Here is a 72,089-nt window from a genome sequence, read left to right as displayed (position 1 = left end):
CTCAGTGTATGTATCATATACTATCGCCCATCCTGAGGTCACCTCACACTCAGGTCAGGATAGGGCTGTAGGGGCTGCTAATAGTAGTGCCGCCCTAGTACATAGGTGTCTCCGTGTATGTATCATATACTATCGCCCATCCTGAGGTCACCTCACACTCAGGTCAGGATAGGGCAGTAGGGGCTGCTAATAGTAGTGCAGCCCTAGTACATAGGTGTCTCAGTGTATGTATCATATACTATCGCCCATCCTGAGGTCACCTCACACTCAGGTCAGGATAGGGCTGTAGGGGCTGCTAATAGTAGTGCAGCCCTAGTACATAGGTGTCTCCGTGTATGTATCCTATACTATCGCCCATCCTGAGGTCACCTCACACTCAGGTCAGGATAGGGCTGTAGGGGCTGCTAATAGTAGTGCCGCCCTAGTACATAGGTGTCTCCGTGTATGTATCATATACTATCGCCCATCCTGAGGTCACCTCACACTCAGGTCAGGATAGGGCTGTAGGGGCTGCTAATAGTAGTGCCGCCCTAGTACATAGGTGTCTCCGTGTATGTATCCTATACTATCGCCCACCCTGAGGTCACCTCACACTCAGGTCAGGATAGGGCTGTAGGGGCTGCTAATAGTAGTGCAGCCCTAGTACATAGGTGTCTCCGTGTATGTATCATATACTATCGCCCACCCTGAGGTCACCTCACACTCAGGTCAGGATAGGGCTGTAGGGGCTGCTAATAGTAGTGCCGCCCTAGTACATAGGTGTCTCCATGTATGTATCATATACTATCGCCCATCCTGAGGTCACCTCACACTCAGGTCAGGATAGGGCTGTAGGGGCTGCTAATAGTAGTGCCGCCCTAGTACATAGGTGTCTCCGTGTATGTATCATATACTATCGCCCATCCTGAGGTCACCTCACACTCAGGTCAGGATAGTGCAGTAGGGGCTGCTAATAGTAGTGCCGCCCTAGTACATAGGTGTCTCCGTGTATGTATCCTATACTATCGCCCATCCTGAGGTCACCTCACACTCAGGTCAGGATAGGGCTGTAGGGGCTGCTAATAGTAGTGCAGCCCTAGTACATAGGTGTCTCCGTGTATGTATCCTGTACTATCGCCCATCCTGAGGTCACCTCACACTCAGGTCAGGATAGGGCTGTAGGGGCTGCTAATAGTAGTGCAGCCCTAGTACATAGGTGTCTCCGTGTATGTATCATATACTATCGCCCACCCTGAGGTCACCTCACACTCAGGTCAGGATAGGGCTGTAGGGGCTGCTAATAGTAGTGCAGCCCTAGTACATAGGTGTCTCCGTGTATGTATCCTATACTATCGCCCATCCTGAGGTCACCTCACACTCAGGTCAGGATAGGGCTGTAGGGGCTGCTAATAGTAGTGCAGCCCTAGTACATAGGTGTCTCCATGTATGTATCCTATACTATCGCCCACCCTGAGGTCACCTCACACTCAGGTCAGGATAGGGCAGTAGGGGCTGCTAATAGTAGTGCCGCCCTAGTACATAGGTGTCTCCATGTATGTATCATATACTATCACCCATCCTGAGGTCACCTCACACTCAGGTCAGGATAGGGCTGTAGGGGCTGCTAATAGTAGTGCAGCCCTAGTACATAGGTGTCTCCGTGTATGTATCATATACTATCGCCCACCCTGAGGTCACCTCACACTCAGGTCAGGATAGGGCAGTAGGGGCTGCTAATAGTAGTGCAGCCCTAGTACATAGGTGTCTCCGTGTATGTATCCTGTACTATCGCCCACCCTGAGGTCACCTCACACTCAGGTCAGGATAGGGCTGTAGGGGCTGCTAATAGTAGTGCCGCCCTAGTACATAGGTGTCTCCGTGTATGTATCCTATACTATCGCCCACCCTGAGGTCACCTCACACTCAGGTCAGGATAGGGCAGTAGGGGCTGCTAATAGTAGTGCAGCCCTAGTACATAGGTGTCTCCGTGTATGTATCATATACTATCGCCCACCCTGAGGTCACCTCACACTCAGGTCAGGATAGGGCAGTAGGGGCTGCTAATAGTAGTGCAGCCCTAGTACATAGGTGTCTCCGTGTATGTATCATATACTATCGCCCACCCTGAGGTCACCTCACACTCAGGTCAGGATAGGGCAGTAGGGGCTGCTAATAGTAGTGCCGCCCTAGTACATAGGTGTCTCCGTGTATGTATCATATACTATCGCCCATCCTGAGGTCACCTCACACTCAGGTCAGGATAGGGCTGTAGGGGCTGCTAATAGTAGTGCAGCCCTAGTACATAGGTGTCTCCGTGTATGTATCATATACTATCGCCCATCCTGAGGTCACCTCACACTCAGGTCAGGATAGGGCAGTAGGGGCTGCTAATAGTAGTGCCGCCCTAGTACATAGGTGTCTCCATGTATGTATCCTATACTATCGCCCACCCTGAGATCACCTCACACTCAGGTCAGGATAGGGCAGTAGGGGCTGCTAATAGTAGTGCAGCCCTAGTACATAGGTGTCTCCGTGTATGTATCATATACTATCGCCCACCCTGAGGTCACCTCACACTCAGGTCAGGATAGGGCTGTAGGGGCTGCTAATAGTAGTGCCGCCCTAGTACATAGGTGTCTCCGTGTATGTATCATATACTATCGCCCACCCTGAGGTCACCTCACACTCAGGTCAGGATAGGGCTGTAGGGGCTGCTAAGAGTAGTGCCGCCCTAGTACATAGGTGTCTCCGTGTATGTATCCTATACTATCGCCCATCCTGAGGTCACCTCACACTCAGGTCAGGATAGGGCTGTAGGGGCTGCTAATAGTAGTGCCGCCCTAGTACATAGGTGTCTCCGTGTATGTATCATATACTATCGCCCATCCTGAGGTCACCTCACACTCAGGTCAGGATAGGGCTGTAGGGGCTGCTAATAGTAGTGCAGCCCTAGTACATAGGTGTCTCAGTGTATGTATCATATACTATCGCCCACCCTGAGGTCACCTCACACTCAGGTCAGGATAGGGCTGTAGGGGCTGCTAATAGTAGTGCAGCCCTAGTACATAGGTGTCTCCGTGTATGTATCATATACTATCGCCCATCCTGAGGTCACCTCACACTCAGGTCAGGATAGGGCTGTATGGGCTGCTAATAGTAGTGCAGCCCTAGTACATAGGTGTCTCCGTGTATGTATCATATACTATCGCCCACCCTGAGGTCACCTCACACTCAGGTCAGGATAGGGCAGTAGGGGCTGCTAATAGTAGTGCCGCCCTAGTACATAGGTGTCTCCATGTATGTATCATATACTATCGCCCATCCTGAGGTCACCTCACACTCAGGTCAGGATAGGGCTGTAGGGGCTGCTAATAGTAGTGCAGCCCTAGTACATAGGTGTCTCCATGTATGTATCATATACTATCGCCCACCCTGAGGTCACCTCACACTCAGGTCAGGATAGGGCTGTAGGGGCTGCTAATAGTAGTGCAGCCCTAGTACATAGGTGTCTCCATGTATGTATCATATACTATCGCCCATCCTGAGGTCACCTCACACTCAGGTCAGGATAGGGCTGTAGAGACTGCTAATAGTAGTGCAGCCCTAGTACATAGGTGTCTCCATGTATGTATCATATACTATCGCCCACCCTGAGGTCACCTCACACTCAGGTCAGGATAGGGCTGTAGGGGCTGCTAATAGTAGTGCAGCCCTAGTACATAGGTGTCTCCGTGTATGTATCCTATACTATCGCCCATCCTGAGGTCACCTCACACTCAGGTCAGGATAGGGCAGTATGGGCTGCTAATAGTAGTGCCGCACTAGTACATAGGTGTCTCCATGTATGTATCATATACTATCGCCCACCCTGAGGTCACCTCACACTCAGGACAGGATAGGGCTGTAGGGGCTGCTAATAGTAGTGCTGCCCTAGTACATAGGTGTCTCCGTGTATGTATCATATACTATCGCCCATCCTGAGGTCACCTCACACTCAGGTCAGGATAGGGCAGTAGGGGCTGCTAATAGTAGTGCCGCCCTAGTACATAGGTGTCTCCGTGTATGTATCCTATACTATCGCCCACCCTGAGGTCACCTCACACTCAGGTCAGGATAGGGCCGTAGGGGCTGCTAATAGTAGTGCAGCCCTAGTACATAGGTGTCTCCATGTATGTATCATATACTATCGCCCATCCTGAGGTCACCTCACACTCAGGTCAGGATAGGGCTGTAGGGGCTGCTAATAGTAGTGCCGCCCTAGTACATAGGTGTCTCCGTGTATGTATCATATACTATCACCCATCCTGAGGTCACCTCACACTCAGGTCAGGATAGGGCTGTAGGGTCTGCTAATAGTAGTGCCGCCCTAGTACATAGGTGTCTCCGTGTATGTATCATATACTATCGCCCATCCTGAGGTCACCTCACACTCAGGTCAGGATAGGGCAGTAGGGGCTGCTAATAGTAGTGCAGCCCTAGTACATAGGTGTCTCCATGTATGTATCATATACTATCGCCCACCCTGAGGTCACCTCACACTCAGGTCAGGATAGGGCTGTAGAGACTGCTAATAGTAGTGCAGCCCTAGTACATATGTGTCTCCGTGTATGTATTATATACTATCGCCCACCCTGAGGTCACCTCACACTCAGGTCAGGATAGGGCAGTAGGGGCTGCTAATAGTAGTGCAGCCCTAGTACATAGGTGTCTCCGTGTATGTATCATATACTATCGCCCATCCTGAGGTCACCTCACACTCAGGTCAGGATAGGGCTGTAGGGGCTGCTAATAGTAGTGCCGCCCTAGTACATAGGTGTCTCCGTGTATGTATCATATACTATCGCCCATCCTGAGGTCACCTCACACTCAGGTCAGGATAGTGCAGTAGGGGCTGCTAATAGTAGTGCCGCCCTAGTACATAGGTGTCTCCGTGTATGTATCCTATACTATCGCCCACCCTGAGGTCACCTCACACTCAGGTCAGGATAGGGCTGTAGGGGCTGCTAATAGTAGTGCAGCCCTAGTACATAGGTGTCTCCGTGTATGTATCCTATACTATCGCCCATCCTGAGGTCACCTCACACTCAGGTCAGGATAGGGCTGTAGGGGCTGCTAATAGTAGTGCCGCCCTAGTACATAGGTGTCTCCATGTATGTATCCTATACTATCGCCCACCCTGAGGTCACCTCACACTCAGGTCAGGATAGGGCAGTAGGGGCTGCTAATAGTAGTGCCGCCCTAGTACATAGGTGTCTCCGTGTATGTATCATATACTATCGCCCATCCTGAGGTCACCTCACACTCAGGTCAGGATAGGGCTGTAGGGGCTGCTAATAGTAGTGCCGCCCTAGTACATAGGTGTCTCCGTGTATGTATCATATACTATCGCCCACCCTGAGGTCACCTCACACTCAGGTCAGGATAGGGCTGTAGGGGCTGCTAATAGTAGTGCCGCCCTAGTACATAGGTGTCTCCGTGTATGTATCCTATACTATCGCCCACCCTGAGGTCACCTCACACTCAGGTCAGGATAGGGCTGTAGGGGCTGCTAATAGTAGTGCAGCCCTAGTACATAGGTGTCTCCGTGTATGTATCATATACTATCGCCCACCCTGAGGTCACCTCACACTCAGGTCAGGATAGGGCTGTAGGGGCTGCTAATAGTAGTGCCGCCCTAGTACATAGGTGTCTCCATGTATGTATCATATACTATCGCCCATCCTGAGGTCACCTCACACTCAGGTCAGGATAGGGCTGTAGGGGCTGCTAATAGTAGTGCCGCCCTAGTACATAGGTGTCTCCATGTATGTATCCTATACTATCGCCCACCCTGAGATCACCTCACACTCAGGTCAGGATAGGGCTGTAGGGGCTGCTAATAGTAGTGCCGCCCTAGTACATAGGTGTCTCCGTGTATGTATCATATACTATCGCCCACCCTGAGGTCACCTCACACTCAGGTCAGGATAGGGCTGTAGGGGCTGCTAATAGTAGTGCCGCCCTAGTACATAGGTGTCTCCGTGTATGTATCATATACTATCGCCCATCCTGAGGTCACCTCACACTCAGGTCAGGATAGGGCTGTAGGGGCTGCTAATAGTAGTGCAGCCCTAGTACATAGGTGTCTCCGTGTATGTATCCTATACTATCGCCCACCCTGAGGTCACCTCACACTCAGGTCAGGATAGGGCTGTAGGGGCTGCTAATAGTAGTGCAGCCCTAGTACATAGGTGTCTCCATGTATGTATCATATACTATCGCCCATCCTGAGGTCACCTCACACTCAGGTCAGGATAGGGCTGTAGGGGCTGCTAATAGTAGTGCCGCCCTAGTACATAGGTGTCTCCGTGTATGTATCATATACTATCGCCCATCCTGAGGTCACCTCACACTCAGGTCAGGATAGGGCTGTAGGGGCTGCTAATAGTAGTGCCGCCCTAGTACATAGGTGTCTCCGTGTATGTATCCTATACTATCGCCCATCCTGAGGTCACCTCACACTCAGGTCAGGATAGGGCTGTAGGGGCTGCTAATAGTAGTGCCGCCCTAGTACATAGGTGTCTCCGTGTATGTATCATATACTATCGCCCCTCCTGAGGTCACCTCACACTCAGGTCAGGATAGGGCAGTAGGGGCTGCTAATAGTAGTGCCGCCCTAGTACATAGGTGTCTCAGTGTATGTATCATATACTATCGCCCATCCTGAGGTCACCTCACACTCAGGTCAGGATAGGGCTGTAGGGGCTGCTAATAGTAGTGCCGCCCTAGTACATAGGTGTCTCCGTGTATGTATCATATACTATCGCCCATCCTGAGGTCACCTCACACTCAGGTCAGGATAGGGCAGTAGGGGCTGCTAATAGTAGTGCAGCCCTAGTACATAGGTGTCTCCGTGTATGTATCCTATACTATCGCCCACCCTGAGGTCACCTCACACTCAGGTCAGGATAGGGCAGTAGGGGCTGCTAATAGTAGTGCAGCCCTAGTACATAGGTGTCTCCGTGTATGTATCCTATACTATCGCCCATCCTGAGGTCACCTCACACTCAGGTCAGGATAGGGCTGTAGGGGCTGCTAATAGTAGTGCCGCCCTAGTACATAGGTGTCTCCGTGTATGTATCATATACTATCGCCCATCCTGAGGTCACCTCACACTCAGGTCAGGATAGGGCTGTAGGGGCTGCTAATAGTAGTGCCGCCCTAGTACATAGGTGTCTCCGTGTATGTATCCTATACTATCGCCCACCCTGAGGTCACCTCACACTCAGGTCAGGATAGGGCTGTAGGGGCTGCTAATAGTAGTGCAGCCCTAGTACATAGGTGTCTCCGTGTATGTATCATATACTATCGCCCACCCTGAGGTCACCTCACACTCAGGTCAGGATAGGGCTGTAGGGGCTGCTAATAGTAGTGCCGCCCTAGTACATAGGTGTCTCCATGTATGTATCATATACTATCGCCCATCCTGAGGTCACCTCACACTCAGGTCAGGATAGGGCTGTAGGGGCTGCTAATAGTAGTGCAGCCCTAGTACATAGGTGTCTCCGTGTATGTATCATATACTATCGCCCACCCTGAGGTCACCTCACACTCAGGTCAGGATAGGGCTGTAGGGGCTGCTAATAGTAGTGCCGCCCTAGTACATAGGTGTCTCCGTGTATGTATCATATACTATCGCCCATCCTGAGGTCACCTCACACTCAGGTCAGGATAGTGCAGTAGGGGCTGCTAATAGTAGTGCCGCCCTAGTACATAGGTGTCTCCGTGTATGTATCCTATACTATCGCCCATCCTGAGGTCACCTCACACTCAGGTCAGGATAGGGCTGTAGGGGCTGCTAATAGTAGTGCAGCCCTAGTACATAGGTGTCTCCGTGTATGTATCCTGTACTATCGCCCATCCTGAGGTCACCTCACACTCAGGTCAGGATAGGGCTGTAGGGGCTGCTAATAGTAGTGCAGCCCTAGTACATAGGTGTCTCCGTGTATGTATCATATACTATCGCCCACCCTGAGGTCACCTCACACTCAGGTCAGGATAGGGCTGTAGGGGCTGCTAATAGTAGTGCAGCCCTAGTACATAGGTGTCTCCGTGTATGTATCATATACTATCGCCCACCCTGAGGTCACCTCACACTCAGGTCAGGATAGGGCTGTAGGGGCTGCTAATAGTAGTGCAGCCCTAGTACATAGGTGTCTCCGTGTATGTATCATATACTATCGCCCACCCTGAGGTCACCTCACACTCAGGTCAGGATAGGACTGTAGGGGCTGCTAATAGTAGTGCAGCCCTAGTACATAGGTGTCTCCATGTATGTATCATATACTATCGCCTATCCTGAGGTCACCTCACACTCAGGTCAGGATAGGGCTGTAGGGGCTGCTAATAGTAGTGCAGCCCTAGTACATAGGTGTCTCCATGTATGTATCATATACTATCGCCCATCCTGAGGTCACCTCACACTCAGGTCAGGATAGGGCAGTAGGGGCTGCTAATAGTAGTGCAGCCTTAGTACATAGGTGTCTCCGTGTATGTATCCTATACTATCGCCCATCCTGAGGTCACCTCACACTCAGGTCAGGATAGGGCTGTAGGGGCTGCTAATAGTAGTGCAGCCCTAGTACATAGGTGTCTCCATGTATGTATCCTATACTATCGCCCACCCTGAGGTCACCTCACACTCAGGTCAGGATAGGGCAGTAGGGGCTGCTAATAGTAGTGCAGCCCTAGTACATAGGTGTCTCCGTGTATGTATCATATACTATCACCCATCCTGAGGTCACCTCACACTCAGGTCAGGATAGGGCTGTAGGGGCTGCTAATAGTAGTGCAGCCCTAGTACATAGGTGTCTCCGTGTATGTATCATATACTATCACCCACCCTGAGGTCACCGCACACTCAGGTCAGGATAGGGCAGTAGGGGCTGCTAATAGTAGTGCAGCCCTAGTACATAGGTGTCTCCATGTATGTATCATATACTATCGCCCATCCTGAGGTCACCTCACACTCAGGTCAGGATAGGGCTGTAGGGGCTGCTAATAGTAGTGCAGCCCTAGTACATAGGTGTCTCCGTGTCTGTATCATATACTATCGCCCACCCTGAGGTCACCTCACACTCAGGTCAGGATAGGGCTGTAGGGGCTGCTAATAGTAGTGCCGCCCTAGTACATAGGTGTCTCCATGTATGTATCATATACTATCACCCATCCTGAGGTCACCTCACACTCAGGTCAGGATAGGGCTGTAGGGGCTGCTAATAGTAGTGCAGCCCTAGTACATAGGTGTCTCCGTGTATGTATCATATACTATCGCCCACCCTGAGGTCACCTCACACTCAGGTCAGGATAGGGCTGTAGGGGCTGCTAATAGTAGTGCAGCCCTAGTACATAGGTGTCTCCGTGTATGTATCATATACTATCGCCCACCCTGAGGTCACCTCACACTCAGGTCAGGATAGGGCAGTAGGGGCTGCTAATAGTAGTGCAGCCCTAGTACATAGGTGTCTCCGTGTATGTATCCTGTACTATCGCCCACCCTGAGGTCACCTCACACTCAGGTCAGGATAGGGCTGTAGGGGCTGCTAATAGTAGTGCAGCCCTAGTACATAGGTGTCTCCGTGTATGTATCCTGTACTATCGCCCACCCTGAGGTCACCTCACACTCAGGTCAGGATAGGGCTGTAGAGGCTGCTAATAGTAGTGCCGCCCTAGTACATAGGTGTCTCCGTGTATGTATCCTATACTATCGCCCACCCTGAGGTCACCTCACACTCAGGTCAGGATAGGGCTGTAGGGGCTGCTAATAGTAGTGCAGCCCTAGTACATAGGTGTCTCCGTGTATGTATCCTATACTATCGCCCATCCTGAGGTCACCTCACACTCAGGTCAGGATAGGGCTGTAGGGGCTGCTAATAGTAGTGCAGCCCTAGTACATAGGTGTCTCCGTGTATGTATCATATACTATCGCCCATCCTGAGGTCACCTCACACTCAGGTCAGGATAGGGCAGTAGGGGCTGCTAATAGTAGTGCAGCCCTAGTACATAGGTGTCTCCGTGTATGTATCATATACTATCGCCCACCCTGAGGTCACCTCACACTCAGGTCAGGATAGGGCTGTAGGGGCTGCTAATAGTAGTGCCGCCCTAGTACATAGGTGTCTCCGTGTATGTATCCTATACTATCGCCCACCCTGAGGTCACCTCACACTCAGGTCAGGATAGGGCAGTAGGGGCTGCTAATAGTAGTGCCGCCCTAGTACATAGGTGTCTCCATGTATGTATCCTATACTATCGCCCACCCTGAGGTCACCTCACACTCAGGTCAGGATAGGGCTGTAGGGGCTGCTAATAGTAGTGCAGCCCTAGTACATAGGTGTCTCCGTGTATGTATCCTATACTATCGCCCACCCTGAGGTCACCTCACACTCAGGTCAGGATAGGGCAGTAGGGGCTGCTAATAGTAGTGCCGCCCTAGTACATAGGTGTCTCCGTGTATGTATCCTATACTATCACCCACCCTGAGGTCACCTCACACTCAGGTCAGGATAGGGCTGTAGAGACTGCTAATAGTAGTGCCGCCCTAGTACATAGGTGTCTCCGTGTATGTATCATATACTATCGCCCACCCTGAGGTCACCTCACACTCAGGTCAGGATAGGGCTGTAGGGGCTGCTAAGAGTAGTGCCGCCCTAGTACATAGGTGTCTCCGTGTATGTATCCTATACTATCGCCCATCCTGAGGTCACCTCACACTCAGGTCAGGATAGGGCTGTAGGGGCTGCTAATAGTAGTGCCGCCCTAGTACATAGGTGTCTCCGTGTATGTATCATATACTATCGCCCATCCTGAGGTCACCTCACACTCAGGTCAGGATAGGGCTGTAGGGGCTGCTAATAGTAGTGCAGCCCTAGTACATAGGTGTCTCAGTGTATGTATCATATACTATCGCCCACCCTGAGGTCACCTCACACTCAGGTCAGGATAGGGCTGTAGGGGCTGCTAATAGTAGTGCAGCCCTAGTACATAGGTGTCTCCGTGTATGTATCATATACTATCGCCCATCCTGAGGTCACCTCACACTCAGGTCAGGATAGGGCTGTATGGGCTGCTAATAGTAGTGCAGCCCTAGTACATAGGTGTCTCCGTGTATGTATCATATACTATCGCCCACCCTGAGGTCACCTCACACTCAGGTCAGGATAGGGCTGTAGGGGCTGCTAATAGTAGTGCCGCCCTAGTACATAGGTGTCTCCATGTATGTATCATATACTATCGCCCATCCTGAGGTCACCTCACACTCAGGTCAGGATAGGGCTGTAGGGGCTGCTAATAGTAGTGCAGCCCTAGTACATAGGTGTCTCCATGTATGTATCATATACTATCGCCCACCCTGAGGTCACCTCACACTCAGGTCAGGATAGGGCTGTAGGGGCTGCTAATAGTAGTGCAGCCCTAGTACATAGGTGTCTCCATGTATGTATCATATACTATCGCCCATCCTGAGGTCACCTCACACTCAGGTCAGGATAGGGCTGTAGGGGCTGCTAATAGTAGTGCCGCCCTAGTACATAGGTGTCTCCGTGTATGTATCATATACTATCGCCCACCCTGAGGTCACCTCACACTCGGGTCAGGATAGGGCAGTAGGGGCTGCTAATAGTAGTGCCACCCTAGTACATAGGTGTCTCCATGTATGTATCATATACTATCGCCCATCCTGAGGTCACCTCACACTCAGGTCAGGATAGGGCTGTAGAGACTGCTAATAATAGTGCCGCCCTAGTACATAGGTGTCTCCATGTATGTATCATATACTATCGCCCATCCTGAGGTCACCTCACACTCAGGTCAGGATAGGGCTGTAGGGGCTGCTAATAGTAGTGCAGCCCTAGTACATAGGTGTCTCCATGTATGTATCATATACTATCACCCATCCTGAGGTCACCTCACACTCAGGTCAGGATAGTGCAGTAGGGGCTGCTAATAGTAGTGCAGCCCTAGTACATAGGTGTCTCCGTGTATGTATCATATACTATCGCCCACCCTGAGGTCACCTCACACTCAGATCAGGATAGGGCTGTAGGGGCTGCTAATAGTAGTGCCGCCCTAGTACATAGGTGTCTCAGTGTATGTATCATATACTATCGCCCACTCTGAGGTCACCTCACACTCAGGTCAGGATAGGGCAGTAGGGGCTGCTAATAGTAGTGCAGCCCTAGTACATAGGTGTCTCCGTGTATGTATCATATACTATCGCCCACCCTGAGGTCACCTCACACTCAGGTCAGGATAGGGCTGTAGGGGCTGCTAATAGTAGTGCTGCCCTAGTACATAGGTGTCTCCATGTATGTATCCTATACTATCGCCCACCCTGAGGTCACCTCACACTCAGGTCAGGATAGGGCTGTAGGGGCTGCTAATAGTAGTGCCGCCCTAGTACATAGGTGTCTCCGTGTATGTATCCTATACTATCGCCCATCCTGAGGTCACCTCACACTCAGGTCAGGATAGTGCTGTAGGGGCTGCTAATAGTAGTGCCGCCCTAGTACATAGGTGTCTCCGTGTATGTATCATATACTATCGCCCACCCTGAGGTCACCTCACACTCAGGTCAGGATAGGGCAGTAGGGGCTGCTAATAGTAGTGCCGCCCTAGTACATAGGTGTCTCCGTGTATGTATCCTATACTATCACCCACCCTGAGGTCACCTCACACTCAGGTCAGGATAGGGCTGTAGGGGCTGCTAATAGTAGTGCCGCCCTAGTACATAGGTGTCTCCATGTATGTATCATATACTATCGCCCACCCTGAGGTCACCTCACACTCAGGTCAGGATAGGGCAGTAGGGGCTGCTAATAGTAGTGCCGCCCTAGTACATAGGTGTCTTCGTGTATGTATCATATACTATCGCCCACCCTGAGATCACCTCACACTCAGGTCAGGATAGGGCTGTAGGGGCTGCTAATAGTAGTGCAGCCCTAGTACATAGGTGTCTCCATGTATATATCATATACTATCGCCCACCCTGAGGTCACCTCACACTCAGGTCAGGATAGGGCTGTAGGGGCTGCTAATAGTAGTGCAGCCCTAGTACATAGGTGTCTCCGTGTATGTATCATATACTATCGCCCACCCTGAGGTCACCTCACACTCAGGTCAGGATAGGGCTGTAGGGGCTGCTAATAGTAGTGTCGCCCTAGTACATAGGTGTCTCCGTGTATGTATCATATACTATCGCCCCTCCTGAGGTCACCTCACACTCAGGTCAGGATAGGGCAGTAGGGGCTGCTAATAGTAGTGCAGCCTTAGTACATAGGTGTCTCCGTGTATGTATCATATACTATCGCCCCTCCTGAGGTCACCTCACACTCAGGTCAGGATAGGGCAGTAGGGGCTGCTAATAGTAGTGCCGCCCTAGTACATAGGTGTCTCCATGTATGTATCATATACTATCGCCCACCCTGAGGTCACCTCACACTCAGGTCAGGATAGGGCTGTAGGGGCTGCTAAGAGTAGTGCCGCCCTAGTACATAGGTGTCTCCGTGTATGTATCCTATACTATCGCCCATCCTGAGGTCACCTCACACTCAGGTCAGGATAGGGCTGTAGGGGCTGCTAATAGTAGTGCCACCCTAGTACATAGGTGTCTCCGTGTATGTATCATATACTATCGCCCACTCTGAGGTCACCTCACACTCAGGTCAGGATAGGGCTGTAGGGGCTGCTAATAGTAGTGCAGCCCTAGTACATAGGTGTCTCCGTGTATGTATCATATACTATTACCCACCCTGAGGTCACCTCACACTCAGGTCAGGATAGGGCTGTAGGGGCTGCTAATAGTAGTGCCGCCCTAGTACATAGGTGTCTCCGTGTATGTATCCTATACTATCGCCTACCCTGAGGTCACCTCACACTCAGGTCAGGATAGGGCTGTAGGGGCTGCTAATAGTAGTGCCGCCCTAGTACATAGGTGTCTCCGTGTATGTATCATATACTATCGCCCACCCTGAGGTCACCTCACACTCAGGTCAGGATAGGGCTGTAGGGGCTGCTAATAGTAGTGCCGCCCTAGTACATAGGTGTCTCCGTGTATGTATCATATACTATCGCCCACCCTGAGGTCACCTCACACTCAGGTCAGGATAGGGCAGTAGGGGCTGCTAATAGTAGTGCTGCCCTAGTACATAGGTGTCTCCGTGTATGTATCATATACTATCGCCCACCCTGAGGTCACCTCACACTCAGGTCAGGATAGGGCTGTAGGGGCTGCTAATAGTAGTGCCGCCCTAGTACATAGGTGTCTCCGTGTATGTATCATATACTATCGCCCACCCTGAGGTCACCTCACACTCAGGTCAGGATAGGGCTGTAGGGGCTGCTAATAGTAGTGCAGCCCTAGTACATAGGTGTCTCCATGTATGTATCATATACTATCGCCCACCCTGAGGTCACCTCACACTCAGGTCAGGATAGGGCTGTAGGGGCTGCTAATAGTAGTGCCGCCCTAGTACATAGGTGTCTCCATGTATGTATCATATACTATCGCCCACCCTGAGGTCACCTCACACTCAGGTCAGGATAGGGCTGTAGGGGCTGCTAATAGTAGTGCCGCCCTAGTACATTGGTGTCTCCATGTATGTATCATATACTATCGCCCACCCTGAGGTCACCTCACACTCAGGTCAGGATAGGGCTGTAGGGGCTGCTAATAGTAGTGCCGCCCTAGTACATAGGTGTCTCCGTGTATGTATCATATACTATCGCCCACCCTGAGGTCACCTCACACTCAGGTCAGGATAGGGCTGTAGGGGCTGCTAATAGTAGTGCTGCCCTAGTACATAGGTGTCTCCATGTATGTATCATATACTATCGCCCACCCTGAGGTCACCTCACACTCAGGTCAGGATAGGGCTGTAGGGGCTGCTAATAGTAGTGCCGCCCTAGTACATAGGTGTCTCCGTGTATGTATCATATACTATCGCCCACCCTGAGGTCACCTCACACTCAGGTCAGGATAGGGCTGTAGGGGCTGCTAATAGTAGTGCAGCCCTAGTACATAGGTGTCTCCATGTATGTATCCTATACTATCGCCCATCCTGAGGTCACCTCACACTCAGGTCAGGATAGGGCTGTAGGGGCTGCTAATAGTAGTGCCGCCCTAGTACATAGGTGTCTCCGTGTATGTATCATATACTATCGCCCATCCTGAGGTCACCTCACACTCAGGTCAGGATAGGGCAGTAGGGGCTGCTAATAGTAGTGCTGCCCTAGTACATAGGTGTCTCCGTGTATGTATCATATACTATCGCCCACCCTGAGGTCACCTCACACTCAGGTCAGGATAGGGCTGTAGGGGCTGCTAATAGTAGTGCCGCCCTAGTACATAGGTGTCTCCGTGTATGTATCATATACTATCGCCCACCCTGAGGTCACCTCATACTCAGGTCAGCATAGGGCTGTAGGGGCTGCTAATAGTAGTGCCGCCCTAGTACATAGGTGTCTCCATGTATGTATCATATACTATCGCCCATCCTGAGGTCACCTCACACTCAGGTCAGGATAGGGCTGTAGGGGCTGCTAATAGTAGTGCCGCCCTAGTACATAGGTGTCTCCGTGTATGTATCATATACTATCGCCCACCCTGAGGTCACCTCACACTCAGGTCAGGATAGGGCTGTAGGGGCTGCTAATAGTAGTGCCGCCCTAGTACATAGGTGTCTCCGTGTATGTATCCTATACTATCGCCCACCCTGAGGTCACCTCACACTCAGGTCAGGATAGGGCTGTAGGGGCTGCTAATAGTAGTGCCGCCCTAGTACATAGGTGTCTCCGTGTATGTATCATATACTATCGCCCATCCTGAGGTCACCTCACACTCAGGTCAGGATAGGGCTGTAGGGGCTGCTAATAGTAGTGCAGCCCTAGTACATAGGTGTCTCCGTGTATGTATCATATACTATCGCCCATCCTGAGGTCACCTCACACTCAGGTCAGGATAGGGCTGTAGGGGCTGCTAATAGTAGTGCCGCCCTAGTACATGGGTGTCTCCGTGTATGTATCCTATACTATCGCCCATCCTGAGGTCACCTCACACTCAGGTCAGGATAGGGCAGTAGGGGCTGCTAATAGTAGTGCCGCCCTAGTACATAGGTGTCTCCGTGTATGTAACATATACTATCGCCCACCCTGAGGTCACCTCACACTCAGGTCAGGATAGGGCAGTAGGGGCTGCTAATAGTAGTGCCGCCCTAGTACATAGGTGTCTCCATGTATGTATCCTATACTATCACCCACCCTGAGGTCACCTCACACTCAGATCAGGATAGGGCTGTAGGGGCTGCTAATAGTAGTGCAGCCCTAGTACATAGGTGTCTCAGTGTATGTATTATATACTATCGCCCACCCTGAGGTCACCTCACACTCAGGTCAGGATAGGGCTGTAGGGGCTGCTAATAGTAGTGCAGCCCTAGTACATAGGTGTCTCCGTGTATGTATCATATACTATCGCCCATCCTGAGGTCACCTCACACTCAGGTCAGGATAGGGCTGTAGGGGCTGCTAATAGTAGTGCCGCCCTAGTACATAGGTGTCTCCGTGTATGTATCATATACTATCGCCCACTCTGAGGTCACCTCACACTCAGGTCAGGATAGGGCTGTAGGGGCTGCTAATAGTAGTGCCGCCCTAGTACATAGGTGTCTCCGTGTATGTATCCTATACTATCGCCCATCCTGAGGTCACCTCACACTCAGGTCAGGATAGGGCTGTAGGGGCTGCTAATAGTAGTGCCGCCCTAGTACATAGGTGTCTCCATGTATGTATCATATACTATCGCCCACCCTGAGGTCACCTCACACTCAGGTCAGGATAGGGCTGTAGGGGCTGCTAATAGTAGTGCCGCCCTAGTACAGGTTATATAGGTATAGGTGACCTCTATAGGTGTCTCCGTGTATGTATCATGCTGCCTCCTCTGTCCTCTCTGCAGATACTTCAGGCCTGGAGCGCCCCCAGTCATCAACCCGCTGAGTGCCCACTTCCCCCGGGACACAGCTGTGCCAGGATCATTTACACTGACACTCACATGGACCTTACCCAACAGGACAACCGGGGTGTTCAACATCACCAGCCCCCTCCCGGGAGACTGGTTCCTGGCAGCCCACCTACCCAAAGACGAGGGCAAGATCACCATCAAGGTCCAACAGTTCTCAGCGCTCTCTATGTGACTGAGCTGTCTCTCCCTATCTCTGTGACTGAGCTGTCTCTCTCTCTGTGACTGAGCTGTCTCTCCCTATCTCTGTGACTGAGCTGTCTCTCTCTCTGTGACTGAGCTGTCTCTCCCTATCTCTGTGACTGAGCTGTCTCTCTGTGACTGAGCTGTCTCTCTGTGACTGAGCTGTCTCTCTCTGTCTCTGTGACTGAGCTGTCTCTCTCTGTCTCTGTGACTGAGCTGTCTCTCTCTGTCTCTGTGACTGAGCTGTCTCTCTCTGTCTCTGTGACTGAGCTGTCTATCTCTCTCTGTGACTGAGCTGTCTCTCCCTATCTCTGTGACTGAGCTGTCTCTCTGTGACTGAGCTGTCTCTCTGTGACTGAGCTGTCTCTCTCTGTCTCTGTGACTGAGCTGTCTCTCTCTGTCTCTGTGACTGAGCTGTCTCTCTCTGTCTCTGTGACTGAGCTGTCTCTCTCTGTCTCTGTGACTGAGCTGTGTCTCTCTCTCTGTCTATGTGACTGAGCTGTCTCTCTCTTTCTCTGTGACTGAGCTGTCTCTGTGACTGAGCTGTCTCTGTGACTGAGCTGTCTCTCTCTGTCTCTGAGCTGTCTCTCTCTGTCTATGTGACTGAGCTGTCTCTCTCTGTCTATGTGACTGAGCTGTGTCTCTCTCTGTCTCTGTGACTGAGCTGTCTCTCTCTGTCTCTGAGCTGTCTCTCTCTGTCTATGTGACTGAGCTGTCTATCTCTGTCTATGTGACTGAGCTGTGTCTTTCTCTGTCTCTGTGACTGAGCTGTGTCTCTCTGTCTCTGTGAATGAGCTGTGTCTCTCTGTCTCTGTGACTGAGCTGTCTCTCTCTGTCTCTGTGACTGAGCTGTCTCTCTCTCTGTCTCTGTGACTGAGCTGTCTCTCTGTCTCTGTGACTGAGCTGTGTCTCTCTGTCTCTGTGACTGAGCTGTGTCTCTCTGTCTCTGTGACTGAGCTGTCTCTCTCTGTCTCTGTGACTGAGCTGTCTCTCTCTCTGTCTCTGTGACTGAGCTGTCTCTCTGTCTCTGTGACTGAGCTGTGTCTCTCTCTGTCTCTGTGACTGAGCTGTCTCTCTGTCTCTGTGACTGAGCTGTGTCTCTCTTTCTTTGTGACTGAGCTGTGTCTCTCTCTGTATCTGTGACTGAGCTGTGTCTCTCTCTGTCTCTGTGACTGAGCTGTCTCTTTCTCTTTCTCTGTGACTGAGCTGTGTCTCTCTCTGTCTCTGTGACTGAGCTGTCTCTCTCTGTGACTGAGCTGTCTCTCTCTTTCTCTGTGACTGAGCTGTGTCTCTCTGTCTCTGTGACTGAGCTGTGTCTCTCTCTGTCTCTGTGACTGAGCTGTGTCTCTCTCTGTCTCTGTGACTGGGCTGTATCTTTATATCTGTTACTGAGCTGTCTCTCTCTGTCTCTGTGACTGAGCTGTCTCTCTCTGTCTCTGTGACTGAGCTGTGTCTCTCTGTCTCTGTGACTGAGCTGTGTCTCTCTCTGTCTCTGTGACTGAGCTGTGTCTCTCTGTCTCTGTGACTGAGCTGTCTCTCTCTGTCTCTGTGACTGAGCTGTCTCTTTCTCTGTCTCTGTGACTGAGCTGTGTCTCTCTCTGTCTCTGACTGAGCCGTGTCTCTCTCTGTCTCTGTGACTGAGCTGTCTCTCTCTGTCTCTGTGACTGAGCTGTCTCTCTCTGTCTCTGTGACTGAGCTGTCTCTCTCTTTCTCTGTGACTGAGCTGTCTCTCTCTGTCTCTGTTACTGAGCTGTCTCTCTCTGTCTCTGTGACTGAGCAGTCTCTCTCTGTCTATGTGACTGAGCTGTCTCTCTCTGTCTCTGTGACTGAGCCGTATCTCTCTGTCTCTGTGACTGAGCTGTCTCTCTCTGTCTCTGTTACTGAGCTGTCTCTTTATGTCTGTGACTGAGCCGTATCTCTCTGTCTCTGTGACTGAGCTGTCTCTCTCTGTCTCTGTGACTGAGCTGTCTCTCTCTGTCTCTGTGACTGAGCCGTATCTCTCTGTCTCTGTGACTGAGCTGTCTCTCTCTGTCTCTGTGACTGAGCTGCCTCTCTCTGTCTCTGTGACTGAGCTGTCTCTCTCTGTCTCTGTGACTGAGCTGTGTCTCTCTCTGTGACTGAGCTGTCTCTTTCTCTGTGACGGAGCTGTGACTCTCTCTGTCTCTGTGACTGAGCTGTGTCTCTCTGTCTCTGTGACTGAGCTGTCTCTCTGTCTCTGTGACTGAGCTGTCTCTCTCTGTCTCTGTGACTGAGCTGTCTCTCTGTCTCTGTGACTGAGCTGTCTCTTTATATCTCTTTTACTGGGCTGTCTCTTTCTATCTGTTACTGAGCTGTCTCTTTCTGTCTGTGACTGAGCTGTGTCTCTCTGTCTCTGTGACTGAGCTGTCTCTCTCTGTCTCTGAGCTGTCTCTCTGTCTCTGTGATTGAGCTGTCTCTCTGTCTCTGTGACTGAGCTGTCTCTCTCTGTCTCTGTGACTGAGCTGTCTCTCTCTGTCTCTGTGACTGAGCTGTCTCTCTGTCTCTGTGACTGAGCTGTCTCTTTATATCTCTTTGACTGGGCTGTCTCTTTATATCTGTTACTGAGCTGTCTCTTTCTGTCTGTGACTGAGCTGTATCTCTCTTTCTCTGTGACTGAGCTGTCTCTCTCTGTCTCTGTGACTGAGCTGTCTCTCTCTTTCTCTGTGACTGAGCTGTCTCTCTCTTTCTCTGTGACTGAGCTGTCTCTCTGTGACTGAGCTGTGTCTCTCTCTGTCTCTGTGACTGAGCTGTCTCTTTCTGTCTGTGACTGAGCTGTGTCTCTCTGTCTCTGTGACTGAGCTGTCTCTCTCTGTCTCTGAGCTGTCTCTGTGACTGAGCTGTCTCTCTGTCTCTGTGACTGAGCTGTCTCTCTCTGTCTCTGTGACTGAGCTGTCTCTCTCTGTCTCTGTGACTGAGCTGTCTCTCTGTCTCTGTGACTGAGCTGTCTCTTTATATCTCTTTGACTGGGCTGTCTCTTTATATCTGTTACTGAGCTGTCTCTTTCTGTCTGTGACTGAGCTGTATCTCTCTTTCTCTGTGACTGAGCTGTCTCTCTCTGTCTCTGTGACTGAGCTGTCTCTCTCTGTCTCTGTGACTGAGCTGTCTCTCTCTGTCTCTGTGACTGAGCTGTCTCTCTCTGTCTCTGTGACTGAGCTGTCTCTCTCTGTCTCTGTGACTGAGCTGTCTCTCTCTGTCTCTGTGACTGAGCTGTCTCTTTCTCTGTGACTGAGCTGTGTCTCTGTCTCTGTGACTGAGCTGTCTCTCTCTGTCTCTGTGACTGAGCTGTCTCTCTGTCTCTGTGACTGAGCTGTCTCTCTCTGTCTCTGTGACTGAGCTGTCTCTCTCTGTCTCTGTGACTGAGCTGTCTCTCTGTCTCTGTGACTGAGCTGTCTCTTTATATCTCTTTGACTGGGCTGTCTCTTCATATCTGTTACTGAGCTGTGTCTCTTTCTGTCTGTGACTGAGCTGTATCTCTCTTTCTCTGTGACTGAGCTGTCTCTCTCTGTCTCTGTGACTGAGCTGTCTCTCTCTGTCTCTGTGACTGAGCTGTCTCTCTCTTTCTCTGTGACTGAGCTGTCCCTCTGTGACTGAGCTGTCCCTCTGTGACTGAGCTGTGTCTCTCTCTGTCTCGGTGTCTGAGCTGTCTCTCTCTGTCTCTGTGACTGAGCTGTCTCTCTCTGTCTCTGTGACTGAGCTGTCTCTCTCTTTCTCTGTGACTGAGCTGTCCCTCTGTGACTGAGCTGTCCCTCTGTGACTGAGCTGTGTCTCTCTCTGTCTCGGTGTCTGAGCTGTCTCTCTCTGTCTCTGTGACTGAGCTGCCTCTCTCTGTCTCTGTGACTGAGCTGTGTCTCTCTCTGTCTCGGTGTCTGAGCTGTCTCTCTCTGTCTCTGTGACTGAGCTGTCTCTCTCTGTCTATGTGACTGAGCTGTCTCTCTCTTTCTCTGTGACTGAGCTGTCCCTCTGTGACTGAGCTGTCTCTGGGACTGAGCTGTGTCTCTGTCTCTGTGACTGAGCTGTCTCTCTCTGTCTCTGTGACTGAGCTGTCTCTCTCTGTCTCTGTGACTGAGCTGTCTCTCTCTTTCTCTGTGACTGAGCTGTCTCTCTGTGACTGAGCTGTGTCTCTCTCTGTCTCTGTGACTGAGCTGTCTCTTTCTGTCTGTGACTGAGCTGTGTCTCTCTGTCTCTGTGACTGAGCTGTCTCTCTCTGTCTCTGAGCTGTCTCTGTGACTGAGCTGTCTCTCTGTCTCTGTGACTGAGCTGTCTCTCTCTGTCTCTGTGACTGAGCTGTCTCTCTCTGTCTCTGTGACTGAGCTGTCTCTCTGTCTCTGTGACTGAGCTGTCTCTTTATATCTCTTTGACTGGGCTGTCTCTTTATATCTGTTACTGAGCTGTCTCTTTCTGTCTGTGACTGAGCTGTATCTCTCTTTCTCTGTGACTGAGCTGTCTCTCTCTGTCTCTGTGACTGAGCTGTCTCTCTCTGTCTCTGTGACTGAGCTGTCTCTCTCTGTCTCTGTGACTGAGCTGTCTCTCTCTGTCTCTGTGACTGAGCTGTCTCTCTCTGTCTCTGTGACTGAGCTGTCTCTCTCTGTCTCTGTGACTGAGCTGTCTCTCTCTGTCTCTGTGACTGAGCTGTCTCTTTCTCTGTGACTGAGCTGTGTCTCTGTCTCTGTGACTGAGCTGTCTCTCTCTGTCTCTGTGACTGAGCTGTCTCTCTCTGTCTCTGTGACTGAGCTGTGTCTCTCTCTGTCTCTGTGACTGAGCTGTCTCTCTCTGTCTCTGTGACTGAGCTGTCTCTCTCTGTCTCTGTGACTGAGCTGTCTCTCTCTGTCTCTGTGACTGAGCTGTCTCTCTCTGTCTCTGTGACTGAGCTGTCTCTCTGTCTCTGTGACTGAGCTGTCTCTTTATATCTCTTTGACTGGGCTGTCTCTTTATATCTGTTACTGAGCTGTGTCTCTTTCTGTCTGTGACTGAGCTGTATCTCTCTTTCTCTGTGACTGAGCTGTCTCTCTCTGTCTCTGTGACTGAGCTGTCTCTCTCTGTCTCTGTGACTGAGCTGTCTCTCTCTTTCTCTGTGACTGAGCTGTCCCTCTGTGACTGAGCTGTCCCTCTGTGACTGAGCTGTGTCTCTCTCTGTCTCGGTGTCTGAGCTGTCTCTCTCTGTCTCTGTGACTGAGCTGTCTCTCTCTGTCTCTGTGACTGAGCTGTCTCTCTCTTTCTCTGTGACTGAGCTGTCCCTCTGTGACTGAGCTGTCCCTCTGTGACTGAGCTGTGTCTCTCTCTGTCTCGGTGTCTGAGCTGTCTCTCTCTGTCTCTGTGACTGAGCTGCCTCTCTCTGTCTCTGTGACTGAGCTGTGTCTCTCTCTGTCTCGGTGTCTGAGCTGTCTCTCTCTGTCTCTGTGACTGAGCTGTCTCTCTCTGTCTATGTGACTGAGCTGTCTCTCTCTTTCTCTGTGACTGAGCTGTCCCTCTGTGACTGAGCTGTCTCTGGGACTGAGCTGTGTCTCTGTCTCTGTGACTGAGCTGTCTCTCTCTGTCTCTGTGACTGAGCTGTCTCTCTCTGTCTCTGTGACTGAGCTGTCTCTCTCTTTCTCTGTGACTGAGCTGTCTCTCTGTGACTGAGCTGTGTCTCTCTCTGTCTCTGTGACTGAGCTGTCTCTTTCTGTCTGTGACTGAGCTGTGTCTCTCTGTCTCTGTGACTGAGCTGTCTCTCTCTGTCTCTGAGCTGTCTCTGTGACTGAGCTGTCTCTCTGTCTCTGTGACTGAGCTGTCTCTCTCTGTCTCTGTGACTGAGCTGTCTCTCTCTGTCTCTGTGACTGAGCTGTCTCTCTGTCTCTGTGACTGAGCTGTCTCTTTATATCTCTTTGACTGGGCTGTCTCTTTATATCTGTTACTGAGCTGTCTCTTTCTGTCTGTGACTGAGCTGTATCTCTCTTTCTCTGTGACTGAGCTGTCTCTCTCTGTCTCTGTGACTGAGCTGTCTCTCTCTGTCTCTGTGACTGAGCTGTCTCTCTCTGTCTCTGTGACTGAGCTGTCTCTCTCTGTCTCTGTGACTGAGCTGTCTCTCTCTGTCTCTGTGACTGAGCTGTCTCTCTCTGTCTCTGTGACTGAGCTGTCTCTCTCTGTCTCTGTGACTGAGCTGTCTCTTTCTCTGTGACTGAGCTGTGTCTCTGTCTCTGTGACTGAGCTGTCTCTCTCTGTCTCTGTGACTGAGCTGTCTCTCTCTGTCTCTGTGACTGAGCTGTGTCTCTCTCTGTCTCTGTGACTGAGCTGTCTCTCTCTGTCTCTGTGACTGAGCTGTCTCTCTCTGTCTCTGTGACTGAGCTGTCTCTCTCTGTCTCTGTGACTGAGCTGTCTCTCTCTGTCTCTGTGACTGAGCTGTCTCTCTGTCTCTGTGACTGAGCTGTCTCTTTATATCTCTTTGACTGGGCTGTCTCTTTATATCTGTTACTGAGCTGTGTCTCTTTCTGTCTGTGACTGAGCTGTATCTCTCTTTCTCTGTGACTGAGCTGTCTCTCTCTGTCTCTGTGACTGAGCTGTCTCTCTCTGTCTCTGTGACTGAGCTGTCTCTCTCTTTCTCTGTGACTGAGCTGTCCCTCTGTGACTGAGCTGTCCCTCTGTGACTGAGCTGTCTCTCTCTGTCTCGGTGTCTGAGCTGTCTCTCTCTGTCTCTGTGACTGAGCTGTCTCTCTCTGTCTCTGTGACTGAGCTGTCTCTCTCTGTCTCTGTGACTGAGCTGTCTCTCTCTTTCTCTGTGACTGAGCTGTCCCTCTGTGACTGAGCTGTCCCTCTGTGACTGAGCTGTGTCTCTCTCTGTCTCGGTGTCTGAGCTGTCTCTCTCTGTCTCTGTGACTGAGCTGTCTCTCTCTGTCTATGTGACTGAGCTGTCTCTCTCTTTCTCTGTGACTGAGCTGTCCCTCTGTGACTGAGCTGTCTCTGGGACTGAGCTGTGTCTCTGTCTCTGTGACTGAGCTGTCTCTCTCTGTCTCTGTGACTGAGCTGTCTCTCTCTGTCTCTGTGACTGAGCTGTCTCTCTCTGTCTCTGTGACTGAGCTGTCTCTCTCTTTCTCTGTGACTGAGCTGTCCCTCTGTGACTGAGCTGTCTCTGGGACTGAGCTGTGTCTCTGTCTCTGTGACTGAGCTGTCTCTCTCTGTCTCTGTGACTGAGCTGTCTCTCTCTGTCTCTGTGACTGAGCTGTCTCTCTCTGGTGTCATGTTGTCTCTGCATCTTTTACTGAGCTGTCTCTCTGCCATCACACTGTCTCTCTCCGTTACTGATATGTCTCTCTGATGTCACTGATGCCGCGTCCTTGTGATGTGCTCAGTGTAGTGCTGGGGTACCCTGCGTCCCCATAATGTTATCAGCGTAGTGCTGGGGTACCCCGTGATGTGTTCAGTGTAGTGCTGGTGTACCCCGCGATGTGCTCAGTGTAGTGCTGGTGTACCCCGCGATGTGCTCAGTGTAGTGCTGGTGTACCCCGCGATGTGCTCAGTGTAGTGCTGGGGTACCCTGCGTCCCCGCCATGTGCTCAGTGTAGCGCTGGGGTACCCCGCGTCCCCGCCATGTGCTCAGTGTAGTGCTGGGGTACCCCGCGTCCCCGCCATGTGCTCAGTGTAGTGCTGGGGTACCCCGCGTCCCCGCCATGTGCTCAGTGTAGTGCTGGGGTACCCCGCGTCCCCGCCATGTGCTCAGTGTAGTGCTGGGGTACCCCGTGATGTGTTCAGTGTAGTGCTGGGGTACCCCGCGATGTGCTCAGTGTAGCGCTGGGGTACCCTGCGTCCCCGCAATGTGCTCAGTGTAGTGCTGGGGTACCCCGCGTCCCCGCCATGTGCTCAGTGTAGTGCTGGGGTACCCTGCGTCCCCGCCATGTGCTCAGTGTAGTGCTGGGGTACCCCGCATCCCCGCGATGTGCTCAGTGTAGCGCTGGGGTACCCCGCATCCCCGCGATGTGCTCAGTGTAGCGCTGGGGTACCCTGCGTCCCCGCCATGTGCTCAGTGTAGTGCTGGGGTACCCTGCGTCCCCGCGATGTGATCAGTGTAGTGCTGGGGTACCCTGCGTCCCCGCGATGTGCTCAGTGTAGCGCTGGGGTACCCTGCGTCCCCGCGATGTGCTCAGTGTAGCGCTGGGGTACCCTGCGTCCCCGCGATGTGCTCAGTGTAGTGCTGGGGTACCCCATCATGTGCTCAGTGTAGTGCTGGGGTACCCCGTGTCTCTGCCACGGGCTCACTCAGTGTAGTGCTGGGGTACCCCATCATGTGCTCAGTATAGTACTGGGGTACCCTGCATTCCCATAATGTTATCAGTGTAGTGCTGGGGTACCCCATCATGTGCTCAGTGTAGTGCTGGGGTACCCTGCTTCCCCGCAATGTGCTCAGTGTAGCGCTGGGGTACCCTGCGTCCCCGCGATGTGATCAGTGTAGCGCTGGGGTACCCTGCGTCCCCGCGATGTGATCAGTGTAGTGCTGGGGTACCCCGTGTCTCTGCCACGGGCTCACTCAGTGTAGTGCTGGTGTACAATGCATCCTCGCTGACCACACATGCACATCAGCCATTGTCAGATCGGGGAGGGTTCTAGAAGATCCATTTCCTGCTATATGTGATCTGTGCAGCCCATAGGATGCAGCATCTCATCTCCCGTAGAAACAACAGGGGAAGCAGCTGCTGGCAGGAACAGGGTCATCTCCGATGTCTGCTGCCATCCCGGTCATACAGTGTAGGTAACCCCCAAACACCCACACGTATTTACTGATAAGTGGGCATCTTCCTGTGCCAGTCCTGCTGCTCCAGGTGTCTATGGTGGTGTTTGTGACATGGGTGGGGGAGGGTGGCACTGATGTCACTTCTCTCTCTGTGATGTCACGTCTCTCTCTCTGATGTCACCTCTCTCTGTGATGTCACGTCTCTCCCTTTCTCATGCTATCAATCTCTTGCTCTCTGATGTCATTTTTCTTTCTCTTTTTGTCTCTCTGATGTCACTACTATATCTGTCTAATTCTGATGTCACCTTTCTCTGATGTCACTGCTTTCTCTCTCTTTCTCGTTCTGATGTCTCTCACACTCTCTCTCTCTCGCTGATGTCACTACTATCTTTCTGTCACTTCTCTCTCTTCCTCTGATGTCACTTTCCCTCTCTGATGTCACTGATCTCTCTCTCTTTTTCTCATTCTGATGTCTCTTGTGTCTCTTACACTCTCTCTCTCACTGATGTCACTACTATCTCTCTTCCTATGATGTCACTTTCCCTCTCTGATGTCACCCCCCTCTTGTTGTGCGTGCAGGGGTTACACGATGAGTGTCAGTACCTCTTTCAGCCACAGCTCATTGTGCAGAGGGCAGTTGGGGTGCCAGTCCTGTACCCGGGGTACATCACAGAGCAGATGCTACCAGCTCACAATCGCTCAGCATTGTACAAGTGAGTAATCCCATCTGTTCCTGTGTGATGCGGGGAACTTACCTCCAGTACAGTATGTGACCATTATAGGGAACCTTTACCGTGTTCTGCTCCCAGGACATTGGCCCTTATTCTGATTCACTCGCAAAAGCAAATTCCTTCTCAAATGGACAAAACCATGTGCACTGCAGGTGGGGCAGATGTAACTTGTGCCGAGAGAGTTAGATTTGGGTGGGGTTTTTACTTCAAAGGGGGATCTATATTGCAGTGTAAGAATAAAGCAGTCAATATTTACCCTGCACAGAAACAGAATAACTCACCCAAATCTAACTCTCTCTGCACCTGTTACATCTGCCCCACCTGCAGTGCACATGGTTTTGTCCATTTGAGAAGGAATTTGACTTTGCAAGTGAACCAGAATAATAGCCATTGACAGTATTGTGTATTTAGAACTTGCTTTTCCTCTGTACAATGAAACCCTTCAAGAAACTTGTGTAAATGGCGGTGTAAATGGTCCCGTAGCGGGTCCACAGCGTGCAGCACTGGGGAAGCTGTGCCCAGCTGCTGCGGGAGGAGGGGGGTCCCTGCGGGTGCTGAGGGGTACCTGTCAGCCTGAGGTTGGAGGGGATGATGTGTGCCCAGCTGCTGCGGGAGGCGGGGGGTCCCTGCGGGTGTTGAGGGGGGTACCTGTCAGCCTGAGGTCGGAGGGGATGATGTGCGCCGCTGCTGCTGTACCTCCCCCCGCAGCCGCGAAGTTCCTGCGGCGAATGGACAGTAAGTGTCGGGGGTCCCTCCAGCACATGGGAACTAGTACTAGTTCCCATGTGCTGGAGGGACCCCCGCCACTGACTGTCCATTCGCCGGAGGAACTTCGCGGCTGCGGGGGGAGGTACAGCAGCAGCGCACATCATCCCCTCCGACCTCGGGCTGACAGGTACCCCCCCTCCTCTCAGCACCCGGGGACAGCTTCCCCCATCTACCCCCTCAAAATTTTTATTCAAGCAGTAATAATAAATATATATATATAGTGTATCTGTGGCGGCACTCTATGGGCAATAGGTCCCAGCAGGGATGGTATTCAAAAGTAGCAGCTGAAGCAGTGCGGTGCCTTCCAGACCTGTACGCACAACAGTGAGCCAGGTAAATGCAGTAATGTAGAGGGACGGCGGCACTCGCAAAATAAAGACCCAAGCCAGGCTAGTAAAACCAACGTTTCGTGGCTGGTGTCACCACTTTATCAAGGTGCCAAAGAACAAAGTCGATTGGCTGAGAGAGTTCTCAGCCAATCAATGGCTTGCTAGTCATCTCTATGGGCGTTTTTTTCCAAGTTATCTGTTCCTCCCGGCTCCCGCCGCTGCGGCGCTGCCCGGCAGCCAGCGTCATGTCATCAAGTTCTCCCTGCTAGCCTCCCGCTGTCACCCCACCGCAACAGCTTCCTCCTGCCCGGGTCCCTATGTTGCCTCTCCCTGCTCGGCTCTCAATTAGCCGGCATCCCCCGCCCGCTGCCGTCCCTTGCACGGCTCCCTCCTCCTGCAGCTCCGCGGGGACTGCATATGATAAATCCATGCGATTTATCATATGCAAACCTTGGCACATCAAGTGCCTAATCGTGCTTCCCCCTCCCGGGGAGCTGCAGGGGAAATCAGGTCCGACTTGTCCCTAGGACAAGTCGGACTAATGTATGGGGCCTTTAGGCCATGGCTATTCCTATTGTTCTCAGCTGCAATACAATACATAGAACAATAGAGTAGGGGATTAGCAGAGTAATCCTATTATAGGGATAGATGGCAGTGGCTCCATCTGTACACGCACATATCTGTCACACAACATATATACAGAAATACTCTCCACGCTCCCACGCAGGTCGGTCCTTTCTCCAGTAGCACTACCCGGATGAATGCATGAAGAGCCACATGTGTGTATAGTCACGTGTGTATAGTCACATGTGTGTATAGTCACATGTGTGTCTATAGTCACATGTGTGTGTATAGTCACGTGTGTATAGTCACATGTGTGTATAGTCACATGTGTGTGTATAGTCACATGTGTGTGTATAGTCACGTGTGTATAGTCACATGTGTGTATAGTCACATGTGTGTGTATAGTCACATGTGTGTGTATAGTCACGTGTGTATAGTCACATGTGTGTATAGTCACATGTGTGTGTATAGTCACATGTGTGTGTGTATAGTCACGTGTGTATAGTCACATGTGTGTGTATAGTCACGTGTGTATAGTCACATGTGTGTATAGTCACATGTGTGTGTGTATAGTCACATGTGTGTGTGTATAGTCACGTGTGTATAGTCACATGTGTGTATAGTCACATGTGTGTGTATAGTCACGTGTGTGTATAGTCACATGTGTAGTCACGTGTGTATAGTCACATGTGTGTGTGTGTATAGTCACATGTGTGTGTATAGTCACATGTGTGTATATAGTCACGTGTGTATAGTCACATGTGTGTATAGTCACATGTGTGTGTATAGTCACATGTGTGTGTATAGCCACATGTGTGTATAGTCACATGTGTGTGTATAGTCAGATGCGTCTCTTTCCCAATATAGGGAAATCTAAGTGCTATTTTTTGTACCGCAAATCACATGCAACTATATGTGTGATTTGTATGAACAGTGTGATGTTGGCCACACACTATTACATATTATCTCTGATCTCCCGCACTTCCAGGGTCTTTATTCCTCAGTTCACCCTGGGACTGCAGGTCAGTCTCCTCGGATGTCGTCTTGGACTGCGCTCTATTGAAAGATGTCCCCTTCTCCTGAGACTTCGTGCCAAAGCTCCTCCTCTACACAACTCTTCCAGCCAGGACTGCGCCAGCCCCACCGTATGCCAGCTGGTTCTGGCTCTGCCATTATGGCAGCACTGGTATTATGTTTTGGTGGAAAGAACCGGAATATCAGGCACTGCCATCTATTTCCAGCTGACTACACAGCTTCAAGGTGGGTACAAAGGAGCCGGCCTTAGGGTCTGGTATCCTGTTGTCATTGGGATCTTCTGGTATATGAGAGCAGCGCTTGGGGTTTTTATAACCTGATATCATTCTCATTGAGATGTTCTGGTGTGAGAGATCCAGTCTTAGTGGCTGGTAACCTGTTGTCCTTCTCATTGAGATGTTCTGGTGTGAGAGATCCAGTCTTAGTGGCTGGTAACCTGTTGTCCTTCTCATTGGGATGTTCGGGTTTGAGAGATCCAGTCTTGGGGGCTGGTAACCTGTTGTCCTTCTCATTGGGATCTTCTGGTATGTGAGAGCCGGACTTGGGGGCTGGTAACCTGTTGTCCTTCTCATTGGGATCTTCTGGTGTGAGAGAGCTGGACTTGGGGGCTGGTAACCTGTTGTCCTTCTCATTGGGATCTTCTGGTGTGAGAGAGCTGGACTTGGGGGCTGGTAACCTGTTGTATTTCTCATTGGGATCTTCTGGTGTGAGAGAGCTGGACTTGGGGGCTGGTAACCTGTTGTCCTTCTCATTGGGATCTTCTGGTGTGAGAGAGCCGGACTTGGGGGCTGGTAACCTGTTGTCCTTCTCATTGGGATCTTCTGGTGTGAGAGCCAGGGTTTGGGCCTGATAGCCTTATGTAATTCTCATTGGGATGTTCTGATGGGAGAGAGTCGGGCTGGGGTGGGGGAGGGGGGTTAAGTAACCTGTTATCATTCTCATTCGGGTCTTCTAGAGAGCCAGGCTTTGAGGCTGGTAACCTGTTGTCCTTCTCATTAGGATGTTCTGGTGTGAGAGAGCTGGGCTTGGAGGCTGGTAACCTGATGTCACTCTCATTGGGGTCTTTTAGTGTGAGAGCCAGGCTTGTGGTTCAATAACTTGGTGTCATTCTCATTGCGATGTTCTGTTGTGTGAAGTCCAGGCTTGGAGGCTGTAACCTGTTATCATTCTGATTGGGATGTTCTTGTGTGACAAGACTTGGGGTCTGGTAACCTGTTGCCATTCTCAATGGTATCTTCTGGTGTGAGAGAGCCGGGCTTGGAGGATGTGGTTTGATAACCTGCTGTGATTCTTATTGGGATGTCTGATGTGAGTGGTCCAGGCTTGGAGGCTGTAACCTGTTGTCATTCTGATTGGTATGTTCTGGTATGAGAGAGCTGGGCTTGGAGGCTGTGGTCTGGTAACCTGATGTCATTCTCATTGGGATCTTCTGGTATGAAAGAGGAACAGAACTGAGGGAAGAGATGACCTATTGACATACTCACTGATATTCTGGGGCTAATTAGCCACGCATGGGGAGATTGAATATTCATCTTCATTCTCATTGTGATCGAGCATGAATAAGCTGGAGGGGTAAGGATCGGTTCTCCTTCCCATTGTGATTGCCTTTTTCTTGTTGTAGACTGTTCCCGCCCAGGTCTCTCTCGATCTTCCACAAGTCCCAGCTCTTCTCTAAACATGCCTCAATCCTTTGGAGCTGCTGGGGGACTGGCTTCCTTAGAAGGTCTACCTTCTGCAGGGCTTTCTCTGTCAGCTGCTAACATGTCCTGGGGTGACAGCACCATCCTCCTGCCTTCCTGTTGGCCCATACGGCCTACACTGAGGAATGAGCTGGACACCTTCTCAGTTCACTTCTATATATTCTTTGGACCCAATGTTTCTGTACCTCCTGACCGACCAGCCGTGTTCAGCATCAATCTATTGCCGGTGCTGGATAGTGGAGGGGTGCTGAACCTGGAGGTGCGACTCAACGCTGTGAGTAGCAGGATCAGGGCACAGATCTGTGGTTGGTTTGGGTGGGCACACGTATGACTGAGATCTGTGATTGGTGTGGAGGGGCACACGTATGACTGAGGTACAGATCTGTGATTGGTGTGGAGGGGCACACGTATGACTGAGGTAGAGATCTCTGGTTGGTGTGGAGGGGCACACGTATGACTGAGGTAGAGATCTGTGGTTTGTGTGGAGGGGCACACGTATGACTGAGGTAGAGATCTGTGATTGGTGTGGAGGGGCACACGTATGACTGAGGTAGAGATCTGCGATTGGTGTGGATGGGCACACGTATGACTGAGGTAGAGATCTGTGATTGGTGTGGAGGGGCACACGTATGACTGAGGTAGAGATCTGTGATTGGTGTGGAATGGCACATGTATGACTGAGGTAGAGATCTGTGATTGGTGTGGAATGGCACATGTATGACTGAGGTAGAGATCTGTGATTGGTGTGGAGGGGCACACGTATGACTGAGGTAGAGATCTCTGGTTGGTGTGGAGGGGCACATGTATGAGTGAGGTAGAGATCTGTGATTGGTGTGGAGGGGCACACATATGACTGAGGTAGAGATCTCTGGTTGGTGTGGATGGGCACACGTATGACTGAGACAGAGATCTGTGGTTGGTGTGGAGGGGCACACGTATGACTGAGATCTGTGGTTGGTGTGGAGGGGCACACGTATGACTGAGGTAGAGATCCGTGATTGGTGTGGAGGGGCACATGTATGACTGAGGTAGAGATCTCTGGTTGGTGTGGAGGGGCACACGTATGACTGAGGTAGAGATCCATGATTGGTGTGGAGGGGCACATGTATGACTGAGGTAGAGATCTCTGGTTGGTCTGGAGGGGCACACGTATGACTGAGGTAGAGATCTGTGGTTGGGGTGGAGGGGCACACGTATGACTGAGATCTGTGGTTGGTGTGGAGGGGCACACGTATGACTGAGGTAGAGATCTCTGGTTGGTCTGGAGGGGCACACGTATGACTGAGGTAGAGATCTGTGGTTGGGGTGGAGGGGCACACGTATGACTGAGATCTGTGATTGGTGTGGCGTGGCACACGTATGGCACACATGTGTTGCTGTATTTCAGTGATATTACCATTTTCTCTCCTCTGTATCTTCCTATCAGTCCTCTGTGCAAGGTGAGAACCTGACTGTGTTTGGGTGTCTGAACCACGGTGTCCCCCTGATCTCTGGGGATAACGCGTCTATAAGCTGCCAGACAGGTGCGTAGTCATCACATAAAGTGTTCTCCTAGATCCTGATCCTGACAGAGCCACAGGGGCCCTAAGCACCATCCGGTGTGGGTACAACTCCCTGCGCACGGCGTTGTCTAGGTGCCGGCTTCTGTTATATTATACATAGAGCCGGGGGGGGGGGGGAGTAGTGTATGATAATATTTGGGGTGTCCATCTGTTATATTATAGATAGAGCGGGGGGGGGGGGGGGGGTAGTGTATGATAATATTTGGGGTGTCCATCTGTTATATTATATATAGAGCCGGGGGGGGGGGGGGGGTAGTGTATGATAATATTTGGGGTGTCCATCTGTTATATTATATATAGAGCCGGGGGGGGGGGTAGTGTATGATAATATTTGGGGTGTCCATCTGTTATATTATATATAGAGCCGGGGGGGGGGGGGTAGTGTATGATAATATTTGGGGTGTCCATCTGTTATATTATATATAGAGCCGGGGGGGGGTAGTGTATGATAATATTTGGGGTGTCCATCTGTTATATAATATATAGAGCCGGGGGGGGGGGGGGTAGTGTATGATAATATTTGGGGTGTCCATCTGTTATATTATATATAGAGCCAGGGGGGGGGGGGGGGGTAGTGTATGATAATATTTGGGGTGTCCATCTGTTATATTATATATAGAGCCGGGGGGGGGGGGGGGTAGTGTATGATAATATTTGGGGTGTCCATCTGTTATATTATATATAGAGCCGGGGGGGGGGGGGGGTAGTGTATGATAATATTTGGGGTGTCCATCTGTTATATTATATATAGAGCCGGGGGGGGGGGGGTAGTGTATGATAATATTTGGGGTGTCCATCTGTTATATTATATATAGAGCCGGGGGGGGGGGTAGTGTATGATAATATTTGGGGTGTCCATCTGTTATATTATATATAGAGCCGGGGGGGGGGGGGGGGTAGTGTATGATAATATTTGGGGTGTCCATCTGTTATATTATATATAGAGCCGGGGGGGGGGGGGTAGTGTATGATAATATTTGGGGTGTCCATCTGTTATATTATATATAGAGCCGGGGGGGGGGGTAGTGTATGATAATATTTGGGGTGTCCATCTGTTATATTATATATAGAGCCGGGGGGGGGGGTAGTGTATGATAATATTTGGGGTGTCCATCTGTTATATTATATATAGAGCCAGGGGGGGGGGGGGAGTGTATGATAATATTTGGGGTGTCCATCTGTTATATTATATATAGAGCCGGGGGGGGGGGGGGGGGCGGTAGTGTATGATAATATTTGGGGTGTCCATCTGTTATATTATATATAGAGCCGGGGGGGGAGGGGGGGGGGTAGTGTATGATAATATTTGGGGTGTCCATCTGTTATATTATATATAGAGCCGGGGGGGGGGTAGTGTATGATAATATTTGGGGTGTCCATCTGTTATATTATATATAGAGCCGGGGGGGGGGGGTAGTGTATGATAATATTTGGGGTGTCCATCTGTTATATTATATATAGAGCCGGGGGGGGTAGTGTATGATAATATTTGGGGTGTCCATCTGTTATATTATACATAGAGCCGGGGGGGGGGGGGGTAGTGTATGATAATATTTGGGGTGTCCATCTGTTATATTATACATAGAGCCGGGGGGGGGGGTAGTGTATGATAATATTTGGGGTGTTTATCTGTTATATTATATATAGAACCGGGGGGGGGGGGGGTGTAGTGTATGATAATATTTGGGGTGTCCATCTGTTATATTATACATAGAGCCGTTGGGGGGGTAGTGTATGATAATATTTGGGGTGTCCATCTGTTATATTATATATAGAGCCGGGGGGGGGGGTAGTGTATGATAATATTTGGGGTGTCCATCTGTTATATTATATATAGAGCCGTTGGGGAGGGGGGTAGAGTATGATAATATTTGGGGTGTCCATCTGTTATATTATATATAGAGCAGGGGGGGGGTAGTGTATGATAATATTTGGGGTGTCCATCTGTTATATCACACTCTGCCCCTCTGAGCTTTGGGGTAATTGTCTGGTTTCTGCCCCTTCTCCTCCTCAGATGCCCTCTCTGGCTTCTCTCTGTCAGTAAATGTCAGTAATTTTGTCAGCCGTCTCCGCATCCCGTACCCCCAGACTGGCACCTGGTACCTGAGCCTGCGCTCTCTGTGCGCCATGGAACACGGGTGAGATATCCATGTGCAGATCTATACTGTGGCTCCTCAGATCTAGCTGTGGCCCCTTGTCATTCAGCATAATTCTGTTTACAGTGTACCCCCATATTGTGTACCCCCTCCCCCATTATACTGTATATCTGTGCTCCAGGTGGACTCCATGCGGGAATGTCAGCGCTGAGATAAACCTGCGCACTTTCCTCTCCCCGTGTATCAATGAGTGCGGGACGTACGGACAGTGCAAACTGCTGAGGACCAACAACTACCTGTACGCCGCCTGCGAGTGCCGGGCAGGTAACGCAATGGGCGGGGTTATGGATGGTTACATGTAACTGTTACAGCTTGGGGGATGCGGAGGCCTCACTGATGGGGTGGGTGGTAACGGGACATCCGGTGTTCCCAGGCTTTTGGTGAACACTGAGGATAATTGTGGTGAGGGACCACGCATTTCCTGAGGACGACTGTCCAAGTGAAACGCGTTAGCACAGAGGTACATGACCGACTACTGTAAGATACAAGGTTTCCCTGAGGAGGGAGATAAGCAGAGACCACTAGAGGGACAGATTATGGTCTGTAAGGCTGTGTGGTTAGGGGGTACAGCGGACTCCTGTGGTCTGAGTGTCACTCTCCCCCAGAAAGGAAGGGTTGGGGGGTACTGTGAGTGGTTGGGGGGTACAGCGGTCTCCTGTGGTCTAAGTGTCACTCTCCCCCAGGATGGATTGGTTGGGGGGTACTGTGAGTGGTTGGGGGGTACAGCGATCTCCTGTGGTCTGAGTGTCACTCTCCCCCAGGATGGAGTGGTTGGGGGGTACTGTGAGTGGTTGGGTGGTACAACGGTCTCCTGTGGTCTAAATGTCACTCTCCCCCAGGATGGAGTGGTTGGGGGGTACAGCGGTCTCCTGTGGTCTAAGTTTCACTCTCCCCCAGGATGGAGTGGTTGGGGGGGTACTGTGTGTGGTTAGGTGGTACAGCGTTATCCTGTGGTCTGAGTGTCACTCTCCCCCAGGATGGATTGGTTGGGGGGTACTGTGAGTGGTTGGGGGGTACAGCGATCTCCTGTGGTCTGAGTGTCACTCTCCCCCAGGATGGAGTGGTTGGGGGGTACTGTGAGTGGTTGGGTGGTACAACGGTCTCCTGTGGTCTAAATGTCACTCTCCCCCAGGATGGAGTGGTTGGGGGGTACAGCGGTCTCCTGTGGTCTAAGTTTCACTCTCCCCCAGGATGGAGTGGTTGGGGGGGTACTGTGTGTGGTTGGGGGGTACAACGGTCTCCTGTGGTCTAAGTGTCACTCTCCCCCAGGATGGAGTGGTTGAGGGGGTACAGTGGTCTCCTGTGGTCTGAGTGTCACTCTCCCCCAGGATGGAGTGGTTGGGGGGTACTCTGTGGTTAGGGGGTACAGCGGTCTCCTGTGGTCTGAGTGTCACTCTCCCCCAGGATGGAGTGGTTGGGGGGCACAGTGGTCTCCTGTGGTCTGAGTGTCACTCTCCCCCAGGATGGAGTGGTTGGGGGGTACTGTGTGTGGTTGGGGGGTACAGCAGTCTCCTGTGATCTGAGTGTCACTTTCCCCCAGGATGGAGTGGTTGGGGGGTACAGTGGTCTCCTGTGGTCTGAGTGTCACTCTCCCCCAGGATGGAGTGGTTTGGGGGGCACAGCGGTCTCCTGTGGTCTGAGTGTCACTCTCCCCCAGGATGGAGTGGTTTGGGGGTACAGCGGTCTCCTGTGGTCTGAGTGTCACTCTCCCCCAGGATGGAGTGGTTGGGGGGGGTACTGTGTGTGGTTGGGGGGGTACAGCGGTCTCCTGTGGTCTAAGTGTCACTCTCCCCCAGGTTAGAGTGTTTGGGGTGTACAGCGGTCTCCTGTGGTCTGAGTGTCACTCTCCCCCAGGATGGAGTGGTTGAGGGGTACTGTGTGTGGTTGGGGGGTACAGAGGTCTCCTGTGGTCTGAGTGTCACTCTCCCCCAGGATGGAGTGGTTGGGGGGTACTGTGAGTGGTTGGGGGTACAGCGGTCTCCTGTGGTCTGAGTGTCACTCTCCCCCAGGATGGAGTGGTTGGGGGGTACTGTGAGTGGTTGGGGATACAGCGGTCTCTTGTGGTCTGAGTGTCACTCTCCCCCAGGATGGAGTGGTTGGGGGGTACTCAGTGTGGTTAGGGGGTACAGCGGTCTCCTGTGGTCTGAGAGTGGTTGGGGGGTACTGTGTGTGGTTGGGGGGTACAGTGGTCTCCTGTGGTCTGTGTCACTCTCCCCCAGGATGGAGTGGTTGGGGGGTACTCTGTGTGGTTGGGGGGTACAGTGGTCTCCTGTGGTCTGAGTGTCACTCTCCCAAAGGATGGAGTGGTTGGGGGGTACTGTGTGTGGTTGGGGGGTACAGTGGTCTCCTGTGGTCTGAGTGTCACTCTCCCACAGGATGGAGTGGTTGGGGGTACAGTGAGTGGTTGGGGGGTACTTCGGTCTCCTGTGGTCTGAGTGTCACTCTTCCCCAGGATGGAGTAGTTGGGGGGTACTGTGAGTGGTTGGGGGGTACAGCGGTCTCCTGTGGTCTGAGTGTCACTCTCCCCCAGGATGGAGTGGTTGGGGGGTACTGTGTGTGGTTGGGGGGTACAGTGGTCTCCTGTGGTCTGAGTGTCACTCTCCCACAGGATGGAGTAGTTGGGGGGTACAGTGAGGGGTTGGGGGGTACTGCGGTCTCCTGTGGTCTGAGTGTCACTCTCCCCCAGGATGGAGTGGTTGGGGGGTACTCTGTGTGGTTGGGGGGTACAGCGGTCTCCTGTGGTCTGAGTGTCACTCTCCCCCAGGATGGAGTGGTTGAGGGGTACAGTGAGTGGTTGGGGGGTACTGCGGTCTCCTGTGGTCTGAGTGTCACTCTCCCCCAGGATGGAGTGGTTGGGGCTGCACAGATAATGCCCAGGCCTTCACATATGGCTTCCAGCTTCTGTCCACATTGCTCCTCTGTCTGAGTAACCTGATGTTCCTGCCCCCGGTGCTCATCGCCCTGCGCAGCCGCTACCTGCTGGAGGCCTCGGTCTACATCTTCACCATGTTCTTCTCCACGGTGAGTACACTCTGGGTGACGGTATACACTGGTCTCTGGGTGACTGTATACACTGGTCTCTGGGTGACTGTATACGCTGGTCTCTGGGTGACGGTATACACTGGTCCCTGGGTGACGGTATACACTGGTCTCTGGATGGCGGTATACGCTGGTCTCTGGATGGCGGTATACACTGGTCTCTGGGTGACGGTATACGCTGGTCTCTGGGTGACTATACACTGGTCTCTGGGTGACTGTATACGCTGGTCTCTGGGTGACTGTATACGCTGGTCTCTAGGTGACGGTATACGCTGGTCTCTGGGTGACTGTATACACTGGTCTCTGGGTGACGGTATACGCTGGACTCTGGGTGACTGTATACGCTGGTCTCTGGGTGACGGTATACGCTGGTCTCTGGATGACTGTATACGCTGGTCTCAGGGTGACTGTATACACTGGTTTCTGGGTGACTGTATACGCTGGTCTCTGGGTGACTGTATACACTGGTCTCTGGGTGACGGTATACGCTGGTCTCTGGGTGACGGTATACACTAGTCTCTGGGTGACGGTATACACTAGTCTCTGGGTGACTGTATACGCTAGTCTCTGAGTGACTGTATACGCTGGTCTCTGTGTGACGGTATATGCTGGTCTCTGGGTGACGTTATACACTGGTCTCTGGGTGACTGTATACACTGTGCTATAATATTGCAGTATACACTGGTCTCTGGGTGACGGTATACACTGGTCTCTGGGTGACTGTATACACTGGTCTCTGGGTGACTGTATACACTGTTCTCTGGGTCACTGTATACACTGGTCTCTGGTTGACTGTATACACTGGTCTCTGGGTGACTGTATACGCTGGTCTCTGGGTGACGTTATACACTGGTCTCTGGGTGACTGTATACGCTGGTCTCTGGGTGACTGTATACGCTGGTCTCTGGGTGACGGTATACGCTGGTCTCTGGGTGACGGTATACACTGGTCTCTGGGTGAGGGTATACACTGGTCTCTGGGTGACGGTATACACTGGTCTCTGGGTGACGGTATACACTGGTCTCTGGGTGACGGTATACACTGGTCTCTGGGTGACGGTATACACTGGTCTCTGGATGGCGGTATACGCTGGTCTCTGGATGGCAGTATACGCTGGTCTCTGGGTGACTGTATACGCTGGTCTCTGGGTGACTGTATACGCTGGTCTCTGGGTGACGGTATACACTAGTCTCTGGGTGACTGTATACGCTGGTCTCTGGGTGACGGTATACACTGTGCTATAACATTGCAGTATATATTCTGTGACGGTATACGCTGGTCTCTGGGTCGTGGTATACGCTGGTCTCTGGGTGACGGTATACGCTGGTCTCTGGGTGACTGTATACACTGAGCTATAATATTGCAGTATATATTCTGTGACGGTATACGCTGGTCTCTGGGTTACGGTATACGCTGGTCTCTGGGTGACAGTATACGCTGGTCTCTGGGTTACGGTATACGCTGGTCTCTGGGTGACTATACACTGTGCTATAACATTGCAGTATATATTCTGTGACAGTATACGCTGGTCTCTGGGTTACGGTATACGCTGGTCTCTGGGTGACGTGTTACGCTGGTCTCTGGGTGACGTGTTACGCTGGTCTCTGGGTGGCTGTATACACTGGTCTCTGGGTGACGGTATACGCTGGTCTCTGGGTTACGGTATACGCTGGTCTCTGGGTGATTGTATACACTGTGCTATAACATTGCAGTATATATTCTGTGACGTGTAACCTTCTCTCACATCTGTCTGCGCAGTTCTATCACGCCTGCGACCAGCCCGGCATCGTAGTCTTCTGTATTATGGAGTATGACGTCCTGCAGTTCTGTGATTTCCTCGGCTCGCTCATGTCGGTGTGGGTGACGGTTATCAGCATGGCCAGGCTACAGCCAATCATCAAACAGGTGCGGTTACTCATAGCAACTGTGAGCACACCAGGTTTGCATGTGCTTTATTTTTACCTACCGCTCTGCACCGCCATACAGCTCAGCGCGGCACCCTGGTGTGTCTAAGGGCCAGATGTACTAAGCTTCAAATGTGATAAACAGCCAGCCAATCAGCTCCTACCTGCCATGTCACAGACTGTGTTTGAAAAATGTCAGGTAGGAGCTGGTTGTTTATCTGTGACATGGCAGGTAGGAGCTGATTGGCTGGTTGTTTATCACTCTCCATTTTATCACTTTTGAAGCTTCGTACTTCTGGCCCTAAGTATCGGGCAATCACACAGTAAGGTACAACGGCATCTTTATTACATACTGTGGCAGATACAATATGGGCGAGATTTAATGAGATGCGATTTTTAGACTTTTGCGAATCTTTCTAAAAAAACAGCTGAATTCGCACATTTTCCGAAAATTGCACATTTCATAGGATGCGAATTGCTGTAAAAAAAAAATTAAAAAAAATTTTGCCACGAAAATTGCACATTTTGACCTGTTGATTTTTTCTCACACTTCAATTCGTATCCAGATGTTTTCCCATTATAAAGAATACAACTCGCAAATTTAATAGGGTGTGATATTTTGTAAACATTACCAAACATCACAAAAATAGACCAGGTTCTGTCAGGCGATCAATGAGATCTGTGCATGGTCCTGTCTTAAAAAATATGTAAAAGTTAAAATACCAGCCCCGTCCAGGGCTGACCAACCACGGTGCGCATGGCATGGCCGGGGGACACCCATAGTCTGTTGGAGACCGCTGCTGGTTCCAAAATACGGGGGACCCCCAGTTTTTTTGTCCCCCGTATTTTTGGAACTAAGACCGGTCCAAGAGTCCGGGGCTGGTTCAGAAATACGGGGGACCCTTACGCTTTTCGTCCCCTGTATATTTGGAACCAAGTCCAGCTTCATGATCCAGGTGCTGGTTATGCTCAGGAGGAGGGACCTTGTGCCATTTTTTTTCCTAATAAAACGCACATTACCATGTCTCAAAATCACATTTTCATGACTACAATTCGCACATTTTCATGACTTAAACTCACACCATATCTCATTTTTAATTAGCAAATTCGAATTCCATTAAATAGTTGAATTCTTCCCAAAAAATTTACGAATTTGAAAAATGCGATAAGGTACGATTTCAGACCCTTACTAAAAATCATATCCCATTAAATCTCACCCCATATTTCTACATGAGGACAATGTGGAAAATCCAGACCAAGATCAGCAGCAACAGCAGGGAAATTAGATCCAGTCCTGGTTTCCTAATTGGTATGATCTGGGTTGGACTGATTACCAGCACCTGTGCTATCCTGATATAAGTGTTCATAGGGCAGAAGTGTTTCTCATTTCTCTTGATGGTGGATTAGCTGCCCAAGCAATAGGATGGGGTGTGGGCCACAGTGGGGACCACTGAAGCTTCCTGTATGCTGCAATGCTGTAACCTTTCTTGCTGTGCTGATTACCTGGTGCGCTGTTCACCTGCTACAAAAACACAGACCAAGTCTTCATTAGATCCAGTGTATGTGCTTCCTTGTGACATTAGGTGCCCATTGTGGGGCCATACAGCTGGAATCTACAATTCAGCAGAAGAACCTCTTGGGTAAGACAGCTACCTGTGGTTAATACTGGCGAGCTTTGTTTTTGTTTACACACCGCCGGTGGCCTGGGAGCCAGGAAGGGACATTGGAGACATTGGAGTGTGTCTGAGTACTGGTTCGCCTGTGCATACATCCCCAGTTTGTGTCTGTAGTGGAAGAACAGGGGAACTTGGAGTTGATAGCAGTGTATAAATGGCAGCCTGCCTTACAGGGCCACAGCATCATAACAAAAAAAGTTTGCCATTTTGTGTTGCGTACCCAGCAAATTAGGCGGGTGTTGACTCAGTCTTTCTATCTGGCACATTATATTGAGCCTCCTAAGTTTGCCCTTAAACGGGAAGCACAGGGTGATAAAATTACTAAAAAGTTTACTGGCAGCAAGCTCAGGTCCAGATGATGTATGAGGGTCAGCAAGCTCAGGTCCAGATGATGTATGAGGGTCAGCAAGCTCAGGTCCAGATGATGTATGAGGGTCAGCAAGCTCAGGTCCAGATGATGTATGAGGGTCAGCAAGCTCAGGTCCAGATGATGTATGAGGGTCAGCAAGCTCAGGTCCAGATGATGTATGAGGGTCAGCAAGCTCAGGTCCAGATGATGTATGAGGGACAGCAAGCTCAGGTCCAGATGATGTATGAGGGACAGCAAGCTCAGGTCCAGATGATGTATGAGGGACAGCAAGCTCAGGTCCAGATGGTGTATGAGGGACAGCAAGCTCAGGTCCAGATGGTGTATGAGGGACAGCAAGCTCAGGTCCAGATAATGTATGAGGGACAGCAAGCTCAGGTCCAGATGATGTATGAGGGTCAGCAAGCTCAGGTCCAGATGATGTATGAGGGTAAGCAAGCTCAGGTCCAGATGATGTATGAGGGACAGCAAGCTCAGGTCCAGATGATGTATGAGGGACAGCAAGCTCAGGTCCAGATGATGTATGAGGGTCAGCAAGCTCAGGTCCAGATGGTGTATGAGGGACAGCAAGCTCAGGTCCAGATGGTGTATGAGGGACAGCAAGCTCAGGTCCAGATGGTGTATGAGGGACAGCAAGCTCAGGTCCAGATGGTGTATGAGGGACAGCAAGCTCAGGTCCAGATGGTGTATGAGGGTCAGCAAGCTCAGGTCCAGATGGTGTATGAGGGACAGCAAGCTCAGGTCCAGATGGTGTATGAGGGTCAGCAAGCTCAGGTCCAGATGATGTATGAGGGACAGCAAGCTCAGGTCCAGATGGTGTATGAGGGACAGCAAGCTCAGGTCCAGATGATGTATGAGGGACAGCAAGCTCAGGTCCAGATGATGTATGAGGGACAGCAAGCTCAGGTCCAGATGATGTATGAGGGACAGCAAGCTCAGGTCCAGATGATGTATGAGGGACAGCAAGCTCAGGTCCAGATGGTGTATGAGGGACAGCAAGCTCAGGTCCAGATGGTGTATGAGGGTCAGCAAGCTCAGGTCCAGATGGTGTATGAGGGACAGCAAGCTCAGGTCCAGATGGTGTATGAGGGACAGCAAGCTCAGGTCCAGATGGTGTATGAGGGTCAGCAAGCTCAGGTCCAGATGGTGTATGAGGGACAGAAAGCTCAGGTCCAGATGGTGTATGAGGGACAGCAAGCTCAGGTCCAGATGGTGTATGAGGGACAGCAAGCTCAGGTCCAGATGATGTATGAGGGTCAGCAAGCTCAGGTCCAGATGATGTATGAGGGTCAGCAAGCTCAGGTCCAGATGATGTATGAGGGTCAGCAAGCTCAGGTCCAGATGATGTATGAGGGTCAGCAAGCTCAGGTCCAGATGATGTATGAGGGACAGCAAGCTCAGGTCCAGATGATGTATGAGGGACAGCAAGCTCAGGTCCAGATGATGTATGAGGGACAGCAAGCTCAGGTCCAGATGATGTATGAGGGTCAGCAAGCTCAGGTCCAGATGATGTATGAGGGACAGCAAGCTCAGGTCCAGATGATGTATGAGGGACAGCAAGCTCAGGTCCAGATGATGTATGAGGGACAGCAAGCTCAGGTCCAGATGATGTATGAGGGTCAGCAAGCTCAGGTCCAGATGATGTATGAGGGACAGCAAGCTCAGGTCCAGATGATGTATGAGGGTCAGCAAGCTCAGGTCCAGATGATGTATGAGGGACAGCAAGCTCAGGTCCAGATGATGTATGAGGGACAGCAAGCTCAGGTCCAGATGATGTATGAGGGACAGCAAGCTCAGGTCCAGATGATGTATGAGGGACAGCAAGCTCAGGTCCAGATGATGTATGAGGGACAGCAAGCTCAGGTCCAGATGGTGTATGAGGGACAGCAAGCTCAGGTCCAGATGGTGTGTGAGGGTCAGCAAGCTCAGGTCCAGATGGTGTATGAGGGACAGCAAGCTCAGGTCCAGATGGTGTATGAGGGACAGCAAGCTCAGGTCCAGATGGTGTATGAGGGTCAGCAAGCTCAGGTCCAGATGGTGTATGAGGGACAGCAAGCTCAGGTCCAGATGGTGTATGAGGGACAGCAAGCTCAGGTCCAGATGATGTATGAGGGTCAGCAAGCTCAGGTCCAGATGATGTATGAGGGTCAGCAAGCTCAGGTCCAGATGATGTATGAGGGACAGCAAGCTCAGGTCCAGATGGTGTATGAGGGACAGCAAGCTCAGGTCCAGATGATGTATGAGGGTCAGCAAGCTCAGGTCCAGATGATGTATGAGGGTCAGCAAGCTCAGGTCCAGATGATGTATGAGGGTCAGCAAGCTCAGGTCCAGATGATGTATGAGGGTCAGCAAGCTCAGATGCACATATTTCATGAGGAAATGAAGGAGCTGAGATAAGCTGGGCAGGAGAGGCCACTGAAGCTCACCCCAGCTGACGACATAGAGGCGTTCCTTTGTACATTTGCGCACACTGCCATGCATTTGGGATGGCCTGCGGAGGAATGATCTGACAGAGGAGGCACAGAGGGCCTTTGTGGTCATGACTGTGGCTGAGGCTATACTGGACAGGATTGGAGTGACTGGGCCCCAGCAAAGCCCAAGAATTCCATGACTGGTGGCTGGTGGGCTCTGAGCCTCCCAGCTGGCTAAACTTACTCTGCAGTGAAAATTGTGGAGATCGTCGCACTGGACCAAGCTATGTGGGTGTTAGACCACTCAGTGCAACAGTGGGCATTTCAGGCAGACCCCCAGACACTTGAATAGCTGGCAGTGGTGATTGAGTGGCACCTGACCCTGGGAAATTTGAGTCAAGCCAGGCCAGGATATGTGCCAGTTTGAGTAAAGCAAGTCCAGGACTCGGGTCCCGGTGGATAAACCCAAAGGCTCTGCCTCCCATGGCGATCACAGGGGGGACTCGGTGGACATGATATATGTGACCGGCCCGACCGTTTAGAGCTTATCCGTCTGAATAATGTGTTTTCAAGCATTAGCCATAATTAAAGACTGTGTGGTGCGGCACCGCTTATACTAAGCGCTAACCAGTGGCGTAGCTTGTGTAAGGCAGCCCCCGCTGCCGCTTGGGGGAGCAAGCGACAGTGGGGTCTGTGTGGGCGCAGGGCTCTCATGGCTGTGGATCAGGGAGACGGAGGAGGGGTTACCTCGTCTCCCTGTCAGTGCAGCAGCTGCTGGCGTCTAAAGTTAAACTCATCTCCCCCTTCCTACCAGCGTGCAGCAGGAGCGTCTGGACTCCGGTGTCTAAACCCGCCCCCACACACAAACCTGTCAGTGCGCAGAGGCGGCCGGCTTCTCCCGTTCTCCGTGCCAGGCTGGGAATCCTCCGTATACACTGACAGCCTGAAACTCCGTCCGCACCATAGGCGTGCGCAAGGGGGGTGCCGGGGGTGCACAGGCACCTCCTAATCATAGCTGAGGGCTGGGGCTTTCCAACGAGCCCAGCCCCGTGTCTCTAGGCCCCTGGGAACCGGAGATACTGCCAGGCAAAGCTGAAACGTTTTCCCTATAGGATAACATGGGACCCGCTAATTCCGACCCCCACCCAGTTCAATGGCTGCCAGTTCCCCCTTCGGCATCACTGAAGCTCGAGGTTGATTTCAGTCGAACCCAAATCGCTGGGCCTTCAATCTGATACCAGGCGGATCCATATGGATTATTCGATTATTGAGGTTAAACCGTTTTTTTTTGTATGTGTGTGTGTGTGTGTGTATACTATGTGTGCGGGCGGGCATTTGCCCCTGGGCACTTGGGGTACAAGTGTCCCGTGCCCGCCACAGCCTCCTTCCCTTTTGAGCGGCTGACCAGATGCTGCCTGCCGCTGACAGGTAAAGTAGCTTCAGTGTGCGGCATGCAGCATCCAGCCAGCGGCTCAAAAGGGAAGGAGGCTGCGGCTCCGGTGGGCATCTTATAAGAAGAGTGCACAGCGCTACCCGGAAGTGCGGATTCACGGGAGCGCTGGTGTGCAATGCGGACCCCCAGCAATGAGCATGAAACTCCCCTTGTCAACGAGCATTTAACCACCCCCTTCCCAGGGAGCATGTGACTCCTGGCAAAGAACATTTCACATCCCCCCCCATGGCATAATCTGTAATGGCCATCACAGTCTGAGGCGTAACATGTAATGGGCATCATGGTGTGAGGCGTAACATGTAATGGGAATTACACGTACAACGTGTAATGGGCATTATGGAATGTGGTATACTATGTAATGGCTGTGTGATATGTAATATGCATGTAAGTATGTGTTAATTTTTGGCGCGCGCCTTCGACGTGCACAGTCCCTATTGTCCCTGTTTTAATAATATTTTTTTAAGCCCTAACATAATGTGTAATGGGCATTACAGTGTGTGGCATGTGTGATGGGCATTATTGTGCGTGACATTATGTCTAGTGTGTTTCATTATGTGTAATAATAGGAGATGATGAACACGCCCAGTAGATAGTGATGGACACGCCCCCTCCAATGGTGCACCCCCTAATAAAACGGGCTGCGCACGCCTATGGTCCGCACATGCTGTCAGTCAGATTAATGTTTCTGCTACTGGGCACGGAACTATTCCCTTGATGTGAGTCCTCCTCCCCCTCCAAATACTTACGTGTTCTATGTTCAGGGCAGACAGTTTAACTATATGAGACCCTTCTTTACTACTGCTGATTTTTTTATATGTGTATGTGTGTATGTATGTTATGTATGTATGTATGTGTATGTATGTGTGTGTGTGTGTGTGTATGTGTATGTGTGTATGTATGTATGTATGTATGTATGTATGTGTGTGTATGTATGTATGTATGTATGTGTGTGTGTGTGTATGTATGTATGAGTGTGTATGTGTGTGTGTATGTGTGTGTGTGTATGTATGTATGTATGTATGTATGTATGTATGTGTGTGTGTGTATGTATGTATGTATGTATGTGTATGTATGTATGTATGTATGTATGTATGTATGTGTGTGTATGTATGTGTGTGCATGTATGTGTGTGTGTATGTATGTATGTGTGTGTGTATGTATGTGTGTGTGTGTGTGTGTGTGTGTGTGTGTATGTATGTATGTATGTATGTATGCATGTGTGTGTGTATGTATGTATGTCCGGCACTCCCAGCTAGCAAAAGATCTACGGCTCCTGGTGCCCTCACAAATGGATACCCAGCGTGTATAGAGGTGCGGCACTTAGGACAAATTAAACCGACTCACTGAGAAGTCACCACTTGGTTTTATGTGTCCTAAGTGCCGCACCTCTGTATACGCCCTATATATATATATCTATATATAAATATATATATATAGATATATATATATATATATCTATATATATATATCTATATATATATATATATATATATATACACAGTATACACACACACACACATCGTTACTAGGCAACTAGGGCATAAAGATTTGTGGCATAATGTGTAGCAAAAAGATGGAGCAAAAATTACAAAAATGGGCCATGAGTAAGGCATTTATATTATAAAGAGATCTGAATACCCAGTTATTATCCAGCTAACAAGTCTCTAATTGCGTGTGGTGGATCCATTTGTGCGAAGTGTGCTGATTATATAGGTTTACTGTGAGGAATCTCAGGACAATATATAGCCCGCAGAGATAGCACAGATAACCACTCAGATAGTTGGATAATATGAGCACTTGTAACCATTATATTGATGCGTCCAACCATGCAATGTAGTGGACCTTCATAAAACACAATAAGCTGTTATTGACACGCGCCATCAGTCCCTCTTTATGACTGATTCTGTAATTAATAACTTTGAAACATCCACTCCAATGAGAAGCTGTATACAGGAGTGATGGCAGTTATGGTAATACACTGATTATACTGCCAATTACAGCTGGAATCCATCAGATCACCATACGATCTGGACAGATAAAAACATAGGTAGTAGCCAATACATTAGGGGCAGAATTATTTGAATAACCCCTTTCTTCCCTTCATGGTGCTTAACTGAATAATCCCATTTATTCACAGCTGAGGGACAAAATATCTAATCCCAATCAGTGTCATAGGGCTGCGGGATAAGACATATTCCACTACATACCATCGGGTAGTGAAGCAATCTGTATCCTGACATCGCAATGAGACTATTGCAGACAGTAACTGCAACATATAAACATAGTAACAACCTTTGGGAAGAACTTCATGGTACAGTAACAGTTGTCAGCCAGGCATCGCACCAGTGAAGTGTTCAGGCCCCCTGAGCTTCCCCTGCTGCTCCCCGGGGGAGCTTGATTAGATTGGCACTTGATGTGCCATTTTTTACATGTGATAAATCGTCTCGATTTATCACATGTAAAAAACCCGGGGAGCAGGGGGGGCTTCAGAGCAGGGCTGCTGGTGGGAGCAGGGGGGGCTGGGGACGCTGCGGGGGACACAGGCGGCACATAGACCCGGGCAGGGGGAGCCGGCGGGAGCTGTCAGTGCTAGAAAAAAAGCCTATACAATGAATGGGCGGCCTGTGATTGGCTGAGCGCACTCTCAGCCAATTGCTGACTGGCTGAGAGAGCGCTCAGCCAATCACAGGCCGCCCATTCATTGTATGGGCTTTTTTTTCTTATTCAGTGCTGACAGCTCCCGGCTCCCCCTGCACGGCTCTATGCCGCCTGCGTCACCCCAGCGTCCCGCAGCGTCCGCCGCTCCCTCCACCGCCGCCCCACTAGGTCCCAAGTCGGGTGGTCGGACGTGCTGCAGGTCCGACCACCCGATGCAGGTCCGATGCGCACGGGACCGCGCATCGGATCTGAGGGGACATCAAAACTAGCCGATTTTGGTCCGATTTCGCCCAGATCCGACTGATCTGGCCGAAATCTGACCAAAATCGGCTAGTGTATGGGGGCTTTTACATAAAATATTTCACAATTCCTTGCAGTGCAGCCACACAGCCCATCAGTCATTTCACTAGAATAAAGAAATACACATTAAAGACGGATAGCTCTATTTTAATTTTTTGATTCACTTTAATGCACTTTTTCACATTCATTTTAATATTTCACATTTCTTAATAGAATAAACAATAAAAGCTAAATTTTAATCAATTTTCTTGGGACTCCCAAAACAATATATGATATGTATGCTGAATAAGCTAGATCTTGTCAGTCCAGAGTTCCCCTTGTGGGAATTCTGTCTGTATAGTCACACCAGAATGACGGTAATATAACTAATAGGGAACCTGACAATTACTTCTAACACTGTGCGGATTAATTCTTCTTTGACTCTGCTCTCATAGCAGGCAGGGGCGTCACAGACCGCAGGAGGGCCGGAGGAGAATCCGCTGAGAGTGCGTCGTAGGCCACACCTGGCGCGTTTCATCATAGGACCTTGTCAGAGCGCGTGGCTACTACGTGCGCTCAGTGTAATTAAGTAGTGATGGACCTGTCAATCAAGACGGGCCGTACCCGAGGATCCCCATTATCAAACGGAGGAGGGATTATAGCAATATTGCTAATAGAAGGAAACTACACGGCACAAGCGCTTGTATCGTGCTGCTAAGGAACCTTGGTCCTCTGGCTATATTGCCGTAAGCAGCTTTGCACATATAAAACAATTTAAGACAAATATATAAAAAAACGACATACATAGTTAAACAAAGAAAGTACATATATCATACACCAAATGTATATAAAACAACAAATCTACTTACATATATACATATATATATATATATATATATATATATATGCACACATAACGTTAGCAATATTCTCACAACAGTGTGTTACTACTTAATTCCACTGAGCGCACGTAGTAGCCACGCCCTCTGACGAAGCCCTATGATGAAACGCGCCAGGTGTGGCCTACGACGCACTCTCAGCGGATTCTCCTCCGGTCTGTGAGGTCCCTGCCGGCCGCATAGCAGGCCAGCTCTGCGGCTCTCGTGTGGATTAGTCCGGCTGTCCGGCCAGGTGGTTCGTGAGCAGTTTTGCCCGTGGCTATATGCTAATATCATGTGGTACCCAGTCCGCAGTGCTGTTATATGTGGTACGAGCCCCTGTTTGTGCACCTTGGAGACATCTTCTCGTCTATTAAATGTCATTGTTGGTGACTGCACCATGAAGCGCATTGGATTCCAGAGGCTCCAAATTAGAGAAAAGCTGGATTTTGGTGTCTGTAACCCTGTGTTGGTATACAAGGGTTGGTCTAATACTAGAATTATTTGTGATTGACTTTGGCGCATGGTTTTATTTCTTTCTCTCTCTCTCTCTATACAGTATATCTATATCTATCTATATCGATCTATATATAGATATATACATATATAGGCATAGTTCTCTTTGAGCCTGCAGCCAGGTTTAGGAAAGAACAGGCGGTACTCCAATGGATTTTAAAATTCCAGTGGCTATTTCATGTCGTTATGTCGTCATGTCGTCATGTCATCAACGCTTCAAGACCGAAGTCTTTTCATCTGTCACAATGAGTTATCAGGTGCTGTACAGAATAGAGAAGTCAAAGCCATGAACTTTCTTAACTTAAGTAGCACAGGTGTGTAAGTGTGCAGCATTGGCCCTGGTGCCTGTGAGCCGGGACTCCGCCCATTGGGGGTTTGTATATCCTTATCAATTACTGGAGTCATGGACCATCCTGGATACACTTTTTGCTGAAGAGTCCCTGTATTATATGATAATACCAGCAGGGGGAGCATTCTATCCCCTGTTCCTGTATTATATGATAGCACCAGCAGGGGGAGCATTCTATCCTCTGTTCCGGTATTATATGATAATACCAGCAGGGGGAGCATTCTATCCTCTGTCCCTGTATTATATGATAGCACCAGCAGGGGGAGCATTCTATCCTCTGTTCCGGTATTATATGATAATACCAGCAGGGGGAGCATTCTATCCCCTGTTCCTGTATTATATGATAGCACCAGCAGGGGGAGCATTCTATCCCCTGTTCCTGTATTATATGATAGTACCAGCAGGGGGAGCATTCTATCCTCTGTCCCTGTATTATATGATAGCACCAGCAGGGGGAGCATTCTATCCTCTGTCCCTGTATTATATGATAGCACCAGCAGGGGGAGCATTCTATTCTCTGTCCCTGTATTATATGATAGCACCAGCAGGGGGAGCATTCTATGTTCTGTCCCTGTATTATATGATAGCACCAGCAGGGGGAGCATTCTATCCCCTGTTCCTGTATTATATGATAATACCAGTAGGGGGAGCATTCTATCCCCTGTCCCTGTATTATATGATAATACCAGCAGGGGGAGCATTCTATCCCCTTTCCCTGTATTATATGATAGCACCAGCAGGGGGAGCATTCTATCCCCTGTCCCTGTATTATATGATAGCACCAGCAGGGGGAGCATTCTATCCCCTGTTCCTGTATTATATGATAATACCAGCAGGGGGAGCATTCTATCATCTGTTCCTGTATTATATGATAGCACCAGCAGGGGGCGCATTCTATCCTCTGTTCCTGTATTATATGATAGCACCAGCAGGGGGCGCATTCTATCCTCTGTTCCTGTATTATATGATAGCACCAGCAGGGGGCGCATTCTATCCTCTGTTCCTGTATTATGTGATAGCACCAGCAGGGGGAGCATTCTATCCTCTGTCCCTGTATTATATGATAATACCAGCAGGGGGCGCATTCTATCCCCTGTCTCTGTATTATATGATAGCACCAGCAGGGGGAGCATTCTATCCTCTGTCCCTGTATTTTTAAATAATAAATTTTTATTAGGTCTTCAGAGAAAGGTACAAGGTACAAATGTATTTATAATAACATGAGCGATACCAAACATGTCAGAAATATAAAGTTTGCATCATAATAGGGTCACCTATTGTTCTGGTAGTACACTATCAAGGAGATATATCGCATTTAAATACTCGCCCTTAGAGACCTAGAATTTTCCAATTTTAATATAATCATAAATAAGTACTAACTTTAAGGTTGTCAAATATATATAATAGAGAGAAAAGGAGGGGGGGGGGGAGAGAAGAGGAGGGGGTAGGAGGACGGACACAAAAGGGGAGAATTGCAGCCACATAGTATAGGATAGTAATAGCTTAGTACCTAAGAGACGCTAGGGGTGGGTCTTTGCCAGGTGGGGAGGTGTATGGTAAGATCAGTGGAGTGAGGTTTATATGTCCTGCGACTCCCTATATTCCCCCCATCTCAGCCACCTGAGGTGGATTGAGGAGGCAACAGATGAATATTGAACGTTTGCCGTTTCGAAGAGGTAGTGGTTATGTACCTTGTTTACAATTTGGTTGGTTGAAGGTATGTCAGTGGATTTCCAGTTCTGTCCTATAGCTGCTTTTGTAGCTATTAGGATGTGTCTTAAAACATATAGGTCTCCCCCACCGAGATGTTCGTGATGGTGAAGTAGGGCTACTACTGGGTTTAGCTGGATACTGGATCTAATTACTACGCTAATAAGTTCAAAGATTTCTATCCACAGGGGACGGATCTTTGGACACTCCCAGAAGATGTGGAAGATAGAGCCAACTTCGCCACAGTTCCTCCAGCATAAATCTGGGACGTTCGGCCATATGGCATGGAGTCTCTTGGGGGTGAAATATGTCCTATGGCAGAGTTTGTAGAACATTTCGGAATGTAGCGAGCATTTGGACATTTTAAAACCCGAGTATAAGATAGAGTCCCACGTCTCCTCGCTCAGGGAAGTATTGAGGTCAAGTTCCCACTTTACTTGAGCAGGTAGTTTCCCTTGCTTAGCCCTAGAGACCAGGAAGTTGTACCACTTAGAGATGCCTCCTTTGTGTGAATGGGGAGATAGCTTAGAGGTGAGTATTTTAGATGTAGGGAGTCCCACTGCGGAGCTTGTGCTAGTGGCGGAGAGCCAGTGTCGGATCTGTAGATATTTATAAAATTCATTTTTATGTAGCCCGTATTTCTCCTGGAGCGAGGAGAATTGCAAGAGAGATCCCCCCTGTACCAAATGGCCCAGGGAGGATATGCCCGCAGAGGACCAAGACTCTAAATTTAGATCAGGGATTAGTTTAGCGATAGAATTGAGGGACAGCTCCGCGCTTGGCAAAATTACTTCCTTTGTCCCAGCGGTCACTTCATTCCATACCTCTAGGGTTGCCCTAACCGCCTGTCCCAGCTCCGGTCTATGCGGGATAGCCCGGACAGGGAGCCAGCAGAGGTCAACCAGTGGAATGATAGGGGAAAGGGATCGCTCCAGTACCACCCATGGCTTTGGGGAGCCTGGCTCAAACCAGTCTCTCGCCTGACTTAGCAGGCAAGCCAGGTTGTATTTGTCAATGTCAGGGTATCCCAGTCCCCCCAAGCACTTCGGTAAGACCGTTGTGCTCCTAGCTATTCTAGGCCTCGCCCCCTTCCAAATATATTTTGTGAATATCTTGTTAATTTTATGTATTAAAGACTTGGGAAGTCTTCTGGGAATTGCTCGGAGGAGATAGATTAATTTAGGGAGGAGAATCATTTTAGAGGCCGCCAATCTGCCCAACCATGAGATTTCATGGGTGAACCATTCTGTTATCAGTTTCTCAAAGGATTTGAGAAGCGGCAGGAAGTTGCATTCAAACAGATGTACGTCTCTGGTTACAGACACTCCCAAGTATTTAATTGATCGCGTTTGCCAGGCGTATCTATACATATCCTTCATACGGGCCTCCACCTCAATTGGAATATTGAGTGGGAGAGCCTCCGTCTTAGAAGTATTTAGCTTGTAGTATGAAACCGAGGAATACTCCTCCAGTACTTTGTGTAGAGCGGGGAGAGATCTCTCCGGGCTCTCCAGGCAAAGGAGTACGTCATCGGCAAACAAGCATATCTTATGGGTCATATCTCCTATTTTTGGGCCTTTTATTAGGCTATCTGCCCTAATCTTTTCAGCTAGCGGCTCCATAGCTAAGACAAATATGAGTGGGGACAGGGGGCAACCCTGTCTGGTGCCATTAGATATAGGGAAGCTAGACGAGAGGCAACCGTTGACGAACACCTTCGCGGAAGGGTAGGAATACAAGGCAAAAATGGAATCCAGGAACCTCCCCTTGATTCCGAAACGTAGTAGCACTTCTCTTAGATACCCCCAATGTAGTCTGTCGAACGCCTTTTCGGCGTCCAATGATAACAGGAGAAGCGGGGTATTTCTGTGGTCGCATACTCCCAGAATATCAAGGACTCTGCGGGTATTGTCCGGGGCCTGTCTTCCCGGCACAAACCCAACCTGATCTGCCGCGATCAAAGAGGGGAGTAAGGGTGCCAGTCTGTTCGCTATCAGTTTAGCATACAGTTTCAGGTCTGTATTTAATAGGGCTATAGGGCGGTAATTCTGAACCGAAGTGGGGGATTTTCCAGGCTTCGGGATAGTGACTATGCGTGCTTCAAGCAATTCTCTTGGGAAGTTTGTAGAGGAAGACGCTTCATTAAAGACTCTGGTTAGTGTTGGGCACAGCTCTGTTTTAAAACATTTATAAAAGTTGGATGGAAAACCATCCGGACCAGGGGCTTTGTCATTTGGCAGACCGTCAACTGCAGCTTCAACCTCAGCTAGCGTCCATGGGGCGCATAGAGACTGGCAGACCTCGGGGTCCAGCGCAGGCAGATTAATACTATCGAGAAATGCATCTATGTCAGCCTTCAAGGGTTGGATCGTGTGTTGGTCTTTATTAAGGTTATAGAGCGTGTTATAATATTCCGCGAAGGTGTTCGCGATCTGAAAGGGATCTGTCACTCTGGAGCCGCTGGAGTTGATCAATAGGTTAACCTTCGCCCTAGCCCTTCTTCCCCTTAGCTTCCTGGCTAAAAGACGGCCCGCTTTGTTCCCGAAGACATAGAAGCGTTGATTAAGTTTAGCTATGTTTTTTTGGATTTCCCGGAATGTAAGGGAGTTAACGCTATCTCTAGTTTGGGTCAGAGCCTTATATATGGATTTATCTGAGGGATTGGCTTTATGAGCCGCCTCTAGTCTGGAGAGTTCCTCCTCCGCTTCCTTAGCATTCCCTGCTTCAGCCCTCTTCAATCTAGCCGCCGCCTGGATTGCGGATCCCCTCACTACTGCCTTTAAAGCGCACCAATGGGTAAAGGCTCCTGTGTCTTCTGGTGTATTAGTAGATAGATAGGAGGAAAGAGACTCTTGAATGGCCTGCTTTGACTCCGGATGTGACAGGGCCCATCTCCCCAGTTTCCAAGGGCCAGGGGGGGCTCGGAACGATCCCAAATCCCACACCAGTCGCAGCGGGGCATGATCTGACCATGTAATAGGCAGTATCTCGGCTTTCAGAATGGAAGCCAGAGTCCACTTGTCAAGTAACGCTAGGTCAATTCTCGAGTACGACTGGTGGGGATGTGAGAAGAAGGTATAATCGCGCATACCAGGGTGTTTTGCTCGCCACGCATCATAGAGGTCGTATTCATTAATCGCCTGTCTAAAGCTGCGCGAGTGGTCTGGTAAATTAGGGACCCTCCGCTTAGAGGGATGGGATCTATCTAAGACTGAATCTAACACCATGTTAAAGTCCCCCAGAATTAGTATAGCCCCTTTAGCATGCTTCTGGACTGTTAGCAGAAGTTTCCTACAGTAACTGATTTGTTTAGTATTTGGGGCGTAGCATGAAACTAGGGTGGTCTCGACCCCTTCTAGTCTCCCAACCAAGATCAGGAACCTACCCTCCGGGTCGGCATACTGTTGAGACAGTGTGTAAGCGCAGTCTGCTGATATTAGAATCGCTACTCCTGCCTTCTTGGAGGGGCCATTTGCTGTAAAACATTGCGGGAATCTATTGTCACTGAATCTCGGGGGGGCAGACCCAATGAAATGTGTCTCCTGAATAGCTACAATGTGAGCCTTCATTTTATAGAAGGAGGCTAACGCTAATTTCCTCTTCTGCGGCGAGTTCAAACCTTTTACATTCATTGAAACAATATTAACCATTGTTAATGTTTAGTGAACCTGGCATAAGATCGCTAGAAAATGCTCTCAACTGAATGAAATTGTACATGATGTCATATATTATGGCTACTTGGCACACAAGCAGGGGGAGACAAGATACACTAGGGAGGAACACAGAAAGATACAGAGATAGAAAAAAAAAAGTGAAAGTAAGAAAGGCGACTCTCAGTAGAGTCGTAGTGGGGGACCTAACTGAGGGTTCCCCAACCATACTACAAGGGGGGTAGTGGACTGGCACCCCCGCTCATCTAAGAACATAACATACCAATATTAACTGATTACCTGTGCTTTTGCTTAGTATAAGTGTGACCGGTCAACTGGTTGGGAGCATATAGCTCCAACTAATTAAAGCAATAATAAGAATATTTATGGGCGGACCAGGCCTGGTCATGGGTCCTATGGGCAGTTTGCTTCCAAAAAAGAAAAAACAACATAAACAACAACTATAGTCCCAACGTGTGAACCGACTTATGCAGGGCCTGGAGTACATCAAAACAGAGGTCTTACTCCGCCAATGACCAGTCCCGCTGTACCTGACCAGCAGGCGATGTCGCAGGGGACGTCTCCGACAGCCTCCACTTTGATAGGAGTTTCTCACCCTCCTCTACTGTTGAGACAGAGATTGTAGATCCTTCACGTTGGATCAGGAGCCGCGTTGGGAAACCCCAACGATAGAGAATATTCGCCTTCCTCAAAGCTGTCGTGATAGGCTGGAGAGAGCGCCTTTTAGTGAGTGTTGCACGTGAAAGGTCACCGAAGAGTTGGAAGGAGCCCAGAGCCGATGCTGACTCTGACGAGGGCCTAGCCGCTTTCAACAATGCCTCCTTAACGTGAAAGAAGTGCACCCTCATTAAGACATCTCTCGGAACACCTTCAGGGGCGCTCCTTGCCTTGGGGAGTCTGTGTATCCGGTCGAGTAGGAGATCAGCTGATGGGGTTGAAGGCAGCAACTTTCTGAAGATGTCCAGAACAAAATCGTGAAGGCTGCTGTTAGAGACATTCTCTGGGATTCCGCGGATTTTGAGATTATTTCTGCGCGACCTGTCCTCCAGGTCCGCTAGTTTGTCTCGAAGAGCAGACACTTCCTCTTCTAAGGCCGCATGGGAATCAATCAAATTGTTATGGGAGTCAACCATTCCTCCCATTGTAGTTTCAAGGGTGTTTGTGCGGTCCCCTAGGTCATCTATGGAGCGTTGACAGGACTGGAGAGAGGTTCGAATTTCAGTAGTTACATCTTCCTTCATCTGGGTGAGAAGAAGCTTTAGGGTTCCTACTGTTAGCGCAGCATCGTCTGCGATCTGGGCGCGGCTCGGCAGCTCCGTCATATTGGTGGGAGGGGGAGGTAAGGCAGGTAGGGGCTGGGCAGGAGAGGTGGCCGAGGTAGAGGCTGATGGTTCCCCTGGCCTGGAATTAGAGCTTTTTGGGGACGGTTTGAAAAAGGGGACCTGGGAGACAGTCTTGGGGATTTTGCCCCGTTTGGGAGGCATCAGGAACGTCTCACTTAGCAGAGCAGAAGAGTCTCTAAATCAAGGAAGGTGTGAGGGCTTGGAGAGTGGCGTATCAGGTAGGCGAATCAATGGCGGCTGTCAGATGGGTAGGCACAGTTACTTTATGTAGATGAGCGTGGGGTGGAGCGAAAGGCCTCAATCACATGCTCCTTGTTCCATCGTCGATGCGTACCGGGCCTCTGGACCCCAGGAGGATGTTAGTTGTTTGCAGATGAGACCAGGTCTGAGTGTCGAGACCTATGAGGCCTCTAAGGCCCAGAGGGCTAACCCGCTGCTTGGTGTCAATAAGCGGGCCTTTCTCTGGGTGATGTAGGTGAGGTACTGGTGGGTAATACAAGCAGATGTTATCTCCCTTCTCAGTCTCAAAAATTAATTCTGGAGATGTAATTATTTATTTGGGCCACTAGAGGGGGCTCCAGGATCGTTTAACTTCACAGTGGCTGTGATTATGGATCCCCAGTGCTGGTTAAGGTCAAGCCTCAATCTCTCAATCCCAATTTGAGTGAGGTCAGTGGGGTGAGGGATTACAATGAGGGGTGTAGTGTTGTCCTCAGTCGCTTTAAGGAGGCTGTGTCCCCAGAATCAGGCCCCCAGTCTCCCAGTCCACCCCAAATGTCAGGCAGGGCTCAGGGCAGGGGAGAGCCAGGACCCAGCAGTATAAGGGGGACAGGGGGGCTTTGGAAGGGTAAGGGCAGCCTTTACCTTGTTTTCACATAGGCTACAGGGAGGGCGCAGCACACGGGGACCCCAGCCTCTGATCTCCTGCTTAAAGATGGCCGCCGCCTCTGCAGGGAGTGTGTCCGGCGCGCCGGCCGTCTCTCTGCTGTCCCCCGCTTCTCTCTGCGGCGCTGGGCTATCCAAGTGGAAGTCGGCCGGGTGCTGCGTCTCCTGTGCTCCTCTGTCCCTGTATTATATGATAGCACCAGCAGGGGGAGCATTCTATCCTCTGTCCCTGTATTATATGATAGCACCAGCAGGGGGAGCATTCTATCATCTGTTCCTGTATTATATGATAGTACCAGCAGGGGGAGCATTCTATCCCCTGTTCCTGTATTATATGATAGCACCAGCAGGGGGCGCATTCTATCCTCTGTTCCTGTATTATGTGATAGCACCAGCAGGGGGAGCATTCTATCCTCTGTCCCTGTATTATATGATAATACCAGCAGGGGGCGCATTCTATCCCCTGTCTCTGTATTATATGATAGCACCAGCAGGGGGAGCATTCTATCCTCTGTCCCTGTATTATATGATAGCACCAGCAGGGGGAGCATTCTATCCTCTGTCCCTGTATTATATGATAGCACCAGCAGGGGGAGCATTCTATCCTCTGTCCCTGTATTATATGATAGCACCAGCAGGAGGAGCATTCTATCCTCGGTCCCTGTATTATATGATAGCACCAGCAGAGGTAGCATTCTATCCTCTGTTCCTGTATTATGTGATAGCACCAGCAGGGGGAGCATTCTATCCTCTGTCCCTGTATTATATGATAATACCAGCAGGGGGCGCATTCTATCCCCTGTCCCTGTATTATATGATAGCACCAGCAGGGGGAGCATTCTATCCTCTGTCCCTGTATTATATGATAGCACCAGCAGGGGGAGCATTCTATCCTCTGTCCCTGTATTATATGATAGCACCAGCAGGGGGAGCATTCTATCCTCTGTTCCGGTATTATATGATAATACCAGCAGGGGGAGCATTCTATCCCCTGTTCCTGTATTATATGATAGCACCAGCAGGGGGAGCATTCTATCCCCTGTTCCTGTATTATATGATAGTACCAGCAGGGGGAGCATTCTATCCTCTGTCCCTGTATTATATGATAGCACCAGCAGGGGGAGCATTCTATCCTCTGTCCCTGTATTATATGATAGCACCAGCAGGGGGAGCATTCTATTCTCTGTCCCTGTATTATATGATAGCACCAGCAGGGGGAGCATTCTATGTTCTGTCCCTGTATTATATGATAGCACCAGCAGGGGGAGCATTCTATCCCCTGTTCCTGTATTATATGATAATACCAGTAGGGGGAGCATTCTATCCCCTGTCCCTGTATTATATGATAATACCAGCAGGGGGAGCATTCTATCCCCTGTCCCTGTATTATATGATAGCACCAGCAGGGGGAGCATTCTATCCCCTGTCCCTGTATTATATGATAGCACCAGCAGGGGGAGCATTCTATCCCCTGTTCCTGTATTATATGATAATACCAGCAGGGGGAGCATTCTATCATCTGTTCCTGTATTATATGATAGCACCAGCAGGGGGCGCATTCTATCCTCTGTTCCTGTATTATATGATAGCACCAGCAGGGGGCGCATTCTATCCTCTGTTCCTGTATTATATGATAGCACCAGCAGGGGGCGCATTCTATCCTCTGTTCCTGTATTATGTGATAGCACCAGCAGGGGGAGCATTCTATCCTCTGTCCCTGTATTATATGATAATACCAGCAGGGGGCGCATTCTATCCCCTGTCTCTGTATTATATGATAGCACCAGCAGGGGGAGCATTCTATCCTCTGTCCCTGTATTATATGATAGCACCAGCAGGGGGAGCATTCTATCCTCTGTCCCTGTATTATATGATAGCACCAGCAGGGGGAGCATTCTATCATCTGTTCCTGTATTATATGATAGTACCAGCAGGGGGAGCATTCTATCCCCTGTTCCTGTATTATATGATAGCACCAGCAGGGGGCGCATTCTATCCTCTGTTCCTGTATTATGTGATAGCACCAGCAGGGGGAGCATTCTATCCTCTGTCCCTGTATTATATGATAATACCAGCAGGGGGCGCATTCTATCCCCTGTCTCTGTATTATATGATAGCACCAGCAGGGGGAGCATTCTATCCTCTGTCCCTGTATTATATGATAGCACCAGCAGGGGGAGCATTCTATCCTCTGTCCCTGTATTATATGATAGCACCAGCAGGGGGAGCATTCTATCCTCTGTCCCTGTATTATATGATAGCACCAGCAGGAGGAGCATTCTATCCTCGGTCCCTGTATTATATGATAGCACCAGCAGAGGTAGCATTCTATCCTCTGTTCCTGTATTATGTGATAGCACCAGCAGGGGGAGCATTCTATCCTCTGTCCCTGTATTATATGATAATACCAGCAGGGGGCGCATTCTATCCCCTGTCCCTGTATTATATGATAGCACCAGCAGGGGGAGCATTCTATCCTCTGTCCCTGTATTATATGATAGCACCAGCAGGGGGAGCATTCTATCCTCTGTCCCTGTATTATATGATAGCACCAGCAGGGGGAGCATTCTATCATCTGTTCCTGTATTATATGATAGCACCAGCAGGGGGAGCATTCTATCCCCTGTTCCTGTATTATATGATAGCACCAGCAGGGGGAGCATTCTATCCTCTGTCCCTGTATTATATGATAACACCAGCAGGGGAGCATTCTATCCTCTGTTCCGGTATTATATGATAGCACCAGCAGGGGGAGCATTCAATCCTCTGTTCCTGTATTATATGATAGCACCAGCAGGGGGAGCATTCTATCCTCTGTCCATGTATTTTATGATAGCACCAGCAGGGGGAGCATTCTATCCCCTGTCCCTGTATTATATGATAGCACCAGCAGGGGGAGCATTCTATCCCCTGTTCCTATATTATATGATAGCACCAGCAGGGGGAGCATTCTATCCTCTGTCCCTGTATTATATGATAGCACCAGCAGGGGGAGCATTCTATCCTCTGTCCCTGTATTATATGATAGCACCAGCAGGGGGAGCATTCTATCTTCTGTCCCTGTATTATATGATAGCACAAGCAGGGGGAGCATTCTATCCTCTGTTCCATTATTATATGACAGTACCAGCAGGGGGAGCATTCTATCCTCTGTCCCTGTATTATATGATAGCACCAGCAGGGGGAGCATTCTATCCTCTGTCCCTGTATTATATGATAGCACCAGCAGGGGGAGCATTATATCCCCTGTCCCTGTATTATATGATAATACCAGCAGGGGGTGCATTCTATCCCCTGTCCCTGTATTATATGATAGCACCAGCAGGGGGAGCATTCTATCCTCTGTTCCTGTATTATATGATAGCACCAGCAGGGGGAGCATTCTATCCCCTGTTCCTGTATTATATGATAGCACCAGCAGGGGGAGCATTCTATCCCCTGTTCCTGTATTATATGATAGCACCAGCAGGGGGAGCATTCTACCCTCTGTTCCTGTATTATATGATATTACCAGCAGGGGGAGCATTCTATCATCTGTTCCTGTATCATATGATAGCACCAGCAGGGGGAGCATTCTATCTTCTATCCCTGTATTATATGATAGCACCAGCAGGGGGAGCATTCTATCCCCTGTCCCTGTATTATATGATAGCACCAGCAGGGGGAGCATTCTATCCTCTGTCCCTGTATTATATGATAGCACCAGCAGGGGAGCATTCTATCCTCTGTTCCGGTATTATATGATAGCACCAGCAGGGGGAGCATTCAATCCTCTGTTCCTGTATTATATGATAGCACCAGCAGGGGGAGCATTCTATCCTCTGTCCATGTATTTTATGATAGCACCAGCAGGGGGAGCATTCTATCCCCTGTCCCTGTATTATATGATAGCACCAGCAGGGGGAGCATTCTATCCCCTGTTCCTATATTATATGATAGCACCAGCAGGGGGAGCATTCTATCCTCTGTCCCCGTATTATATGATAGCACCAGCAGGGGGAGCATTCTATCCTCTGTCCCTGTATTATATGATAGCACCAGCAGGGGGAGCATTCTATCCCCTGTTCCTGTATTATATGATAGCACCAGCAGAGGGAGCATTCTATCTTCTGTCCCTGTATTATATGATAGCACCAGCAGGGGGAGCATTCTATCCTCTGTTCCATTATTATATGACAGTACCAGCAGGGGGAGCATTCTATCCTCTGTCCCTGTATTATATGATAGCACCAGCAGGGGGAGCATTCTATCCTCTGTTCCTGTATTATATGATAGCACCAGCAGGGGGAGCATGCTATCCCCTGTTCCTGTTTTATATGACATTACCAGCAGTGGGAGCATTCTATCCCCTGTCCCTGTATTATATGATAGCACCAGCAGGGGGCGCATTCTATCCTCTGTCCCTGTATTATATGGTAGCACCAGCAGGGGGAGCATTCTATCCTCTGTTCCTGTATTATATGACTGTATGTACCAGCAGGGGGAGCATTCTATCCCCTGTTCCTGTATTATATGATAGTACCAGCAGGGGGAGCATTATATCATCTGTTCCTGTATTATATGATAGCACCAGCAGGGGGAGCATTCTATCCTCTGTTCCTGTATTATGTGATAGCACCAACAGGGGGAGCATTCTATCCTCTGTTCCTGTATTATGTGATGGCACCAGCAGGGGGAGCATTCTATCCTCTGTCCCTGTATTATGTGATAGCACCAGCAGGGGGAGCATTCTATCCTCTGTTCCTGTATTATATGATAGAACCAGCAGGGGGAGCATTCTATCCTCTGTTCCTGTATTATCTGATAGCACCAGCAGGGGGAGCATTCTATTCTCTGTCCCTGTATTATATGATATTACCAGCAGTGGGAGCATTCTATCCCCTGTTCCTGTATTATATGATAGCACCAGCAGGGGGAGCATTCTATCCTCTGTCACTGTATTATATGATAGCACCAGCAGGGGGAGCATTATATCCTCTGTCCCTGTATTATATGATAGCACCAGCAGGGGGAGCATTCTATCCTCTGTCCCTGTATTATATGATAGCACCAGAAGGGGGCGCATTCTATCCCCTGTCCCTGTATTATATGATAGCACCAGTAGGGGGAGCATTCTATCCTCTGTCCCTGTATTATATGATAGCACCAGCAGGGGGAGCATTATATCCTCTGTGCCTGTATTATATGATAGCACCAGCAGGAGGAGCATTCTATCCTCTATCCCTGTATTATATGATAGCACCAGCAGAGGGCGCATTCTATCCCTGTATTATATGATAGCACCAGCAGGGGGAGCATTCTATCCCCTGTTCCTATATTATATGATAGTACCAGCAGGAGGAGCATTCTATCCTCTGTCCCTGTATTATATGATATTACCAGCAGGAGGAGCATTCTATCCCCTGTTCCTGTATTATTTGATAGCACCAGCAGGGGGAGCATTCTATCCTCTGTCCCTGTATTATATGATAGCACCAGCAGAGTGCGCATTCTATCCCTTGTTCCTGTATTATATGATAGCACCAGCAGGGGGAGCATTCTATCCTCTGTCCCTGTATTATATGATAGCACCAACAGAGGGCGCATTCTATCCTCTGTCCCTGTATTATATGATAGCACCAGCAGGGGGAGCATTTTATCCTCTGTCCCTGTATATATGATAGCACCAGCAGGGGGAGCATTCTATCCTCTGTCCCTGTATTATGTGATAGCACCAGCAGATTGCGCATTCTATCCTCTGTTCCTGTATTATATTATAGTACCAGCAGGGGGAGCATTCTATCCCCTGTCCCTGTATTATGTGATTCTACCAGCAGAGGTAGCATTCTATCCTCTGTCCCTGTATTATATGATAGCACCAGCAGGGGGAGCATTCTATCCCCTGTCCCTGTATTATGTGATTCTACCAGCAGGGGGAGCATTCTATCCTCTGTCCCTGTATTATATGATAGCACCAGCAGGGGGAGCATTCTATCCTCTGTCCCTGTATTATATGATAGCACCAGCAGGGGGAGCATTCTATCCCCTGTCCCTGTATTATATTATAGCACCAGCAGGGGGAGCATTCTATCCTCTCTCCCTGTATTATATGATAGCACCAACAGAGGGTGCATTCTATCCCCTGTTCCTGTATTATATGACAGCACCAGCAGGGGGAGCATTCTATCCCCTGCCCCTGTATTATATGATAGCACCAGCAGGGGGAGCATTCTATCCCCTGTCCCTGTATTATATGATAGCATCAGCAGGGGGAGCATTCTATCCTCTGTCCCTGTATTATATGATAACACCAGCAGGGGGATCATTATATCCCCTGTCCCTGTATTATATGATAATACCAGCAGGGGGCGCATTCTATCCCCTGTCCCTGTATTATATGATAGCACCAGCAGGGGAGCATTCTATCCCCTGTTCCTATATTATATGATAGCACCAGCAGGGGAAGCATTCTATCCCCTGTCCCTGTATTATATGATAGCACCAGCAGGGGGCGCATTATATCCCCTGTTCCTGTATTATATGATAGCACCAGCAGGGGGAGCATTCTATCCTCTGTTCCTGTATTATGTGATAGCACCAGCAGGGGGCGCATTCTATCCCCTGTCCCTGTATTATATGATAGCACCAGCAGGGGGAGCATTCTATCCTCTATTCCTGTATTATATGATAGCACCAGCAGGGGGAGCATTCTATCCTCTGTCCCTGTATTATATGATAGCACCAGCAGGGGGAGCATTCTATCCCCTGTTCCTGTATTATATGATAGCACCAGCAGGGGGAGCATTCTATCCTCTGTCCCTGTATTATATGATAGCACCAGCAGGGGAGCATTCTATCCCCTGTTCCTATATTATATGATAGCACCAGCAGGGCGAGCATTCTATCCCCTGTCCCTGTATTATATGATAGCACCAGCAGGGGGAGCATTCTATCCTCTGTCCCTGTATTATATGATAGCATCAGCAGGGGGAGCATTCTATCCCCTGTTCCTGTATTATATGATAGCACCAGCAGGGGGAGCATTCTATCCCCTGTTCCTGTATTATATGATAGCACCAGCAGGGGGAGCATTCTATCCTCTGTCCCTGTATTATATGATAGCACCAGCAGGGGAGCATTCTATCCCCTGTACCTATATTATATGATAGCACCAGCAGGGGGAGCATTCTATCCCCTGTCCCTGTATTATATGATAGCACCAGCAGGGGGCGCATTATATCCCCTGTTCCTGTATTATATGATAGCACCAGCAGGGGGAGCATTCTATCCTCTGTTCCTGTATTATGTGATAGCACCAGCAGGGGGCGCATTCTATCCCCTGTCCCTGTATTATATGATAGCACCAGCAGGGGGAGCATTCTATCCTCTATTCCTGTATTATATGATAGCACCAGCAGGGGGAGCATTCTATCCTCTGTCCCTGTATTATATGATAGCACCAGCAGGGGGAGCATTCTATCCTCTGTCCCTGTATTATATGATAATACCAGCAGGGGGAGCATCCTATCCCCTGTTCCTGTATTATATGATAGAACCAGCAGGGGGAGCATTCTATCCTCTGTCCCTGTATTATATGATAGCACCAGCAGGGGGAGCATTCTATCCCCTGTCCCTGTATTATATGATAGCACCAGCAGGGGGAGCATTCTATCCTCTGTCCCTGTATTATATGATAGCACCAGCAGGGGGGGCATTCTATCCCCTGTCCCTGTATTATATGATAGCACCAGCAGGGGGCGCATTCTATCCCCTGTTCCTATATTATATGATAGCACCAGCAGGGGGAGCATTCTATCCTTTGTCCCTGTATTATATGATAGCACCAGCAGGGGGAGCATTCTATCCTCTGTCCCTGTATTATATGATAGCACCAGCAGGGGGAGCATTCTATCCTCTGTCCCTGTATTATATGATAGCACCAGCAGGGGGAGCATTCTATCCTGTACCCATTTAAGTGCCCGCCTTCTATGTTGCTGAGTCCTGTTGCTGAGTCCTGGAGTATGGTGTGCTATATATATATATATATATATATATATATATATATATATATATATATATATATATATATATATATATATATATATATATATATATATATATATATATATATATATGTAGCAGATGCAGGCACTCCAAATGACCTCCGATATACAGGGTAAGTAACTGGTTAACTGCGGTGCCCGCCGATACGCAGTACTAAGACTGCTAAATATAGTGTCCAGGGGGATGGCGGCACTCACGTGTAAATAAGACTCCACACACGAGTAGGTAGTCACCAACGTTTCTGGGCAGTTTTGCCCCTTTATCACCTTGATAAAGGGGCAAAACTGCCCAGAAACGTTGGTGACTACCTACTCGTGTGTGGAGTCTTATTTACACGTGAGTGCCGCCATCCCCCTGGACACTATATATATATATATATATATATATATATATATATATATAGCGGTATGTGTGGGCGGTGGCACTCGACGGAGAAATAAGACAATGCAGCCAGGTGATCCCGACGTTTCGAGACCTCTAGGTCTCTTTATCAAGGTTCTTCATTTGCACCTTGATAAAGAGACCTAGAGGTCTCGAAACGTCGGGATCACCTGGCTGCATTGTCTTATTTCTCCGTCGAGTGCCACCGCCCACACATACCGCTGTATTGCTTGCAGTCCATCCAGGCTGCAATTTCGGGGGGCACCGCTTTATCATTTATTCCTTTGGAGGAAATACACAGGCGTCAATTGTGGGAGTGCCGGCTCAGACTTTGTATATATATATATATATATATATATATATATATATATATATATATCCCTATTACTGTTATTGTGGTACCAGCAGGGGGCAGTGTCTGACTCTCTTCTCTGTTATGGAACAGGTCCTCTACTTGCTGGGCGTGATGTTACTATCGATGGCTCTTCAGTTGGACCGCCATGGGCTTTGGAACCTGCTGGGGCCCAGTCTGTTCGCGGTGGGGATCATGGCTGTAGCTTGGGTAAGGTAACACATTACATACAACACAGTAACCTCACACCGCAGCACAGGTATGGCTGGGAGACAGTGGTCGGGTATCGGCAGTGTAAGGTGACGGGCGTCCTGTGCCACGCTGGGGGAACTGCCCAATCTTTATGGTGTAATGGGGCAGTATCATACCTCCCAACTTTTGAAGTTGGGAGGTCGGGACGTTCGCGCGGCTTCGGCCAGCGCCATCCCCTGCAAAGATGGGACCTGACCCATCTGTATATACAGTAGTTTTCTTGGTACTCTTTACCTAGAACGGCGCCCACGATTTTGATCGTGGGCATCGTTAGTAAAAAATCGCGGGCATCGCATGCACTAAAAAATCGGGTGCGATGCGACCGACGCGATGCCCGCGATTTCCCATAGGGAACAATGTTAAATGTCCCAATTGACCCGATTTTCCTGTTCAGTGTCTCAATTGACCCGATTTTTCCATAGGAAACAATGTTAAATGGCCCACAGAGGCCAAATAGCCACCCTGAAGTGTGAAACATACATACATACGTATACCATGAGTGTAACACATATACTTTAGGCACATACATACCTGTGTTACATACGTGTACTATGAGTGTAACACATATACATGTACTATGAGTGTAACACATATATGTTAGGCACATACATACCTGTGTTACATACGTGTATTACGAGTTTAACACATATACATATCTGTGTTACATACGTGTACTATGAGTGTAACACATATACGTTAGGCACATACATACCTGTGTTAAATACGTGTACTATGAGTGTAACATATATACGTTAGGCACATACATACATGTACTATGAGTGTGACACATACACGTTAGGCACATATATACCTGTGTTACATATGTGTACTATGAGTGTAACACATATACGTTAGGCACATACATACCTGTGTTACATACGTGTACCATCAGTGTAACACATATACGTTAGGCACATACATACGTGTACTATGAGTGTAACAGATATACGTTAGGCACATACATACCTGTGTTACATACGTGTTCTATGAGTGTAACACATACTGTATACCTTAGGCACATACATACCTGTGTTACATACGTGTACTATGAGTGTAACATATATACATACCTGTGTTACATACGTGTACTATGAGTGTAACACATATACGTTAGGCACATACATACCTGTGTTACATACGTGTACTATGAGTGTAACACATATCCGTTAGGCACATACATACATGTACTATGAGTGTGACACATACACGTTAGGCACATATATACCTGTGTTACATACGTGTACTATGAGTGTAACATATATACGTTAGGCACATACATACATGTACTATGAGTGTAACACAAACACGTTAGGCACATACATACCTGTGTTACATACGTGTACTATGAGTGTAACACATACACGTTAGGCACATACATACCTGTGTTACATACGTGTACTATGAGTGTAACACATATACGTTAGGCACATACATACCTGTGTTACATACGTGTTCTATGAGTGTAGCACATCTATTTCTGTTGTTGACAGACGTTCCGGACAATCCGCAGGCGCCATTGTTACCCCCCGACGTGGAAGCGGTGGCTCTTCTACCTCTGCCCCGGTACTCTGATCGCCAGCTCCGCCGTGGCACTCTACGCCTTTGTGGAAACGGAGGAAAACTACTTCTACATTCACAGCATCTGGCACATGCTGATCGCTGGCAGCGTGGGCTTCCTGCTCCCGCCACGTGCCAAGCCTGACGGGAGAGTGGCACCGCTGAGCAGGAGGAAAGGCTGCGGGTATCAGCTGTGTGTTAATGAGCAGGAGGAGCTGGGGCTGGTGGACCCGGGATCTGTCTCCATAAACAGCATCTGCACCAGCTGACACAGAAGCCACGGGAGGGCGTTTGTTAGTGTGTGGGACAGTCGTGGCCGTGTCACAATCTGCCCTCATCGCCAGTACCGGAGACCGGCTGGCGTGGTCAGTATTACCTCATTCAGGACTACCTGGTCCTCAGCGGGTCCACATGGGCCACAGAGAACACGTGGACAGGACAGGAACAGGCTCAGTAGGAGCTTTACAGGGAATCCGGACACTGGATAATGTGGCCTGGACATTGGTGCATGTATGATGTTGGGTGCCAGGAGGGCCACGGATGCCCACACTGTATAATGGGTCATGTGTCACCCCACGTAGTGATGGGACTGTCTGGCGTGTCACACAGCACTGCAGGACACTGTCACGGGAGCGCCACAGATTTACGTTTTACAATAAAACAAGTAAAGTGCGATAAGTAGTGATCACGTGTAACGCAGCCGCCCGGTGCCCAGTTATATGGGGAATAAAACATTGAGATCCTGCTCAGCCTCCACCTCTGCGAGCGCCAGTGTCCTTGTCAGCGTTCTCCCTCCGCTGGTTATATGTATATTAGCGATTACAGGTTCCTCTGGTAATTACGGTATGAGCCGCACACCGCACGCACCTGCAGTTTCCTCACATTACATCCAGCATCTCAGATGGTAATCCTGTCCTGTGCAGGTGTTCCCGCGCGGCCTCCGCCCCGCAGGTGTTCTGTGTGACCTCCGCCCCGCAGGTGTTCTGTGTGACCTCCGCCCTGCAGGTATTCCAGCACGACCTCCGCCCCGCAGCTATTCTGTGTGACCTCCGCCCCACAGTTGTTCTGTGTGACCTCTGCCCCGCAGGTGTTCTATGTGACCTCTGCCCCGCAGGTGTTCTGTGTGACCTCTGCCCCGCAGGTGTTCTGTGTGACCTCTGCCCCGCAGGTGTTCTGTGTGACCTCCGCCCTGCAGCTATTCCCGCACAACCTTCACCCCGCAGGTATTCTGCGTGACCTCCGCCCCGCAAGTATTCCAGCATGACCTCTGCCCCGCAGGTATTCTGTGTGACCTCCGTCCCGCAGGCGTTCTGTGTGACCTCCGCCCCGCAGGTATTCCCGCACACTGCACGCACCTGCAGCTTCCTCACATTACGTCCAGCATCTCAGATGGTAATCCTGTCCTGTGCAGGTGTTCCCGCGCGGCCTCCGCCCCGCAGGTGTTCTGTGTGGCCTCCGCCCCGCAGGTGTTCTGTGTGGCCTCCGCCCCGCAGGTGTTCTGTGTGACCTCCGCCCCGCAGGTATTCCCGCACACTGCACGCACCTGCAGCTTCCTCACATTACGTCCAGCATCTCAGATGGTAATCCTGTCCTGTGCAGGTGTTCCCGCGTGACCTCCGCCCCACAGGTATTCTGTGTGACCTCCGCCCCACAGGTATTCCAGCACGACCTCTGCCCCGCAGGTATTCTGTGTGACCTCTGCCCCGCAGGTGTTCTGTGTGACCTCCGCCCCACAGGTATTCCCACACAACTTCCGCCCCGCAGGTATTCTGTGTGACCTCCACCCTGCAGCTATTCCCACATGACCTCCGCTCCGCAGGTGTTCTGTGTGACCTACGCCCCGCAGGTATTCTGTGTGACCTCTGCCTTGCAGCTATTCCCACACAACTTCCGCCCCGCAGGTATTCCCGCATGGCCTCCGCCCCGCAGGTATTCTGTGCGACCTCCGCCCCGCAGGTATTCTGTGTAACCTCCGCCCCGCAGGTATTCCCACACAACTTCCGCCCCGCAGGTATTCCCGCATGGCCTCCGCCCCGCAGGTATTCTGTGCGACCTCCGCCCCGCAGGTATTCTGTGCGACCTCTGCCTCGCAGCTATTCCCGTACGACCTCCGCCCCGCAACTATTCCTGCACAACCTCCGACCCGCAGCTATTCCCGCACGACCTCCGCCCCGCAGCTATTACCGCACGACCTCCGCCCCGCAGCTATTCCCGCACAACCTCCGCCCCGCAGGTATTCTGTGCGAACTCCGACCCGCAGGTATTCTATGTGACCTCCGTCCCGCAGGTATTCTGTGCGACCTCCGCCCCGCAGCTATTCCCGTACGAACTCCGCCCCGCAGGTATTCTGGGTGACCTCCACCACGCAGCGATTCTGTGTGACCTCCGCCCCGCAGCTATTCCCGCACGACCTCTGCCCCGCAGCTATTCCCACACGACCTCCGCCCCGCAGCTATTCCCGCACAACCTCCACCCCGCAGGTATTCTGTGTGACCTCCGCCCTGTAGCTATTCCCGCACGACCTCCGCCCCGCAGGTATTCCCGCACAGCCTACGCCCCGCAGCTATTCTGTGTGACCTCCGCCCCGCAGGTGTTCTGTGTGACCTACGCCCCGCAGGTATTCTGTGTGACCTCTGCCTTGCAGCTATTCCCACGCAACTTCCGCCCCGCAGGTATTCCCGCATGGCCTCCGCCCCGCAGGTATTCTGTGCGACCTCCGCCCCGCAGGTATTCTGTGTAACCTCCGCCCCGCAGGTATTCCCACACAACTTCCGCCCCGCAGGTATTCCCGCATGGCCTCCGCCCCGCAGGTATTCTGTGCGACCTCCGCCCCGCAGGTATTCTGTGCGACCTCTGCCCCACAGGTATTCTGTGCGACCTCTGCCTCGCAGCTATTCCCGTACGACCTCCGCCCCGCAACTATTCCTGCACGACCTCCGCCCCGCAGCTATTCCCGCACGACCTCCGCCCCGAAGCTATTACCGCACGACCTCCGCCCCGCAGCTATTCCCGCACAACCTCCGCCCCGCAGATATTCTGTGCGAACTCCGCCCGGCAGGTATTCTATGTGACCTCCGCCCCGCAGGTATTCTGTGCGACCTCCGCCCCGCAGCTATTCCCGTACGAACTCCGCCCCGCAGGTATTCTGGGTGACCTCCGCCACGCAGCTATTCTGTGTGACCTCCGGGGCACAGCTATTCCCGCACGACCTCCGCCCCGCAGCTATTCCCACACGACCTCCGCCCCGCAGCTATTCCCGCACAACCTCCACCCCACAGGTATTCTGTGTGACCTCCGCCCCGCAGGTATTCCCACACAACTTCCGCCCCGCAGGTATTCCAGCATGGCCTCCGCCCCGCAGGTATTCTGTGCGACCTCCGCCCCGCAGGTATTCTGTGCGACCTCTGCCTCGCAGCTATTCCCGTACGACCTTCGCCCCGCAACTATTCCTGCACGACCTCCGACCCGCAGCTATTCCCGCACGACCTCCGCCCCGCAGCTATTACCGCACGACCTCCGCCCCGCAGCTATTCCCGCACAACCTCCGCCCGCAGGTATTCTGTGCGAACTCCGACCCGCAGGTATTCTATGTGAC

General features: G+C 50.3%; 1 protein-coding gene across 1 annotated transcript; it reads left to right on the top strand.

Annotated features, from left to right (window-relative positions):
• Nucleotides 1-17,039: 17,039 nt before the first annotated feature.
• LOC146024700 (transmembrane protein 8B-like) lies at nucleotides 17,040-69,239 on the top strand. The gene is made up of 11 exons (XM_083155468.1): nucleotides 17,040-17,171; nucleotides 26,505-26,638; nucleotides 29,306-29,577; nucleotides 30,974-31,326; nucleotides 32,479-32,575; nucleotides 34,629-34,752; nucleotides 34,892-35,034; nucleotides 37,613-37,791; nucleotides 39,568-39,714; nucleotides 66,779-66,895; nucleotides 68,428-69,239. Exons 2-11 carry the CDS (start codon nucleotides 26,604-26,606, stop codon nucleotides 68,761-68,763), a joined length of 1,803 nt encoding a protein of 600 aa, XP_083011594.1. The 5' UTR covers nucleotides 17,040-17,171; nucleotides 26,505-26,603; the 3' UTR covers nucleotides 68,764-69,239.
• Nucleotides 69,240-72,089: the final 2,850 nt, after the last annotated feature.

The sequence above is a fragment of the Crinia signifera genome, chromosome 1 (genome assembly GCF_055691185.1).
Source record: "Crinia signifera chromosome 1, ASM5569118v1, whole genome shotgun sequence".
Classification (NCBI taxonomy): domain Eukaryota; kingdom Metazoa; phylum Chordata; class Amphibia; order Anura; family Myobatrachidae; genus Crinia; species Crinia signifera.
The sequence above is the reverse complement of the archived record's forward strand: the minus strand, read 5'-3'. Positions and strand labels throughout refer to the sequence as shown.

Excerpts from the sequence above, each read along its gene's own strand:
- LOC146024700 (XM_083155468.1), top strand. The coding sequence starts at position 26,604 with ATGCTACCAGCTCACAATCGCTCAGCATTGTACAA. Across the intron at positions 34,753-34,891 it reads CTGTGCGCCATGGAACACGG|GTGGACTCCATGCGGGAATG; the intron begins GTGAGATATCCA and ends TCTGTGCTCCAG. Across the intron at positions 37,792-39,567 it reads TCACCATGTTCTTCTCCACG|TTCTATCACGCCTGCGACCA; the intron begins GTGAGTACACTC and ends CTGTCTGCGCAG.